Below are 72,089 nucleotides of genomic sequence, written 5' to 3'. Positions count from 1 at the left end.
TGATTGCTGTGGCTAGTACTTCTGGTACTATGTTGAATAAGGATGGTAAAAGCTAATATCCCTGTCTTGTTCCTGTTCTTAGGGGAACTGCTCTTAGTTTTTGCCCATTGAGTGTGATGTTGGCTGTAATTTTGTAATATATGGCCTTTATGATGTTGAGGTATGATCCCTCTGTTCTCATTTTCCTGAGAGTTTTTATCAAAAAATGGATGTTGGATTTTGTAAAATGATGTTTCTGTGTCTATTGAGAAGGCCATGTAATTTTTATCTCTCAATGTGTTTATGTGATGTATAACATTTATTGATTTGCTAATATTGTACAAGCCTTGCACCCCTGGAATAAATCCCACTTGATCATGGTGTATAATCTCCTTAATATATTGCTAGATCTGATTAGCTAATATTTTATTGAGGATTTTAGCATCTATATTCATCAGAGATAGTGACCTGTAATTCTCTTTCTTTGTAGTATCTTTATTTGGTTTTAGAATTAGGATAATGCTGGCCTCATTAAAAGAGCTTGAAAGTCTTCCTTCTTCTTTAATTTTTTGGAATAGTTTGAGGGGCATAGGTATTAGTCGTTATGTGAAAGTTAAGTAAAACTCCCATGTGAAGCTGTCTGAAAGAGGGCTTTTATTTATTTATTTACTTATTTATTTATTTATTTTGCTGGGAGTTTATTGATTACTCCTTCAAGTTAATTAGTTGCTATTGGTCTGTTCAGTTTTCTGACAATTTCTAGTTGAGTTTCAGAATATTGTTTATTTCTAGGAATTAGTCCATTTCACCTTGGTTGTCCAATTTGTTGGCGTATGGTTGTTCATAGTAGTTTTATACAATTCTTTGTATTTTTGTGGTGTCAGTGGTTACTTCACCTCTTTCATTTCAGATTTTATTATTTTGGGTCCTCTCTCTTTGTTTCTTGGTGAGTTTGGCTAAAAGTTCATCAGCCTTGTTGATCTTCTCAAAGAAGCAGCTCTTGGTTTTATTGTATCTTTGTACTATTTTATTAGTGTCTATGTCATTAATTTCCACTTTGGTATTTATTATTTTCTTCCTTCTACTTACTCTGGGTTTTCCTTGTTGTTTTCTTTCTAATTCCTATAGTTGTAGGATTTGATAGTTTATTAGAAACTTTTATTGTTTCTTGAAGAAGGACTGTACAGCTCAGCACTTACATCTCAGAGCTGCTTTTGCTTTGTCCCACAGATTTTGAGTTGTTGTATGTTTATTTTCATTCATTTCCAGGAAGTTTTTTTATTTCTTCTTTGATCTCATCAGTAACCTATTCACTGTTTAATAACATGCTATGTAGCCTCCATATGTTTGAATGTTTTTGAGTGTTTTTATTGGACTTGATTTCTAGTCCGATGTCATTATGATCTGAAAAGATGCTTGGTATAATTTTAATCTTCTTAAACTTATAGAGACTTAGTTTGTGTCCTAACATGTGGTCTATCTTTGAAAATGTCCCATGTGCACTTGAGAAGAACATATTCTGCAGCTTTGGGGTGAATGATTTTGTAAATTTTAATTAAAACCATCTGATCTAGAGTATCTTTTAGGCTCACTATTTCCTTGTTGATTTTTTTTGTCTTGAAGATCTACCCATTAATGTCAGTGAGGTGTTAAAATTTCCTACTATGATTTTATTGCTGTTGATCACTCCCTTAAAGTCTTCCAGAATTTTCTTTTTTACTTAGGTATTTTTATATTGGGTGCATATATGTTTACCAGGGTTATATCCTCTTGTTATATTGACTCCTTTAGTATTATGTAGTGACCTTCATTGTCTGTATTTATGGCCTTCATTTTGAAGTCTCTTTTATCAGATATGAGTATTGCTATCCCAGCTTTTTTTCATTTCCATTTGCATGGAAACTTTTTTCTTGTTTTTGTTTTTTTCTATTCCATCACTTTTATCCTCTGTGAGTCTTTGGAGGTGGGTTCCATGTAGACAACATATATAGGATCATGTTTTCTTATCCATTCAGCAACGCTATATCTTTTGATTGGATCATTTAATCCATTTATATTTAATGTTATTATTGATAAGTACATTTCTTTCAGTGCTGGTTTGGAGGTAATAAACTTTGATAGCCTTTTTTTTTTTTTGGACTGGGAAGCTCTTTATTTCATTGAATGATAGCCTTGCAGGATAGAGTAGTGTTGGTTTCAGATTTTTGCTTTTTATTACTTTGAATACTTCATGCCATTCCCTTCTAGACTATAGTGTTTCTGTTGAGAAATCAGCTGACAGCCTAATGGGATCTCCAGTATAGGTAACTGACTGTCTCTCTTGTTATCCTTGAAATTCTTTTTGTCTTTACATTTGCCATTTTAATTATAATGTGTTTTCTGTGGTTCTCTTTGTGTTCATTTTGATGGGGACTCTCTGTGCTTCCTGAATTTATATGACTTTTGACTTCACCAGATTAAGGAAGTTTTCTGTCAATATTTTTTCAAATAAGTTCTGTATTTTTTGCTTGCTTTCTTCTCCCTTTTGTACCCTATCTTGTAGATTTTGCTCCATTTGTTGTTGTCCTACATTTCCCATACACTGTTTTCATGCTTTTGAATTGTTTTTTCTTTTTTCTTTTTTTTTTGCTGCTTTAATTGAATGATTTTTTTTTCTACCTCATCTTCTAATTCATTGATTCAGTCCTCAGTTTCTAATCTACTGTTAATTACTTCCAGGTTATTCTTTATTTCAGCTATGTCATTCTTCATTTCTGATTGGTTCTTATTCATGGTTTCTATACTTGTTTTTATACTGATGTAGTTTCCACTAAATTGCTTGTAGTTCTCACTAAGTTGTTTGAACATCCTTATAACTATTATTTTGAACTCTCTATATAAATTGCTTGCCTCCAATTCATTTTAGCTCTTTCTCTGAAGATTCTTTCTGTTCTTTAATTTAGGGCCTTTTTGTTTGTTTGTTTGTTTCCCCATATTTGCTGTACCTATTAGTTTATTTTTGTGTGTTGCATAAGACTGCTTTGCTTACACGTCTTGGTGGTGGCTTTCTTGTGGGACTCAGTTTAGTCTCCTTAATATTCTGAGCTGGGTGCTCTAGATATGACTCTTGTGTGGGTTAGCTGGGCTCTCCTGTGGAACTTGGGTCTTGATGACTATTGTCCCATTTGTCAATGGCTCAGCCCTAAGACTTGTTGACTATCTGTCTCAACCCCAACCACATCATGCCAAATTTTATACAGGTGCTAACAGAACAAAACAAGACACAAGCATACCAAACCAAAAACAACATGAGACAGAAACCAAACAACATCAATAATAAAAACAACAGCTTCAACAAAAAGACTAAAAAACACACACTCAAATTAAAATACTAGAAGACATAAAACCAAAAGAACACGAAAAAGAAGAAAAAGAGAGAGATAATATAAAAGCAAAGAAGGAATAGACCAGCCCAGCTTGTGTGGCTCAGTGGATTGAACATCATCCCATGGACTGAGAGGTTCCAGTTAGATTCCTAGTCAGGGCACATGCCAGGGTTGTGGGCTTAATCTCCAGTAGGGGGTGTGCAGGAACCAGACTATCAATGTTTTTCTCTCACATTGATGTTTCTATCTCTCTTTCTCTTCCTCTCTCTTTTAAAAATCATAAAAACATATTTTTTAAGAAAAGAAAGAAGAGACCAGAAATAGGGTCAATCAAAAAAAATTACACCTAGAAAATAACAAATGAAATAATAATAATTTTAAAAAGTGATAATATTGAGATTTAGAAAAATGTCAGTGGAGTGAATGGAAGTTACACAGACCATCTCCCAGGACCGAACTGGAATTACAACTAAAATAAAGACAAATCACTGGGAAAAGCCAACTGAAGAGCAGCTGGAGAAGACCTGTATAACCAGGGACAGAGAAAAGGCACCAAATTGAGCCTGGTAGGAACTGTAGAGGGGTATAGGGGTGGGCTGGGAGCCCACAGATAGCAACAGAGAGAAGTGTGTGCTTCCCACTGAGAAAGTGGGTGTTTTTTAAACCACCAAATCAGCTATAGACACTCACCTTGGGCTCTGACAGAGGCAGGGTGGATGGGACTGGAACAATGTAAAGAGAGTTCAGGGCTCCTGGCTCAGGAGAGAGCTGGAGGGGTGGAAACCAGGAGTGCCATACTGAATCATTCCCCTACAGGACAGTAGCCATTTACTCAAAGAGGCCTTTTACAGAGCCCTGTGGAGCAGCAACAGCTTCTTCCACAAGAATTCAACACCACCAGGCCAGGCCAGGCCAGAGAAAAGCAAATTGAGGCTCATTAACATCTCAATTTAATGAGGGAGCAAGTGTCCCACCCACTGGAAATCTTCTTTACATTCAGCTGAGGGCTCTATTTAGCTGAGGCTCATCAAGGAACTGAGACTAGTTGCCTCCAGGCAAAAAGCTAGAGGATAACTGAAAGTTTCCTTGGCTTTCAAATCTACCCAGGAAAGTAAGATTTGACAGTGGTGTTTGACAGTGGTCCTCCACACTCATCCAAGCCCAGTAGTGGGAGCCACAACCAGTGGAACACCAATACCCACAAGGAAAATTTGGCAAGCTCCAAACCCACTGAGACAGCTAATATAGTGAAACAAAGAAACAAATCCCAAATGAAACAACAAGATAATTTGACAGACAATTGAACAATGAGAGAATTGAGCAAGATATCAGAGGGAAAGTTCAGAGAAATAATCATGAGGAAGCTCACCAACATGAGTAAAGATATAGAAGCATTAAAAACCAACCAATTGGGCCCTGGCCAGTTTGGCTCAGCAGTCAGATCATTGGCCTATGGACCAGAGAGACCGGGTTTCAGTTCCCGTTAAGGGCACATACCTCAGCTGTGGTTTGTCCCCGGCCATGGTTGGGGTCGTGTGGGTGGAAACCAGTTGATGTGTCTCTCTCACATCGATGTTTCTCTCTCTCTCTTCCTCCCTCTCTCTCCCTCCCTCTCTATAAGAAGATAAATGCAAAAATGTCCTTGGGTGAGGATAAAAAAAAAAGCAACTAGAAATGAAGAATGACATAGGAGAAATAAAGAACACACTGAAAGAAATAACCAACAGAGTTGCGGAAGTCAAGGGCAAGATCAGTGAATTAGAAAACAGGGTAGAAAATATCACTATATCAGAGAACCAAAAAGGAAAAAAAATAAAAACAAAAAACAGAAAGACAGCCCTGGCCTGTTTTGCTCAGTGGTTAGAGCATCAGCCCACAGACCAGTGAGTCACGGGTTTGATTCTGATCAAGAGCACATACCTCGGTTGCAATTCAGCCACAGCCTTGGTCGGGGCATGCCAAATGCAACCAGTCAGTGTGGCTCTAGCACATAATGTTTCTCTTTGTCTCTCTCTCTCTCTCTCTCCCACCATCCCACTCTTTCTGATAATAACAAAAAAATATCCTTTGGGTGAGGAAAAAAAACAAAACAAAACAGGAAGACAGGTTAAGAGAATTGTGGTGCAATATAAAACATGACAACATCCACATCATAGGAGTGCCAGAAGAAGAAGAAAAGGCACAAGGGTTAGAGACTATGTTTGAAGAAATAGTGACAGAAAACTTCCCTAGCTTGGTGAAGGAAAAGGGCATATAAGTTCAAGAAGCATAGAGAACCCCAAGGAAGAATCCAAAGAGGCCCACACCAAGACATATAATAACTAAAATGCCAAAAATTAAAGACAAATAGAGAATTCTAAAGGCAGCAAGTGATAAGCAACAGGTTACTTACAAAGAAACCCCCATAAGGTTCTCAGCTGACTTCTCAACAGAAACACTACCGGCCAGAAAGAAATGACATGAAGTAATCAAGGTCATGAAAAACAAGGATCTGAATCCAAGACTGCTCTATCCAGCAAGGCTATCATTCAAAATTCAAGGTGAGATAAAGAGTTTTCCAGAGAACAAAAGGCAAAAGGAATATATTAGCGCCAAACCAGCACTGCAAGAAGTGTTAAAAGGACTGTTGTAATAAGCAGAATAAATAGAAGAAGAAAAAAAAACATAATCATAATGAACAAAACTGGCAATAAATAAGGACATATCAATAATAACCTCAAGTGTAAATGGATTAAATGCACCAATCAAAAGACACAGAGTACCTAAATGGATAAGAAAGTATGACTCATATACATAGTTTACAAGAGGCCTACCTCACCTAAAAGACTCATACAGGTTAAAAGGAAAGGGATGGAAAAAAAATTTTCCAAGCAAACAGAAAGGGAAAAAAAAAGCTGGGGTAGCACTACTCATATCCAATAAAATAGACTTCAAAATGAAGACCATTACTAGAGACAAAGAAAAACAATACATAATATTGAAAGGATCTATCCAACAGGAGGATATAACCTTGGTAAACATATATGCACTCAACATAGGAGCACTAAATACATTAAAAATTGTCTAGAGGACTTCAAAGGAGAAATCAACAGCAATACAATCATAGCAGGGGACTTTAACACCTAGCTGACATCACTGGATAGATCTTCTAGACCAAAAATTAACAAGGAAAGAGAGACTCTAAATGATGTCCTAGATCAAATAGATCTAATAGATATCTACAGAGAATTACACCCCAAAACTGCAGAATTCACATTCTTCTCAAGTGCACATGGGCCATTCTCAAACATAAGCCACATATTAGGACACAGATTAAGTATCTACAAGTTCAAGAAGGTTGAAATTATATCAAGCATCTTCTCAGATCACAATGGCATAACACTAGAAATCAATTACAATGAAAACATTCAAACACATGAAGGCTAAATAGCTTGTTATTAAACAACAAAGCAGTTATCAAGGGGATCAAGAAAAATTAAAAACTTCCTGAAAACCAATGAAATTGAACATACAACAACACACTATCTATGGAATGCAGCAAAAGCAGTCCTGAGAAAGAAGTTCATAGCATTACAGGTCTACTTCAAGAAATAAGAAAATTTGCTAATTGACTATCTAACCCTACAACTTAAAGAACTAGAAAGTAAACAAAAATAAAAAGCTAGAGCAAGTAGAAGAAAAGAAATAATAAAGGTCAGGAAAGAAATAAACAATATAGAAACCAAAAAAAAAAAAAGATTCAAAAGATTAATGAAACAGAAAACTGACTCTTTGAAAAGATAAACAAGATTGATGGACCCTTAGCCAGACTCACCAAGAATAAAAAAGAGAGGATCCAAATAAACAAAATCCGAAATAAAAGAGAAGAAGTAACAACTGACACCACAGAAATGCAAAGGATTATTAAAAAATACCACAAACAATTATACACCAACAAATTGAACAAGGTAGGCAAAATGGACAAATTCTTAGAAATACACAGCCTATCAAAACTGAACTGGGAAGAGACAGAAAACTTGAACAGACCAATAACAACTAAGAAAATAGAAGATGTAGAAACTCCCAGCAAACAAAAGCCCAGGCACAGATGGCTTCACGCGGGACTTTTACCAAACATTCAAAGAAGAACTAGCACACATTCTCCTCACACTATCCCAAAAAGTCAAGAAGAAAGACTTCCAAACTCATTTAATGTGGGCAGCATAATTCTAATTCCAAAACCAGATAAAGACACTATAAAGACAGAAAACTACAGGCCAATATCTCTGATGAACATAGATGCCAAAATCCTTAATAAAATATTAACAAATACATCAAAAAAATTATTCATCACGACTAAGTGGGATTTATCCCAGGAATACAAGGATGGTACAATATTCACAATTCACTAATATGATACACCACATAAAGAAAATAAATATAAAAACCATATAATCATATCAATAGATGCTGAAAAAGCATTCAACAAAATCCAGCATCTATTTCTAATAAAAACACTCAGCAATGTGGGAAAACAGGGATCATACCTTGACATAATAAAGGCCATATATGAAAAACCTACAGCCAACATTATACTCAATGGGTAATAACTGAAAGCATTTCCCTTAAGAACAGGAACAAGACAGGGATGCGCACTTTTGCCACCCTTATTTAACATAGTATTGGAAGTCTTGGCCACAACAATTACACATGAAGAAAAAATAAAAGGGATTCAAATTGAAAAGGGATTCAAACTGTCATATTTGCAGATGACATGATATTGTATATAGAAAATCCTAAAGACTCCATCAAAAATGTACTAGGTTTCAGAAATGAATTTGGCAAAGTATCAGGATAAAAAGAAATTGATGGCATTCTTATACAGCAATTATAAACTCACAGAAAGAGAAACAAACAAACAAAAAAATAAAACAATCCTATTTAGCATTGTGGAAAAAAAAAATTAAGATAGCTAGGAACAACTTTAACCAAAGAAGTAAAGGATTTATTTGCAGAAAACTAGAGGACATTGGAAAAAGAAATAGAGGACGATATAAAAAAAAGTAGAAGCATATACCTTGTTCATGGATTGGAAGAATTAACATCATTAAAATATCTATACTACCCAAAACAGTCTACAGAATCAATGCAACCCCCATCAAAATATCAGTGATGTATTTCACAGAACTCGAACAAATACTCCAAAAGTGTATATGGAATTTTAAAAAGACCCCAAATAGACACAGAAATCTTGAAAAGGAAGAACAAAGTAGGAAGGATCACAATACCAGATATCAGGTTATACTACAAAGCCACTATAATCAAAACAGCCTGGTACTGGCACAAGAACAGGCATATAGATCAATGGAACAGAACAGAGAACCCAGAAATTGACCCAAGATATTATGCTCAATTAATATTTGACAAAGGTGGCAAGAATATACAGTGAAGTAAAGACCACCTCTTTAAGAAATGGTAGTGGGAAAATTGGACAGCTACCTGAAAAAAAAATGAAGCTAGACCACCAACTTACAACCTACATAAGAATAAACTCACAACAGATAAAAGACTTAAATGTGACTTGTGAATCCATAAAAATACTAGAAAAAAATTTAGGCAACAAAATTTCAGACATCACATGCAGCAGAATTTTCACTGATACAATTCCTAAGGCAGAGAAACAATGAAAAAATGAATAAATGGGATTATATCAAACTAAAAAGCTTCTGCACAACAAAAGAAACAAACATCAAAATGGAAAGGAAACCCACTATATGGGAGAGCATAATTGCCAATGATACATCAGATAAGGAGTTAGTTTCCAAAATATATAGAGTACTCATACAACTCAACAAAAGGAAGACAAAGAATCCAATTTAAAAATGGGCAGAAGCGTCCTGGCCAGTTTGGCTCAGCGGTTAGAGCGTCGGCCTGCGGTACGGAGAGACCCGGGTTCGGTTCCCGCTAAGGGCACGTGCTTCGGTTGCAGTTTGTCCCCGGCCCTGGTTGGTCGTGAGGGTGGCAGCTGCTCGATGTGTCCCTTCACGTCGATGTTTCTCACTCTCTCTCCCTTCCTCTCTCTCTCTCCCACTCTGTCTGTGCCAAAAATTGAAAAGTGTCCTCAGGTGAGGATATAAAAAAAAAAAAATGGGCAGAAGCATTGAATAGACACTTCTTTAAACAGGACATACAAATGTCCAAGAGACATATGAAAAAATGTTCATGTCATTAATCATCAGAAATATGCAAATTAAAATGACTATGAGGTATCACTTCACACCTGCCAGAATGCCTGCCATCAACAAATCCTCAAACAACAAGTGCTGGCAAGGGTGCGGAGAAAAGGGGACACCAACCAGAAAGAGTATATATACCCCCATGTTCATAGCAGCACTATTTACAATAGCTAAGATCTGGAAACAGCCCAAGGGTCCATCAATAGATGAGTGGATAAAGGAGCTGTGGTACATATACACAATAGAATACCAAGCACCTGTAAAAAAGAAAGATCTCTTATCCTTTGAGATGACATTTAGGGACCTGAAGAGTATTCTTCTCAGCAAAACAAGCCAATCAGAGAAAGACAAATATCACATGATCTCACTTATTTGTGGAATATAATGATGAACAAAACAAGCTGATGAACAAAACAGACCCAGAGACATAGAAGTAGGGTACAGACTGACAAACCTCAGAAGAGAGGGGCAGGGGGAGGGAAGAGATAAACCACAGAATTTATATGCATCTATGCCTAACCAATGGACATAAACTACAATGCTGTGGGGGTGGGGGCGGGATCAGGAGGAGGATGTCAATGGGGGAAAAAGGAGAAACATCTGTAACAAAAATAAATTAATAAAAAAATTATAATTAAAAAGTAATAATATATAGAATAAGAAAAGAAAAATGGGAAAGAAAAGAAAAATTAAAATTGAATTAAAAATAAAAAATACTTAAAGTAAACACAATGAGAAAACGAAAATTAAACTAAAACGAAAGAAAAGAGAGAGAAAAAGAAAATCAAATGAAACAAAACAAACAAACAAACAAACAAAAAACCCTTTTAGTCTACTATTTTTGTCTCTCACTGGATTTTGCTCCAATGTGTTGGACCTGGTCCCGGGTGTGTGGGTCCCGGGCTTCCTGGGCAGTTCTCTGGTACAGACCAACGTGAATGGCTGTTCCTGCCTGGCCCTGGGCAACCTCAGTGAAACCTTGCAGGGTGGATCCTGGACATAATCTGGTGGGCAGGGCCTACCTAGTCCATGGGGCTGGTTCTGCTTTGGGACTTGCCCTTTGTATGCATGTGGACTAGTTTCCATTCCCCCATGGCACTGGGCTCTGAGGGATATCTGGTACCGGTCAGGATGTTTTAAACAGATTTGTGTTGGGGGTGATGCTCGTAGCTTTTAGGAAGAGCAAATGGGTGCTTTCTGTCCTTCCAATGTCTCAGCTCTGCCTGGGTTAGTGACACACTTTTGTTGCCTCCCCAAGCAGGAAGTGATAAAAATAAATAAAAAGAAAGGAAAGGAAAAGAAACCTAATCAGGCTTGGCCCTCCAGTCTTTCAGCACAGCAGGCTCTCACTGAGTAGGGCTTCAGCCCAGACTCCCACGAGAGCAGATGTCCAAGTCCCTCGCTCTGCAAGGCCCAGCCACGGGGCACAGATTTCCAGCCCAGAGCTGTTGCACGGTTGGGGGAAAGGGCGCCTCCTCTTCATTTGATGTGGGGAGGACCACTCCTCTTTCCCAGGGCACTCTGACTGGCCCTATCCTGCTCTCTGCTGCAAGTTCTTTCTGAGAATAATCGGGCCCTCAGGTTCACTGCTGGGTGGTCCATTCAGACCCCTCAGCCAGTCCAGGGCTGTGCTGAGTGGCCCCTGGTGCAGACACCAATGGGGCGAGCTTCCCAGGCTGGTGGTGTAACTAAGCACTCACTTTTCGCCTGGGATAGTGCCATCTGGGTCCCCCTGGTGGACAGAATCACCATTGATTCCCATTGACCTATGCTATGTGTCTCCCCTTCCCTTTTCTGTTGCTCTGGTTTGGGGATCCCTGCGTGGGGCTGAGACCCCACACTCCCAGGGGGCAGGAGCTGCTCTGCCCACCTTCCCTCCCCCCTTCCTAGCCCCACTGCGCACCTACTCTGCCTCTTCTTCTGTCCCCTCTCTGCGCTCCCCACTTGCAGTATTTCCTTCAGCTATTTTCAGCCGAGTTTTAAATCGAATGTTAAGTGGTTTAGCCACAAGTCCGGTCCGGTGCTGGGAGCAAGCAGATGGACTTCCTTAGACTGCAGCCCCTTGTCCATCTGGACCATTTTTTAAATTCTTTAAAGTATTTTCTCATCTATTATCCATTATGTTATTTGTTCTCACAATAATCATGTGTGTTAGATAAGCATTTATCAGCATCTTCTTGTTAGAGAAGAAATTGTTGCCATAAATATGAAGTCATTGGCCTAACATCATACAGAGAGCACATCGGTTGCAGCTCCGGTACTAAAACTGTTTCATTTCTTTCTTTTTTGTTTTGAACTAATCTGTGTATCATTTTCCTTCTTAAAATGAGATTTATTGAGTTATATTTTATATACAAGATTCATCAATTTTAAATGTACAATTCAATGAGTTTTGTAAAATGTATGCAACTGTGTAACCATTACTAAAATCAACAAACAGAGCAGTGTCTTCCCCTCCCTAGTCAAGCCCCTCTCCCTGCCCCTGGAAACCACATACATGCTTTCTGTAATGATAATTAGGCCTTTTCTAGGATTTCATGTAAATTAAATCACACATTCTTTAGTCTTTTGTGTCTGTCATTCTTTGGTTAGCATGATGCTTTTAATATTTATTCATGTTATTACATGTATCGAAAGCTAGTTCTTTCTTATTGATGACTAGTATTACATTATATGGCTGTACCATAACTTGCTTATCCATTTATTAGTTATTGAACAATGGATTATTTCCAATTTTGGGCTATTATGCTAAAGCTATTGTGAACATTCCCAACAAATCTTTGTATGAACATACATTGTTGTTGTTTTGGGGGTAAATAGGAGTGGGATGGCTGGATTGTATGGTAGATGCATGTTTAACTTTATAAGAAAGTACCAGACGTTTTCCCAAAGTGGCAGCACCACTTTAAATTTCCACCAGCAGACTGTGAGTTCCAGTTGTTTTATATCACTCTAGCCATTTTAGTGAACGTGTAGTGATATCTCACTGGGGTTTAACTTTCCATTTTATAGTGACTAAATTACTCAGTTTTCTTTTTTTCACAACGAAATGTGGTGAGGAATAGAGACTGGAAGTAGGACTTATATTCCCCAGCATCATGAACAAGTAACTTAAACTCTCCCTGTCTGAGTTTTCTCATATTTAAATTGTGGCTGATCATAGTACAAACCTCATAGGATGGTTGTAAGGTTGAACTGAATTTATGAAATGTTTAGAACAGTGTCTGGAGCTTGATAAGTGTTTAATGAACATTCACTGGTTGTGTTGTTGTTCCTGTTATCATTACTTTTGCTCAAAAGTGAGTTGTATATCTTTGCTATGACACCATAAAGATTATAAATAATTGTCCAAAAGCTGTGAGGTCTGTGACAACTGGTTTATAGACAAGGGGAGGAATCATAATAAGAATGGTTTGGAGGCATGTCCATTTTTCCCTTCACCATAGACTCCAGATACAATACCACTGGCAGGAAGCAAGGGGCTGGTTAACCTGATTTCCACACCAAGAATGAGGGAACATTTTCAAGGAGCTGCAGACAATGGCAACATCGGGGTGTAGTTAAAGGTAAAAGAGACAGAAAAACAAGTCAGGGTGCAAGCCTCAGGGATGGAAGAAAGGAAGAGTTAGGAAGTAAAGCAGGTTAGCCATGCAGGCAGGTATCTGCAGTAAAGCCTGGGACAGGCTAAAAGAAGCACTGTGGACAGCCCTGGGAATGATGGTTTGGATGAAGTAGGCAGACAAGATGGAGAAGACTGCAAGAGAAAGATCTATGCTCAACTAAGGAAAAGATCCATTTGGTACTGGAGAATTAAATTAGATTTGGGAAGAGGGAAAAGGATAGTTTCTATAGGCTAAGAAAGAATCTTTCCCAAAATATACCAGTTGTTTTTCCAAATTAAGAATATAAACTCTATTATGCCTGCACAAGTGCCAGCAAATATTACTACAAACAAAACAGAAAAGCATTTATGATAGATGGAGCAAACCTACACAAACGACAGAATGTGGGTCCAAGTCCTTTGCAGAAAATCTCCCACCTCACTCTTTACATCGTAGTCACTAAGCCTCATAGTCTGGGTGACCTTGAGTCATATGCCTAGTCATTCCAACCTCCCTTTTTTGTCCCCTAGGCCAGTCAAACCTTTTATTCATCATGATTTGTTTGGTTTTTTGTTTGGTTTTGTATCCTATGATGTTTTGACATCTTAAAAATAAAAAACCTTTCTGCCTTGGGAGAGACTGCCCTTCCCAGGGCTAACCAATTCTTTTTCACACCAAAGGGCATGCTGTCTGATATGCAAACTAACTAATCCAGAGCCCTACCTTCTCTGTGAGGCCTGTATACCCCAGGAGAAAATCTCTTCGGCCTTAATCATCCCAGGGCAGGTTTCAGGAAATTAGAGACCACTTCTAAAGCCCAAAGCCTGCCAATATTATTCAAACTGGTCAGTCCTAAATGATTTAGTTCGCCCTGACTCTCCTTTCCCACAGAAACCCCGGTAAAGGCCATGGCCTACGCAAGAGTCCACCCACACCCTCCTCCTCTCCCACCTCTGCTTCCTGACTAAAACCTGGGGTTCCTCCTGGGTCCGTGTGTGGTGAGCCAGGCCTCCTTTTTCTAGGGAAACTAAATAACATTAAACTTTTCTTTTAATAGTATTGACCTCTGTGTGTGTCACTCAGTCCCCTTCACAAATTATCCTGGACACAAAACAAACTTCTCCCTACCACTACTTCTAGACCTGTTTCTGACAGCTTTTTCCTACTCCAATTCCCCATCACTTGGCCTTCAGCCCCAGGGTCTGTCTACCTGCCCCTTACCCTGACACTTGACCTTTGATCCCTACTTTCTTCCTTTCTCCCCACACTAGCCCTTCCCCATTTCACTCCAATCTCGGGTGCTTCTCAATCTGAGGAAAGGCACGGGGCGTATGTTTAGCATTCCTGCCCCTGAATTGCATCACTGTGAAGAACACTTACCACAGTGCCACCTCATCTGTGCTCATCTTTGTGACGCTGTTGAGCTTACAGGGATAGGTTAGACATCAAGCTCAGGTCTTGTTTCTTGGTGCTCTGGCTGTCTTAGTTTCTCTTTCTGTGATGTTAAACAAGTCAAATAAATATTTTCCCTCCCGCTTGGAGGTTTTATCAGTGCAAGTGGGGTATCTACTAGTGGCAATGGGGGATCCCCTTCCCCCCTGGGTGCTCAAGGTTGGGTCCTTATAATATCTCAAGAAACAATTTTATGACACTCGCACAGGAAGATGAGTGATTTTTATTTGTGTGGAATTACGTCCCTGGGTTTGTAAAGTCCCATTTGCCTTAGTCCAGTCCTGGAAGAGATGTAGCTGGGGATTCAGCAGAACTGGAAGCAAGGTCAGAGTCCAGAGTTTCTATTCCATGGTATAGCTGGGTCCCTTGCAGTATTAGACTAGTTATAGTTCATCAGTCCATTGTGTGTGGGGGCTGCGTTGGCCACGAGCCATGTGGGCAAATGCAGGAGCATGAGAGCCCTGCCAACCATGAGCGCAAACCAAGACACAAGAGAACAAGAGAGAGAATGCCTTTGTTTTGGAGTTTAAATATTAAATCTTCCTGCACTTGCAGTGGCCACACCTACCCTGACCAATGGCTTGTTCCCAGGTGTGACTGACAGATAAGTATCTTCCCTATTTCATCAAGATTAATTACAACAGTGTTGCAGGCAGATGAAAAATGTCCTGCTGCACAGGGGAGATGTGAGGACTCAGGGAAACCTCAAGTGTCTTGAGGACCTGCCTGGTCTGAGTCAAAGGAAGCTGACCCGAGAGCACGGCTGCACATTCTCACTGTAAGCATGGCAGCTCAGATCAGGCTCTCGGGACTGGGCTTTAGAAAGAATTTCCTGGGGGAGGAAAAATGGCGGCGAAATGAATGGAGCGACACAGACCATCTCCCAAGACCAAACTGGATTTACAACGAAAATAAAGGCAAACCCTCAGGAAAGGGCAGCCAAAAGACATCTTGGAGGACCACTTAACCAGAAACACCCACTCAATCCTGGTAGGCTTGCGAGGATGCGAGAGGGGGCCGGGAGCCCAGGGTCCGCAGCGGCCTGGGCAGGGGCCAGGGAACTTGGCGGGAAGTTAATCCTACCGTCTCCCTTCCCACCGTGCACGGGCCCTGGAAACTCTGTAGCCGTCTAAACTCTCCATTGGAGCCACACAGAATCGCGGCCCCCAGGGAACTCGGCGGGACCAGGAAACTCAGTGGGAAATTACTCCCACCGCCTCCCTTGCCACCCTGCACAGGCCCTGGGAACGCTGTAGCCTGCTAAGCTTTCGGCTGGAGCCAGACTCCTGGAGAACAGGGGACTTGGTGGGATTAAAGTGGGTCCTCCCTGGTGCATCCAAACCCAGGAGAGGGAGCCACAAACAGCAGAACACCAACACCCACTGGGAAAACTTGGCAGACTCCAAAGCCCACTGTGATAACCAAAATGGTGAGAAACAGAAACAAAAGCCAAATGAAAGATCAAGAGACCTCTACAGAAGATGAAATAAATGAGGTGTAGTTAAGCAAGTTAAAAGAACTAGAATTTAGAGCCATGGTGTTGCGGAAGCTCAACAGCATGTGTAAGGACATGAGCAACATGAGTAAAGACATAGAAATGTTGAAAATAAACCAGCTGGAAATGAAAAACCAACAGGAAGAAATGAAGAATGACATATCAGAAATGAAAAACACACTGGAAGGTCTAAAAAGCAGAGTAGGGGAAGCTGAGGACCGGATCAATGAATTAGAAGACAGGCTAGAAGAAATCAACCAATCAGAAAACCAAAAGGAAAAAAGATTAAAAAACAGGAAGAGAGCTTAAGAGAATTGTGGGACAACTGGAAACAGAATAATATTCGTATCATAGGAGTCCCTGAAGAAGAAGAAAGTAAGCGAGGGCTAGAGAATATATTCAAAGAAATAGTGACAGAAAACTTCCCTAATTTGGTGAAGGAAGAAGGCATTCAAGTTCAAGAAGCTCAGAGAGCCCCAAGTAAGAAGAACCCAAACAGGCCCACACCAAGACACATAGTAATCAAACTGCCAAAAATTAAAGACAAAGAGAGAATCCTAAAAGCAGCAAGAGATAAGCAACAGGTTACCTACAAAGGAAACCCCATAAGGCTCTCAGCTGACTTTTCACAAGAAACACTACAGGCTCTAAGGGAATGGCATGAAGAAATCAAGGTCATGAAAAACAAGGATCTGAATCCAAGACTACTCTACCCAGCAAGGCTATCATTCAAAATAGAAGGTCAAATAAAGAGCTTCCCAGACAAAAAAAAAGGCTAAGGGAATACATTAGCACCAAACCAGCACTGCAAGAAATGTTAAAAGGACTGCTGTAATTACCAGGAGAAATGGGAAGGAAAATAGAACCACACTAAACAAAAATGGCAATAAATAAGTACATATCAATAACCACCTTAAATGTAAATGGACTGAATGCTCCCATAAAAAGACACAGAGTAGCTGATTGGAAAAGAAAGCATGACTCATCTATATGCTGTTTACAAGAGACCCACCTCACAACAAAAGACTCACATAGATTGAAAGTAAAAGGATGGAAAAAAATCTTTCAAGCAAATGGAAAAGAAAAAAAAGCTGGGGTAGCAATACTTATATCTGATAAAATGGACTTCAGATTGAAGGCCATAACTAGAGACAAAGAAGGCCACTACATAATATTGAAAGGATCTATCCAACAGGAAGATATAACCTTGATAAACATATATGCACCCAATATAGGAGCACCAAAATATATTAAAAAACTATTGCAGGACTTCAAAGGAGAAATCGATAGCAATACAATCATAGCAGGGGACTTCAACACCCCTCTCACATCACTGGATAGATCCTCTAGACAAAAAATTAGCAAGGAAACAGAGACTCTAAATGAAGCACTAGACCAAATGGATTTAATAGATTTCTACAGAGAACTACACCCCAAAACTACAGAATTCACATTCTTCTCAAGTGCACATGGAACATTCTCAAAGATAGACCACATGTTAGGGCACAAACTAAGTCTCTACAAGTTCAAGAAGATTGAAATTATAACAAGCATGTTCTCAGACCACAATGGTATGAAACTAGAAATCAATTGCAAGAAGAACATACAAAGACATTTTAACACATGGAAGCTAAATAGAATGTTATTAAACAATGAATGGGTCACCGAGGAGATCAAGGAAGAAATCAAAAACTTCCTGGAAAACAATGAAAATGAGGACACAACAATACAAAATCTATGGGATGCAGCAAAAGCAGTTCTGAGAGGGAAGTTCATAGCACTACAGGCCTACCTCAAAAAAGAAGAAAAATCTCTAATAGACTACCTAACCTCACAACTTAAAGAACTATAGAGTAAACAAAAAGAAAACCCCAGAGCAAGTAGAAGAAAGGAAATAGTAAGGATCAGAGCAGAAATAAACAACATAGAGACCAAAAAAACAATTCAGAGGATCAATAAAACAAAGAGCTGGTTTTTTGAAAAGATAAACAAGATTGATGGACCCTTAGCTAGACTCACCAAGAAACAAAGAGAGAGAACCCAAATACATAAAATCAGAAATGAAAGAGGAGAGATAACAACTGACAACACAGAAATACAAAAGATCGTTAACAACTACTATGAACAATTATACGGCAACAAATTCGAAAATCTAAGCGAAATGGACAAATTTCTAGAAACACAGAGTCTTCCCAAAACTGGATCAGGAAGAGATTGAAAATTTGAACAGAACAATAACAACAGAAGAAATTGAAGATGTAATCAAGACTCTCCCAGCAAACAAAAGCCCAGGCCCGGATGGCTTCATGGGGGAGTTTTACCAAACATTCAAAGAAGAACTAATACCCATTCTCCTCAAACTATTTCAAGAAATTCAAGAAGAAGGAAGACTTCCAAACTCGTTTTATGAAGCCAGCATAATTCTAATTCCCAAACCAGAAAAAGACACAACAAAGAAAGAAAACTACAGGCCAATATCCCTGATGAACATAGATGCCAAAATCCTGAACAAAATACTAGCAAATCAGATCCAGCAATACACCAGAAAAATTATCCACCATGACCAAGTGGGATTCATCCCAGGGATGTAAGGCTAGTACAATATTCGCAAATCCATAAATGTGATACACCACATAAATAAATTGAAGAATAAAAACCACATGATACAGTGATACCTCGGTTCTCGAACATAATTCGTTCCAGGAGGACGGTCGAGAACCAAATTGTTCGAGAACCGAAGCAATGAAACCCAATAGGAAATAATGGAAACTGGATTAATTCGTTCCAGGCCCCAGAAAATGCCTATTTACTGGCCTAATTTGTATATAATATGTAGAAAAACATAAGTCTCAACAAGAAATAAAAGTGTACAGTATGTCTAAGGGTTAAATTGAGTGTAAAGCGTGACTCTCTCCACAAAGCGTGACTCTCGCCACAAAGCGTGACTGTCTCTCTGCACTCACACTGATGACGCAAGCAAGGCGCGCTGGGCCGAATGAACGCCATTCGGCTCAACTCGGCTCATCTCGGAAGTTCGAGTTCCAAATATTTGTTCGGATTCCAAGACAAAAGTTTCTCGAATCTCCTGGTCGAATACCGATTTGGTCGAAAGTCAAGGCGTTCGAGAACCGAGGTATCACTGTAATATCAATAGATGCTGAAAAAGCCTTCGACAAAATCCAGCATCCATTTCTGATAAAAACGCTCAGCAGTGTGGGAATAGAGGGATCATATCTAGACATAATAAAAGCCATATATGAAAGACCTACAGCCAACATCATACTCAATGGGCAAAAACTAAAAGCATTTCCCTTAAGAACAGGAACAAGGCAAGGATGCCCACTTTCGCCACTCCTATTTAACATAGTACTGGAAGTCTCAGCCACAGCAATCAGACAGGAAGAAGAAATAAAAGGGGTCTAAATTGGAAAGGGGGAAGTGAAATTGTCATTATTTGCAGATGACATGATACTGTACATAGAAAACCCCAAAGACTCCACCAAAAGCTTACTAGACTTAATAAATAAATTTGGCAAAGTAGCAGGATACAAAATTAACGTCAAGAAATCGATGGCATTCTTATACACCAATGATGAACTCACAGAAAGAGAAACTAAGCAAACAATCCCATTTACCATTGCGGCAAAAAAATTAAGATACCTAGGAATAAACTAAACCAAAGAAATAAAGGACCTATTTGCAGAAAACTACAGGTCTTTGAAAAAAGAAATAGAGCAAGATATAAAAAAGTGGAAGCACATACCCTGTTCATGGATTGGGAGAATTAACATCATTAAAATGTCCATATTACCCAAAGCAATATATAGATTCAACGCAATCCCCATCAAAATACCAACGGCATACTTCACAGAATTAGAACAATTACTTCAAAAGTTCATATGGAACCAAATAAGGCCTCGAATAGCCACAGCAATCTTGAAAAGGAAGAACAAAGTTGGAGGGATCACAGTACCAGATTTCAGGTTATACTACAAAGCCACCATAATCAAAACAGCCTGGTACTGGCACAAGAACAGGTATATAGACCAGTGGAACAGAATAGAGAACCCAGAAATGGACCCAAGGCAATTTGCTCAATTAATATTTGACAAAGGTGGCAAGAGCATACAGTGGAGTAAGGACAGCCTCTTTAATAAATGGTGCTGGGAAAATTGGACAGCTACTTGCCGAAAAATGAAACTAGACCTTCAACTTACACCCTACACCAAAATAAACTCAAAATGGATAAAAGACTTAAATGTAACTCATGAATCCATAAAAATCCTAGAGGAGACTGTGGGCAACAAAATCTCCGACATCATACGCAGCAGAATTTTTACTGACACATCACCTAAGGCAATAGAAACAAAGGAGAAAATGAACACATGGGACTACATCAAACTCAAAAGCTTCTGCACAGCGAAAGATACAATCATCAAAACGGAAAGGCTACCCACTGTATGGGAGAGCATAATTGCCAATGATATATCAGATAAGGGGTTAATTTCCAATACAACTCCACAAAAGGAAGACAAAGAACCCAATTAAAAAATGGGCAGAGGAACTAAATAGACACCTCTCCAAACAGGACATACAAATGGCTAAGAGACATATGAAGAAATGCTCATCATCACTAATCATCAGAGAGATGCAAATCAAAACAACAATGAGGTATCACCTCACACCTGTCAGAATGGCCGCCATCAACAAATCATCAAACAACAAGTGTTGGCGAGGGTGTGGAGAAAAGGGGACTCTAGAACACTGCTGGTGGGAATGCAGACTGGTGCAGCCACTATGGAAAACAATATGGTGTCACCTCAAAAAATTAAAAATTGATCTTCCATTTGACCCAGCCATCCCACTTCTAGGAATATACCCTAAGAAGCATAAAACACCAATCAGAAAGAATATATGTACCCCCATCTTTGTAGCAGCACTATTTACAATCGCTAAGATCTGGAAACAGCCCAAGTGCCCATCAGTAGACGAATGGATCACAAAGCTGTGGTACATATACACAATGGAGTACTACGCAGCGGTAAGAATGAAAGATCTCTTATCCTTTGAGACTACATGGAGGGACCTGGAAAGTATCATCCTAAGTGAAACAAGCCAAACAGAGAAAGACAAATTTCATATGATCTCACGGATTTGTGGAATATAATGAACATAACAGTTTGAGGAATGGGGTAGTCCCAGAGACGCGGAAGCGGGGTACAGACTGACAATCCCCTAAGGAGTGGGGAGGTGGGGGAGGGATGAACCACAGAACTTATATGCATGTCTGCATGAACAGTGGACATGGACAATAATCTGGGGAAGGGGCAGGAAGGGGAGGGGAAGGGGGGAATCAGTGGGGGAAAAAAGGAGAATCATCTGTAACAAAAATTAATCAATAAAAAATAAATTAAAAAAAAAAAAAAGAAAGAATTTCCTTGTGGTAGGGACCGCAAGGAAAGTGTGGTGTGGTCAGCAGTCACTTCAAACACAACCCTAGTGGAAGTAGCCACTGCACTCCTGCTTGTGTCCAGAGTGCGTCAAATATAAGTGCAGCACTTTCTTTACTCTGACTTCCTCTTTTGGAGGCTTCCACATAGGATACTCAATGATTAATACATGTCGCAGTGTGTACGAATATTTTTATGGTAAAGAAAGAAAGCTATGAGAGAGGTTTCTCTTATATTTTTTAACTTTCTCATATTATCTGGCTGAAAGAAATCACTCACTAACCTATATCTATAAATATGTTTTTGAAGTGACAAAAATACTAGCTCAAAGTATAGTATATAGTCAAGATGAAGGTAAGGGACACAGAAAAACACATGGTGCCACCCAGAAGGCTCATCTATGTGACTTTCAATGTAACTATCTTAAACAGGAGGAAAGGTTATAACTACTATGGCAAAGAGCATGAGACACTATTTTTTAATTGGAATCAGAAAGGAGTTCAGAGTTTATAGGGCTGTGGATGACAACACTCTTAGCACAAACTTTCTGGAGAGCAGTGGGGTGAGCAGGAAGTTGAGGATGGCCATCCCCAAGTTTAATCTGTTTCTATTCTTTTGTACTCTTTACCATGTTACTTCATACAATCAACTTAAATAAATTAAAAATAGCAGAATACAACTCTGTGGTTTGAGTGTTTATGTCCTCTTCCTCCCTTGCCAAATTCATATTGAAAACTCAATTCCCATAAATGATGGTATTAGTTAGTAGGGCCATTAGGGGGTGCTTACGTCATGAGCGAGGAGCACTGATGAGTGGGATGAGTGTTCCTATAAAAGATGCTCCAGAGAACTCCCTGAGCCTTTCACCACGTGAGGACTCAGTGAGAAGATGCTGGCTATGAAACAGGAAGAGGGCTCTCGCCAAAACACAACCATGCTGGTGCTTTGATCTTGGACCTTCAGCTTCTAGAACTGTAAGCAATAAATGTTGTTTATAAGCTACACTGTCTGGGATATTTTGTTATAGCAGCCTGAATGGACGAAGACGTCAAGTAAGTTATTTTGTTTCTGTAACCTTGAGCTGGATGGATAAGATAATTTGACAGGGAAGGGAGGAAATTAGGAAATGTGAACAGTTAAATCAAGTTAGATCAAGTAGTCATCTCCTTCGGGTGGAAGAAGCTCCTTCATTCACTGTGAACTGACAACATTGCTCAGAAGGAATGAAAGAAAACCCAGAATGTTTGTATAGATCCCAGACAATACCTTGCCTCCACTCCATGAAAACATCTATTTGGGTTTTGTTTGTGTGTTCCTTTTCCTTTTTCTTTTTCTCTTTCCTGCTCAGTTTCCTAACATACTAATGAGATTGAGGGTAGTCACCACTTTTGCTTAACACAATTTCATGTCACTAGAGACAACAGGCACTCATTTCTAGGATGTTCCAGCAGAAAGTGTTTGACTTGAGCCTGACAATAGTTCACTTGTGCATTGCATCCCCTGTTCCAGATAAACAGGGTTCTGCAGATCTGGGCCTTAGTTAGAGCACAGTGCCCCTCAAAACCAGATGAAGTGGGGCCTGTGTCACTTGCACACAGACTTAGGTGTGTGCAGCCCAGAGGATGATCTGAGAAGAAGCTTTATATAAAGAAGTTAATCGATGTGAGCAGACCACAGAAGCAAAGCATCATTCTGAGGTGTTGGCCAGAAAGGATTAATCCTGGAATGGCATTCACTGGACACAAACAGGAGAAGGAGACCAGCTACAAGCGAAAATTCAAAAGAGTACAAGAAAGAGGCTGATGTAAGTGCTGGCTGTATGCCTGGCTGTGTCTCAACCTATCTAAGCCTCAATTTCCTCACCATGGGCATTATGACAGCTTCTACTTCAGGTGTTATAAAGATGAAATGTGCTGACACATGCAAAATAGGCATACGATATTTTGGTACAGAGGAGAGGCTCAGTATTTTCTGGCTATTAGAATTATTACTATTGTTATTGCTATTAGTATTTATTCTAAACAAAGGGGAGGGTGGCTATATCCATTTTTATAGGGTGTTCATGTACTTGGTGTGGCAATGAGGGTTTAAAGAATTTTTATTTGAACAAACACAAGATCTTGGCACAAGCTGACACCCAACTGTCATCCCATGCTAAAAATGATGAAACTGAGGCAAAAGATTAAGAAACCCAGGATCACAAAATAAATAAATAGCAGAGTTAACAGTCAAACCTAAGTAGTTTGCTGTGTCTTGATAGCTGAACACTTCTAACATAACTCTCAGCTTTTAGAGCCATCCACACTACTCACATTTCCCTCAATACAATATCTTCCTTTTTAGTTTCTGTCTAGAATGTCCTTTGTCTCCTCTTCTCAAACTAATAAATTCTTACTCAAGCTTCAGGTTGCAGCTTCAATGTGATCTTATGGGATCCTTGTGAGGCCTTTTCAAAGGCCACCAGGAAAGGGGTCTCCCACCATTGGGTTCATGTCTATCATTGTCATAACACTGGATTTGGGCTTTGGCTGAAGATAGTGTCTATTCCTTTGTACCAGCACTCTTAACTTGATGTCCATGGAAAGGCATCAGAGAGAGGTCTGTGTACCAGGCATATGGATATACATGTGAACACACACGGAAACAGAAGTGCCCACACACATACCCAGCAGTGATTTGTATGTGATTATTTCCCAAATCATCTTGGTGAATACACTATTTTTATGTCTATTACAGCTGCTTCTGTAGACAAGCACCATATGCTCATGAGTTGGTCATGATCTGTCAGCACAGCTTTCCACTAGTAGGAATTTTTAAATACGTGTCCTGCCATTATGATGATGAGCATCTGTGTTTGTTTACTTCAGGATTGGTTTAAATTAGAAAATGTCAAAGAAAATAATAAAGAAGAGATATCAAATATCTGTTGACTTTGCTTTTCACTGTGTGTGATAGAATACCAAAGACACAGCACTTTTCTTATAACAACGTTTTTGCCAATGGAAGGAGCATAAAGCTAAAAATGCTGATGTAGTAGTAGCTCATAATTTGTTGTAAAGATATGTTAGTGTATCCTGGCCGCTCCATGCACTGAGAGGTCGCCGGTTCAATTCCCAGTCAGGGCACATGCCTAGGTTGTGGGCCAAATCCCCAGTGGGGGGCATGCAGAAGCCGGCCAATTGATGTTCTTTCATCAATGTTTCTATCTCTCTCTCCCTCTCCATTCCTCTCTCTCTAAAATCAATAAAGAAAAAAAAATTTTTTTAAAGATATATTAGTGTAGATTTTTTTCAAGAAAAGGTTGAAGTTGAAAAGGCAAGACCTTACCAAAATTTGGTCTGCCCTGATACTGCAGCCTAGTCTTCTTTTTTAAAATGTTTTTATTGATTTTTTTTTTAGAGAGAGATAGAAACATCTATGTGAAAGGGACACATCGAGTGGCTGCCTCCTATAAGGCCCAACCAGGGGCAGGGACAAACTGCAATTGAGGTACATGCCCTTAGCGAGAACCAAACCCGAGTCTCTCTGGACCATAGGCTGATGCTCTAACCGCTGAGCCAAACTGGCCAAGGCTGCAAGCTTCTTTTTGGATCCAGCTGATGCCCTCAGAATAGATTTCCATTTAACACATCCTATTTGAAATTTCAAATCCATTAGCATCTTTGAAATGCTGATAAGTTTCTTCTACAAACCCAACTCCTTGGACCCCTTGTGAATAGACAGAATACCAACGGTACGTGGTAACACAGCTTAGATGAAGTATCTTTATGCAGTAAGCTCCACCACCTCCGGTCCTGCTTGTCTACAGAAAAGTGTCAACTTTGTTCATGCCAGGGCCTTGAATCATTGACTTTTCATAATGTTTCCTCATGAAATAAAAGCAGAACATGAACTTCTCTTTTACAAATCTGTGATACAGAAATATGCTGAACTTGAAACTCCACGTTATTCTAAAGTACTTCTGCTCAGACAACCTGAACTTTGAAACATGTTTCTTCATCCCCCCACCACTCCACTTTGTTGACATCAACAGCATCTTCTCGTTGAAGATGAAACTCAGTGATGCAGAGCCAGTGGGAATTAAAGGACATAAATCTAATTCAGATAATCTAGGAAGACCTCAGTGTCCCCTTGTCACTAGCCAGTGTGCCATCTGTGAACATGAAGTGATACTGTTTGCTACAACATGCTGCTGTGAGCCCAGCTTTCAGTGTGTCTTATCATTAAAACAGAAAGTCTGCAGGAAAGTACATGTGCTTCCAGACCAAAGACCTGTTGAGGCTCAGCTTCTCATTGAAGCCAAAGGAGAAATGTCTTTTCATTGACTTTATTTTTTTTAGCAAAACCAGAGTCTAATTTTTAATTTAATTTGTACATTTTGGATTCTTCTTCTTTCTATTTTTAGACCATTGTTTGAAATTAATTTTGCATGTAAAAAAAAAGATGGAAAGGCACAATTCTTTACAAAAAGTATTTTGAGCCAATGCAACAAAAAGTTGTGCACATAATTTTGTTTCTAATATTATATCAATATCTCTGGGAAGAAAAGCTCTGGATTTCACCAGATTCTCAAAGTCTTCATGATGCCCAAAAGGTTAAGAATCAATATTCTAAATGAGCAGGTATACCCATCAATTTCAACTTTAAAACGGAGTGCAAATCTTTATTCCTTATCAAGAGAAGGATGAAATCTTCTTTAATATCTATTAAATATCTTATAACTTGGAGAAGGAAGATCTAACTAGAAGAATGGAAAACAAAAATGTATTTCCTTTGGTTGATACCATAAAATAATGGGGTAGACTATGTTTCTTATACTGAATTTTCATACTGGATTCATCAAAGTCAAGGTCTTTGACAATTAAATATCATTAGGGTATTGATATTGTTATGGGGCGAATTATGTCCCTTCAAAATTCATATGTACCTCTAGTACTTCAGAATGTGACCTTTTTTGGATATAGTGTTTTTAAAGAAGTAATTAAGTTAAAATAAGGTCATTAGGGTGGGCCCTAGTCCAATATGACTGGTGTCTTATAAGAAAAGGAAATCTGGAGACAGACAGGGACAAATGGAAGACACGGGGAGAAACAGCCATGTACAAGCCCAGGAGCGAGGCCTGGAACAAGTCCTTCCTTTAAGGCCTTCAGAAGAAACCAATCCTGCCTACACCTTGACCTTGGACTTTTAGCCTTCACAACTGTGAGACATTAAATTTCTGCTGTTAAGCCACCAGTCTGAGACACTTATGGCAGCCCTAGGAAACGAATACAGATACCCAGAATAAATCCCAGGGAACTCCAGGAAAAGGCAGTGAATTCAGACCAGTGGACCTTGGAGGAAACACTGAGCCTAGGCACAGAAGTAGACATGATGACTAATCCCTATAGTCACTGCCAAGGGAAAAGACCTAACATAGATGGGCAACTTTGAGGTTCAAAGTTTTAAGTACCTTCATCATACATTAAATCTATTTGATAATATGATGCCTCTGGTGTAGGAGTAAAAATTTATGAGCTATTTAGTTATTTTATCACAAAGAGAAGTTTAAAATGTAAAATTTCAATTAGAAGAGAAGAGCATATAAGGGCCGATTAAAAAGGAAACCCTTGCCTTACTGGGCCACAACTTCAATGGACTTGGACAGCCTGCTTTTCCTCCAGCCTCTTGCAGGCATCCTATCAGTGTCTTTTCTCCACCTTCATCCCTACACACAGAAGACATCAGTGTTCCCACCAGGCTTTTCTCCCTTTACATGAGCTCCTGTTGTTTCACCCACTCTCACGGTTTCAAATACCATCTTCATGGGCTTGGAATCCTGTTGTCCTTCAGACTTGAGTTTCCATCCTGCCTCTGTTTGTTATTTCCCAGCAGGTTACTTTGAAAAAGTTGCTCAGCTTCCCTGAGATTTGAGTTTATTTAGATAATAATATCTAAAGAAATAATATCCAGGTGATAATAGCATTGCCATCACAGGGAGTTACGAAAATTCAGTGAAAAATTGCCGATAAGCTCTTAACACAGGCTGAGTCCTGAACATGTATCTAATAAATGAGAGCTCAAATTAAAACAACAACAATACAACACACCAGCATGTGGGGATCACTATGTTCCAAGAACTTCTAAAATCTTTACATATACAGATGAGGAAATTATGGCACAGAAAAATGATGTAACTTGCCCAAGCTCACACAGTCAGCAAATGATGCACCCAGAAATCAAACTCAGGTAGTCTGGCCCCAGAGATCGTCTTCTCAAACTGTTAGGCATACTGTGTCTCTCTGACTATCACTTTCGATTATTAATGACAGCTCTACTCTTTCTCTTGAATTTCCGAATCATATGACTTAAAAAAATTAAAAACTGTGGATTTTCCACAGGTTCCTCAGATACAACATACTCAAAGGAGTCCCTCAAACCTGCTCTCCACTCACGCTCCTTTCTCGGGAGTGGATGATTACACCCAGGAATCCTGGTGTCTCATTAGGTTGCTGGCTTTCCCTTTTAGGTAAAGAACAATTACAAATACATTTTACTTAATATATTATTCCTCAAAATGAAATTTTAAAGTCAATTTGATCTATTTTTTTTATAAGAGTTTATTTAAGTCAAACTGACAAAATACACTGGGGAGGAAGCAGTATCTCAAATGCTCCCTTAAAACAAAATGAAATTCTAAATAAAAAAAAATTTTGGAAAGTAGTAGATAAAGGCTTCAAATAAACAATAATCACTGTTAAATGATAAGCACTGTGCTTGGTAATTATGTTTATTTTCTCTAATCTTCTCAAGAGTTGGCCTTGCATAGTTGAAGAAACAAACTCAGAGAGACAAGTAACTAGCCCAAAGTCAACAACTTGCAAATGGCTAAACAGGGTTGGCTTGTTCTTTCTTTATATTCTACTACCATAAATTAGGCTTCTCATAAAAAAGTACTCAAATTTTATTTAAAATATACTTCTTATAAAAGTTATTTTTCAAAATTTTATGAGGCTCTATGGCTATATGAAAGCAATAAAATTCAGTGAATAGATGAATTTGTAACTCCTAGTGATTGATGTACTTTAAAAATATAATAATAATAATAATGAAAGTTGAATGCCACATAAGAAATACCTAGGCAGAAGAAGTAAAATGTTATTTTAAAACCAAGTCTTTTGTTTCCTGTTTCATATTATAATCTGTTGATATCTGCAAAGATATATCTTAATATTCAAACTTGCGACAATTTCCTAAAAAAAGAATTTAGGTATAAATGAGAAACAGACAAAGTTTACTCTTAAGGAGAAATCTTGGCAAGAAAATAAGAATACCCTTAACAAACTATGAAAAAAAAAAAAGGTCAACTTTACTATTTAAGAACTAATAATTACCAAATTTGATAACACCCAGTGTTGGTAAAGAAACTGTCTTCCTCATTTACTACTGGTGATATCCTTAATTGCAACAAACTTTTTAGAAGATAATTTTGCAATGCATATTGAAATTGAAATATATATACCCTTTGCTTTAGCAATTCCATTTAATCCTGGCAAAAGATATATATGTACACAGGTGCTGACTACAACATTACAGATAGAGGAAAAAAACCTCCAGAAAATGAAATGTGCACTAATAAGAACTTTCTTAAAGATTTTGTCATGTAGTGGTATAGTGAAGTACATTGTGGTCACTACAAAATATATTGATGTGAACAGACACCCAAAATATATTGCTATGTGGAAAGTGCATGTTATAGACAGTTATGGACACCATAGCCTCATTTATGTTAAATATATTGTTAAACAAGGTAGCTATTAGACTGGTCGACTCTGTTGCCATGGTGGCCTATATAGGCAAACCAGAATCTAAGACTCAGAGTTATAAAATCCAAAATTTAAGGACAACCAAACACAAACAGGTTAAAAGGCTTTAAGCTATAAACAACTCAATAATTTCCTTTCTTTGCTTCCTCTCTTTATATAAGTCTAGCTGCTGTTGGTAGAGTGCTTCTAACCATTTCTAGCTTGGTGCTGCCCAGTTTTAATCAATTTTTGATCAAATAAATTCTTAAAAAATTTAATATGCTTCAGTTTATCTTTTAACAAAATGCACACATATATGCTTCTACATTCCTAGAACATTTATGGATTTATATACAAGAAATTATAGCCAGGAGTTATCACTAGAAGAGGGAGAAGACTCTAGTTTCCCACTGTGTAATTGTATATTATTTTACCATGAGTAGCAGTGATTTTATAAGAATAAAGTTTAAACATAAACACAATCTGTAATAGATAAAACATGTTCCTTGTTCCTCACAGAACATTTAAGACCTTAGTGATTCTAACTGTACCATACCTCAGAGTGCAGAGCAGATTGATGAATTACATCCCAAACAGTACCACCACTATGTGGCTTCATAGTTGGGGTTCTAAAAGGAAGGGAAGAGAGGAGAGGGGAGGGAAGGGGAGGAGAGGGGAGGGGAGGGGAGGGAGGGAGGGGGGAGGGGAGGAGGAGAGGGAGGGGAGGGGGAGGGGAGAAGGGGAGGGAAGGGGAGGGGAGGGGAGAAGAAGAGAAAACTGCACACATTTCTTCACATCTGTTGGAATTTAGAATTAATTTTTGATTTCCAGGTGACTATTTTCGTGATTACCCAAAAGAGAGACTAGCCAGGTACCATTGAACCCCAAGAGTCTCTGCTTCTTCTTTACATATAAATTTTCCATCTTTTGCCCTCAATAAATCCCCAGGAGCAGACACTTCTTCCTTGTGATTCTGCTGTGCCTGTCTCAAAACTGACCCTGCTTCACTTTTTCCCATTCCCTTTGTCTATAGCTAATGGAAATCCTTTCAGAATGGCTTTCCACTACCACCACCCCACCACGTATTAAAAAAGAATGCTTGCAAATCTCCAGGACAAACAGTCGTGCTGTGTTTTCTACCTGGCCATGCTGCAGGGGGTCTATACCCAATGCCCTAAGGTCAGCTTTTTTTTTTTTTGCTAGCAATGGCCTAAAAAATCCTTTCTTTTAAAAAGACTCTCAGCCATAGAAGTTAAAATGTTTTAACACCATGTAAAGCATTTAAGTAACAATACTCCAGGCTTTTACAGGGAGTTGAAGGTTAACTGTTCTGCATCATCGTTTTCAGTCCTGTGCTAATTAAAGGCCTCAGTAGAATTAGAGAAAACAATGAATTCCACTTCTTTTTCCTCATCTCCTCCCTCCTTTTGTTTTCTTCTGTCCCATCCACTCCCCGCTTCCTTCCCTCCCTCTCTGATTGCAAACAGAGGAGAAAAGAGAAGCACCAGGTTCTCAAATTAATTGATAGAGTTTATTGATCAGTTTTTACATTCCGATCAATAAATCAATTAACCATTCCATGTGAAATGTCAGTGTCATCAACCTGTCAGTATCTTGTGCCAAGTCTCTTACTATTTAGTGGTCTCTTCTCTTTCTGGGTTCATGGCCAAGACCGCATGCAGAAGTCCACTGTTCTGACATTCCATCTCACGACAGCAATAGAATTACCTTTCCATATTCAATAAGAATATATCTATCCATTTGCCCACAGATGCTTGTTGAGTTATTTCTAAGGCTAAATGCTTTCCATGTATTATACTAGTCAATCCTTTCAAGAACCCTAAAAGGTAGATCATTGACATTTTGTTAAAATAGAAGCTGAGCCAGGTTAACTAATTCTCTCAGGCTTGTGTAGCTAGAAATGTTGGAAGCTAGGATTTCCTTTTATAACTGTCTAACTCCAAAATTCATGCTCTTTTCAGTTTGCCTTGATGCCTCTGTTTGTTCTAAATCCTAATCGTCTGACAGCCATTAATGTATTCTAAGGAAACAAACTAGTCCATACAAAGTGTCCTTTACAGATCATTATCAGATTGTCCCTTTTCATGGCTTTCTTATGAAAATATGGCTTTGACAGTAGAATTGTAATCGGAGTGAAGAATGAAGGACAGAGCTAAGGAAAAGGACACCATTGGCCCAAGAGGACCTAGATTGTGAAAAGTGGTCATGACAATTTCCACACTTGAAATTCTTTAATGGTTACCCATTGGCTTTTATTTGTTCAACTAATACTTAGTGGGCACCTACTAAGTCCCAAATATTGTTCATCACACTGTGGATATAGCAGCAGGTAAAACAGACCAAACACCTGTCCTCGTTATGCTTACATTACAAAGAGGTGATGAGAATAAAATCATGTTATGATATGTGTGCATGGAAAAAAATAATAGAGCAGGTCAAGAGGTTTGAGAGTGTCTTTATTGTAAAATCATCGTTTGGCCATCATCTACTGTATACCACTCAAAACACCACAGTCAATGCTCCATCTATTTGAAGTTTCTTCAGTCTCATGTTTCCATACTACCTAGTTGTTAGTCTTCAAAGTAAAAAATACCCTTTTCATGACACCCTCAAAATTCTTCTGATACCTTCAAAGTCTTGTTTGCATGCCAAAGCGTTCATTTTCCAAAACAATTAAAAATAATAAAAAAAGCACTAAACTTGTACTTGAATGCAATATTTCTCTTGTTGAGTTCGGAGAGGTCGCGTTTCGAGGGTTCAGAACAGTACGTAGACAAACATTTTTAGAAGCGCATACGTTAATATAAATAGTGTCTGTTTCTACATTAACTTTCTTCTCACAGGCCATGTTTGCAAAACAGCTGCAGATAAAATGATCTGCAAAGAGTTTCAGGTCTTCAACTGTTGGTTCCCCTTTTATTGTGAACTGTCCATTTTCCACCAATTCAACAGTTAAATGAATTGGGTTCAGATGAAGATAGGATTCTGTATTCACGTCTTTCCTTGTGCAAACGCCTTTCTCCTGGCAAAACACTTGACTACACATTTTGGCTGCTAGGGTGACATTGATTATGTAAGGATTCAGTGTGGTGTTCATGTAACCCTGTAGTTTCCTGCAGGTGTCCTGTAAAATTATAAGGAGGTCAGCATATCAAGGTCCAAGTTAGCTCACATGTGAATTAATTCACTGCAATTGGGAATTGCTAAGGAAGCACAAAAAAACAGACCCAGCAAGGGTTAGGAAATATTTTATCTTTTTTAGCTTAACAAGCAAGATTATTCTGTTTTTTGTAGGTTTTTTTTTTTTTTTTTGTAACATTTGTAAGTTTCACATGCTATTTCATGCCACTGAAATAATTGACTAATTGACACTTTAACCTTGGTCTTCCTCAATTATTCATAAACTAATGGGGGGTTCTGGGGTCTAGCTGGTCCGATTGGATTGAAGTCCCAGTTCCATTAATAATTAGCAATGTGAACTTGGGAGTCTCATGAGCTTTCTAAGTCTTAGTTTCCTATTTGGGTGACCTTGGGCAAATCAATTAACCTGACTGCGCTTTAGCTTCATCAGCTATAGAACAATATAATGATAGCACCTATCTCATGTGGTGGTTGTGAAGATTAAAAGATATACGGTATATAAAAGTGTTTAGCACAGGGCCCAGCATATTATTAGTTAGTCCTTAAGAAGTTATAAATAGATGTAATAAGTATCACACACTTGTCAGATAAATTTAAACAGCATTGGAAAAAGTAGTTTCTAAATTGCTAGCTCAGCCCTGACCACTTTGGCTCAGCAGTTAGAGCATCATTCCTTAGACACAAGGGTCACAGATCACAGATTCGACTCCCAGTCAAGGGTACGTACTTGGGTTGCAGGTTCTATCCCGGTTGGGTTGTGCGGGAGGCAACCAAGAGATGTGTCTCTCATATTGATATTTCTTTCTCTCTTTCTCTCTCTTCCTCCCTCCCTTCCACTCTATCTAAAAATAATGAATGGAAAATATCCTTGGGTAAGGATTAACAAACAAAAATAAAATAAATTTCTAGCTCAAAACAAGTAAACATGAAGTTCAACTGAGTATACTTTACATTAAACATTAGGAATAGTTCAGGTTATGGATGAATTATAACAGCTCCTTTCCAAATATACTTATTTGGCAAAGTATGAGTGATGAGTAACTGAAATGATTCATCTTGAAACTAGTACATTCTAAAACTGGGACACTGTCTTTTTAAAAACAAAGAAGATAGTCACTGTCTTTCATGAACAACCATATCATGGGGTGAGCTGGCTGTGCTAGACCTTCAGCAAACCAAAGGAACTGGTGGTGGTAGGTCAACAAATCAAGAAACCTTGGCATCTGTCACTTGAATCTATTTCTTATTACCTTCCTTGGGATGATACCATCAGTGGCAGACAGATTAAGAGCCTTTCAAGGACATTCATACCTTAATCCCCTGGAACCTGTGACTATGTTAATTTACATGACAAAAGATACTTTACACATCTAATTGAGGGTATGGACTTTCAGATGGGGAGATTATCCTGAATTATCTGTGTGAGCTTAATCTAATCATGAGTCCTTAAACTAGAAACTTTTCCAGCTGGAATAAAAAAAAAGAAAAGAAAAGAGTTAGATGGAATAAGGAGGAAAAATTTAAAGGTAAAAGAGTATCAACCCAGCATTGTTGGCTTTGAAGAAAGAAGAGAAGGCCAAGAGCTAAAAAAAATATAGTGACCTCTAGAAGCTGGAAATGACCCTTAGCTGCAGCCAGCCAGAAAATAGATTTTATTACTGTAAATAAGAAGATATTGATTCTGCCAACAACTGAAATGAGCAAGTGAGGATTCCCTACCCCTAAAAGGAAGGTAATCCTGCTGCCATCTTGATTTTAAGCCTCTTGTGACCCATGTTGAACTTCTGAGCTACAGAACTGTAAGATAATAAATTTGTTGTTTAAACCCCTAAGTTAATTGTGATTTCTATGGCAGCAATAGAAAACCTCTTTTTCTTCTTTTATTGATTTTTTAAAGAGAGGAAAGGAGAGAGAGAGAAAAAAAATATTGATGTGAGAGAAACATCGATCAGTTGTCTCACACATATGTCCCAACTGCACACACCCCAACCAGGAATCAAACTCACAACCTGGGTATGCTCCCTGACCAGGGAATCAAACCTGCCCCCCTTTGGTGCATGGGAGGACGCTCCAACCAACTGAGCCACAACAGCCAGGACAAGAAAACCTCTTCTAAAACTTCCAAAATCTTTTCTTTTGATAGAATAAAATTCAACTTCTCTCAACTTGTATATGGACTGATGTGGTATAATCCTTCCTCCTTCTTGTACAACCCACCTGCACTCATTCTACCTTAGGCATATTAGTTGTTTCACAAGCATAACGGTTTTGTTTCAAACTGTTCCCTCTGCTTTGAATACTCTTTCTTCCTAGTTCTAGCATGGTTCACTCCATCTTATCCTTCAGATCATAGCTTTAATTAGACAGTGCTCTTCTCAAACACCTTTTCTGTCTACCTTCACACATCACTTTAATTCTTTGCATAGTACATATCACATTAAATATTTTTCTGGAGTGTGCATTGTTTCTATCCCTCCAAATTTAACATGAGTTCAGGGACTTTGTCAATATTCTTCAATACTGTATCCCCAGTGCCAAGGATATATGAGAATTTATACCAAGTTCAGATGACATTGTAGTTGTCCACAGAAACAAGAGTTAGGCAAAAGGAAGAATCAAAGAATGAAAATGGTTTGGGAATCATTAAGCCTACACAAAGTGTCATCTTTGGAAAGATTTAAACTGGCTTTTTAAAAGATAAGACCTAATTTATAGCATTTGTTAGTACCTATGGTGTAAATACTCCTACCATAGCTAATTTTAACCTACCAATGTGACATCACTGAATGCAGAACTGAGAATCAGGTGTTCCACAATTACACAGTATGGTAGTATGGTGTAGAGTAGCACATCATTGCATAATATTTTTACTTATAGATACAACAGATGTGAACCCCAAGAAATAAAGTAATTGATACACTGTGGGTAATTATTACTTCGTTTTTAACACAGTTTATTTTATTCTAAGGTTTTAAAATTTAATTTTTAATAATGGCTATGTTGAACAACCAGTTCATAAAATTTATGAATATAATTTAACAATCAGGTCTCATGAGCTGCGACCAATAGGAGGTGGCTCTGTCACATCAATGGCTCTAACAAATGGAATAGAAAGAAGTGTTTGCTTACGTTTGATAACAATTTTTTTCAGTCAATTGGTAAATTTGCAATTAACTTTCTGAAGTTGTCAATGAATCTCAGGAAACATGACAAATAATCTATGACTATTGATTACAAATGATATAGGAGAAGAGGAGAAGCAGTACTAAAACTACTCAGAAACTACTGGGAAAGACAGCAGAAATATATAAAACAGAGTCCACAGGGACAATTATAAGGCAAAGTCATTAAATAGAAAATAGTTATATTAAAGCTGAAGAATTGTCCCTGTATGAATAAACATTAAAGGCAGTCTGAGCATCTCGATAGAAGAAAGTGAATCTAAGAAGAAAAATGCAAATAAAGTGTGGAAGCATGGAATGGACTGATGACTCTCAGAGGAAAGAGGGAGAGTGGGAAGAGATTAATCAACGAACTTATATGCATGTATACATAACCCATGGACGTGGACAATAGGGTGGTGAAGGCCTGAGGGGCTAGGAACAAAATGGAGGGGTCAATGGGGGATAAAAGGGGGACATCTGTAGTACTTTCAACAATAAAGATAAATTTTAAAAAATAAATACATTTTAAAACTAAATGGTATGTCACAACATCTTAATAATTGGGAAATGTCTAATTCATTCCTCATCAGAGTAAGAAGGAGTTTTCAGGGTTTTTTTGTTTTGTTTTGTTTTTTAAAAAAGGAAGTAGTATGAAGAATTTATAAATGTCCATCATAACCTATCAAAGAACCCTTGAGAAAGAAGTTTACAGATCTAGGAAAACAACTAATGAAAATTAGGAATATACTTAGGTGAATTATAATATTTAAATAATTCTCTGATATATGAAAGATTTTGCAAAAAAAAAACAAAAACAACATATATACTATTCTCTGAACTTACATTTCATGCTATTTCTCTTTATTGGGGATCAAACCAGAGGACAATAGAATTCTACCAAATAGGCAAAAGGGTTCAGATTATCTTGAAAGTATTTCACAAAGATGACTTTTGTTAAGTACTTTTATAAATGAAGTAAAAATATGGCTAATATCTCTAAGGACAAGAGATTAAAAGGTCTCTTCTGGTCTTAGAGTACAGTCTCTTCTCTGTGGGTCCTAGGATGAGACCCCTGGGCCATTAAGTTTATTAGACATTCTCCATGGTACCTACACCACTGGATTTCCACATCCATAAAAGAAGAAGGAGTTCAGCTCCAGTTCACCAGTGTCCATGTGACAGCTTTACTCTTGCTTTGAAACCAAGGTATAAAGAAGTAGAAGATGAAAGCCCTGACATGGAGAACTAAACAAGGATGAAAATGAAGGAAGACAAAAATGATTACGCCATGATAGTTAAAGACTTTTTGAACTAAAGAAAATGCATCAGGAGAAAATAAATGAAATTTACACTGTACAGACTGACAAATACATTTTTTCCTCATAAAATAGGTTTTACTTACAATAGACACTACTAAGTATAACCTGTGGAAAATAAAGATGGAAACTTTGAATAATTTACTAATATTTTCAAAAAGTAACTCCCAATTGCCCCCACACACCCCCATCACATTTTACTCTCTGCCTAGCCTTCACCAAATGACTCCTAAAGTCTTTTTCACCTCAGAGGCAACTTCTTCAAGCCAAAAAGCCTTGGAGTCATTTCAACCACTTCTCTTATCTATCCCACTAACCCAACCCCTCAGCCAGACCTCTTAGTTCTACTCTTGGATTATTTTCAATATCCAAACACCTGTGGTCCAAGCCATCAAGAGCCTCCTCTCCCTGCTCCCACGCTTGCCCCTCTCTAAAATCTACTCTCAACTCAGCTGTCATTCTTATGAAATGTTCATCAGAAATTGCCACTCTTCTGCTCAACCTTCTAGTGGCTTTCCACCTCAGAGTAAAAGTCCATCATGATCTATAAAGCCCCACATCTGACCCTCTGCTACCTCACTGACCACACCTTTACCATTCTTTTCCTTGCTGACTGCACTATAATCACACTGACCTTCTTGCTCTTTCTTAAAAAGCACTTTCTGGCCTCAACGCTATTGCACTTACTATCCCCAGGTATCTAAAGACTTGGTCCCTTATTTCCATCAGGTCTCTAATCCAATGGCACCTCATCAGAGGGGCCTTCTACGACTATCCCATCTTAAATAACACCATTTCATCACTCTCCATCCTGTCCATACTGCTTCATGGCTCTTCATTGTAGTTATGTATCAGTTACCTGACATATTCTATATATAGTGGTGGGGAAAAGTAGGTTTACAATTGTGAGTACATGAATCACAGAATTTTTTCTTATATTATTATTTATTGTATTATTTTCCATACAAACAACTGTAAACCCACTTTGGCCCATTCCTGTATATATTTTTGTATTTCCACTTATGAGAATGTAGGTTCATTATGAAAGGGCTTTGCTTATTCATTGCTACATTTCTATCTCCTAAACAATTAATTACCTGGCACTTAATCAATAAACCAAGGGTCAGGCACTTTACCTATTCAGGGACAGACAGTAAATATTTAGGGGTTTGAATGACAGTCTCAGTTATTCCTTTGTAGCACAAAACCAGCCACAGACACCTGAACAAATGAGCTTGACTATGTTCCATTTCAATTTTACTAATAGACCCTGACATTTAAATTTTACATAATTTTTATGTATTATGAAATATTATTCTTTTTAAAAATATATATATTTAAAATGTAATTGGAGGAAAAAAGGGGAGCAGAGTGAATAGAAGCTACACAGACTGTCTCCCAGGACCAAACTGGAATTATAACTAAAATAAAGACAAATCATCAGGAAAAACCAACTGAAAAACAGCTTGAGAAAACACCTATAACCAGGAACTGAAAGAGGATATCAAATTGACCCTGGTAGGAACTGCAAAGGCGAGAGAGGGCTGGTTGGGTCCCCACGCAGTAGCCGAGGGCTGTTTTAACTATAAACAGTTCCCTCTGAGAAGTCAGGGGTGAAAACCCCAAGCTTGACAGCACAGAGTAGTGGGACAAAGAAAGGCACCCAAATAAAACCTGGCTGAGATCACCAGAGCTGCACTTTGTCCAGCAAGAAGAAGAGCAGGGGAAAATTGCACCTCCCTGAAGGGCCAGAGCACTAAATCAGCTACAGCCACTCACCTTGGGCTCTGGCAGGAGGAGGGCAGACTAGACTGGAACTGTGTAAAGAGAGTTGGGGGTTTGTGCCATGAGGGAGAGAGCTGGGAAGGAAGACACCAAGAGTTTTATGCTGAATCACTCCTTCACAGGACAGTAGCCATATTACTCAAAAGGCCCCTTCAGGGAGCCTGAGGGAGAAGCAATGACCACTCCCTCAGGAATTTAACACCATCCAGCTAGAGAAATGTAAATTGCGGCTCATTAACAGCTAGACACTACCAACAAGCAATGGGGGAGAGAGGGGAAAGGCCTCCAAAAGACTTGAAATTTGGACAAGCTCTCAGTGTTGGGGGTCCTGTCAATGTTGGGGGTCCTGGCTCAGCCTGAGTAGTGAAGGCTGAGGCCTGAGTTCCCCTCCCCATGGTTTCGGTAGCCATCTCTGTCAAGTAGCCCTCTGTTTTAGCCTTGGGGAGAAGCAACTACCCCTCCCCTGAAAATTTAGCATCACCCTGTGGCTCTGGAAACTGAGATGTGAAGGCAGAGGCCAAAAATCCACACTGTAACAACCAGTGTCTTATGAAAGCAACTTTAACTAGGAGAAAAAAATTGCCCCAACCCCTGGAAATCCTCTTAACCTATACATCTCAGGGATTTTTCATTCAGCTGAGAGTTAAAACCTGAGGCTTATCAAGTAACTAAGACTAATAACCTGAAGGCAGAAGCTAGAGGAAAACTAAACCTTTGCTTGGCCTGCAAATATACCCAGGAATGTAAGACTTGACAGTAATCTTTAATGTGGGCCCTCCCACACTCATCCAAATCCAGTAGAGGGAGCCACAATCAATGGAACACGAACACCCAGAGGGAAAATGTGGCAGGCTCCATAACCCACTGAGACAGCCAAAATAGTGAAATAAAAAAACAAATTCCAAAGAAAGAACAAGAGAATTCTACAGAAGAAGAGAGAAATGAAACAGAACTAAGCAAGTTATTAGAGGTAAACTTCAGAGTAATGATGATGAGGAAGCTCAACAGCAAGACTAAAGATATAGAAAAAATGAAATTCAACCAAGCAATTGGAAATGAAAAACTACCAAGCAGAAAAAAGAAGACATTGGAAGGAAAAACCAACAGAGTAGAGGAAGCCAAGGATCAGATCAGTGAATTAGAAGATGGGATAGAAAAAAATCACACAATCAGAGAACCAAAAAGAAAAAGAAATTAAAAAACAGGAAGACAGCTTAAGAGAATAGTGGGACAATATGAAACATAACAACATCTGCATCATAGGAGTTCCAGAAGAAGAAGAAAATGAGCAAGGGTTAGAGACTGTGTTTGAACAAATAGTGACAGAAAACTTCCTCAACTTGGTGAAGGAAAAAGGCATGCAAGTTCAAGAAGCAGAGAGAGCCCCAAGTAAGAAGAACCCAAAGAGGCCCACAACAAGACATATAATAGAATGTCAAAAATTAAAGACAAAGAGAGAATTCTAAAAGACAGCAAGAGATAAGCAACAGGTTACTTACAAAGTAATCCTCATAAGGCTATCAGCTGACTTCTCAATAGACACACTACAGGCCAGAAGGGAATGGCATGAAATAATCAAGGTCATGAAAAACAAGAATCTGAATCCAAGATGACTCTATCCAGAAAGGCTGCCATTCAAACTAGAAGATGAAATAAAGAGCTTCCCAGACCAAAAAAAAGGCTGAGGGAATTTATTAGCACCAAGAAGTGTTAAAAGGACTGCTGTAATAAGTAGAAGAAATAGGAAGAGAAACATAACCATAATAAACAAAAATGGCAGTAAATAATACTTATTAATAATCATCTTAAATGTAAATGGGCTATATGCTCCACACAAGAGACACAGAGTATCTGAATGGATAAGAAAGCATGACTCATATATATGTAGTTTACAAGAGAGACACCTCAAAACAAAAGACTCACATAGGTTGAAAGTGAAGGGATGAAAAAAAATTTTTCCAAGCAAACAAGAAAGGAAAAAAAAAAGCCGGAGTAGCACTACTCATATCCAATAAAGTAGACTTCAAAATGAAGGACATAACTAGGGACAAAGAAGACCACTACATAATATTGAAAGGATCTATCCAGCAGGAGGATATAACCTTGGTAAACATATATGCACCCTATATAAGAGGACCAAAATACATTTTAAAACTTCTGGGGGACTTCAAAGAAGAAATCAAGAGCAATACAATCATAGCAGGGGACTTGAACACCCACTGACATCACTGGATAGATCCTTTAGACCAGCAGTTCTCAACCTGCGAGTTGTGACCCCTTTGGGGGTTGAACAACCCTTTCATGGGGGTCACCTAAGACATAACAGTAGCAAAATTATAGTTATGAAGTAGCAACAAAAACAATTTTAAGGTTGGCGGTCACCACAACATGAGGAACTGTATAAAAGGGTCACAGCGTTAAGAAGGTTGAAAACCACTGCTCTAAACCAAAAATTAACAAAGAAACAGAGACTCTACATGATGTGCAAGATCAAATGTTTAAGAGAGCTACAAAGAATTACACCCCAAAACTGCAGAATTTACATTCTTCTCAAGTGCACATGGAACATTCTCAAAGATAGACCACATGTAAAGACGCAAATTAAGTCTCTACAAGTTCAAGAAGATTAAAATCATATCAAGTATCTTCTCAGATCACAATGGCATGAAACTAGAAATCAATTACAATAAAAACATTCCAACACGTGGAGGATAAATAGGATGTCATTAAACAACAAAGGGGTTACCAAGGAGATTGAGGAGAAAATTTAAAACTTCTGCCCTGGCCAGTTTGGCTCAGCGGTTAGAGCCATTGGCCTGCAGTCCAGAGAGGCCAGGGTTCAGTTCCCGCTAAGGGCACATACCTTGGTTGTGGTTTGTCCCCAGCCCTAGTTGGGTCGTCCATGTGGCAGCCACTCGATGTGTCCCTTTCACATCAATATTTCTCTCTCTCTCTCTCTTCCTCTCTCGCCCTCCCACTCTAGCTGAACAAAAAATATCCTTGGGTGAGGAAAAAAAAAAAAATTGTAAAATAAAAAAAAAAAGTAAAACTTCCTGGAAACCAAAGAAAATGAACACACAACAACACAAAATCTATGGGACACAGTAAAAACAGTCCTGAGAGGGAAGTTCAAAGCACTACAGGCCTACCTCAAGAAACAAGAAAAATTTTTATTTGACTATCTAATCGTACAACTTAAAGAACTAGAAAATAAACAAAATGAAAAACCCAGAGCAAGTAGAAGGAAAGAAATAGTAAAGGTCAGGGTAGAAATAAACAACATAGAGACTAAAAAAATAATTCCAAAGATCAATGAAACAGAGAGCTGATTTTTTGAAAAGATAAACAAGACTGATGGACCCCCTAGCCAGGCTCACAAAGAAAGACAGAGAACCCAAATCAACAAAATCAGAAACAAAAGAGAAGTAGCCCTGGCCGGTTTGGCTCAGCGGCTGGAGCGTCGACCTGCGGTACAGAGAGACCCGGGTTCGGTTCCCGCTAAGGGCACGTACCTCGGTTGCAGTTTGTCCCCGGCCCTGGTTGGTCGTGCGGGTGGCGGCCACTCGATGTGTCCCTTCACGTCGATGTTTCTCTCTCTCTCTCTCTCTCTTCCTCTCTCTCCCTCCCGCTCTATCTGAACAAAAGATGGAAAAATGTCCTCGGATGAGGATAAAAAAGAAAAAAAGAGGAGAAGTAACAACTGACATCACAGAAATATAAAAGTTCATTGAAAAGTACTATGAACAATTATATGCCAACAAATTGAACAAATTGGATGAAATGGACAAATTTCTAGAAACACAGTCTCTCCCAAAACTGAACAGGGAAGAGATAGAAAACTTTAACAGACCAATAACAACTAAGAATATTGAAGATGTAATCAAGAACTCCCAGCAAAAACGTGGGCCCAGACAGCTTCATGGAGAAGTTTTACCGAACATTTAAAGAAGAACTAGTGCCCATTATCCTCAAACTATCCCAAAAAGTTCAAGAAGAAGGAAAATTTCCAAACTCGTTTTATGAGGTCAGCATAATTTGAATCGCAAAACCAGATAAAGACACTACAAAGAAAGAAAACTACAAGCCAATATCCCTGATGAACATAAATGCCAAAATCTTTAACAAAATATCAGCAAATTGGATCCAGCAATACATTAAAAAAATTATTCACATGACCAAGTGGGATTTATCCCAGGGATGAAAGGATGGTACAATATTTGCAAATCAATAAATGTGATACACCACATAAACAAAATGAAAGATAAAAACCATATGATCATATCAATAGATGCTGAAAAAGCATTCAACAAAAGCCAGCACCCATTTCTCATAAAAATGCTCAGTAATATGGGAATACAGGAATCATATCTCAACATAATAAAGGTCATATATGAAAACCTACAGCCAACATCATACTCAATGGGCAAAAACTAAAAGCATTTTCCTTAAGAACAGGAACAAAACAGGAATGCCCACTTTTGCCACTCTTATTTAACATAGTACTGGAAGTCTTTGCCACAATAATTAGACAAGAAGAAAAAGTAAAAGGGATCAAATTGGAAGTGAAGCTGTCATTATTTTCAGATGACATAAATAAATTTTGTAAAGTATCAGGATACAAAATTAAACTCAAGAAATGGACAGCATTCTTATATACCAATAGTGAACACACAGAAAGAAAATCAAACAAACAAAAACAATTCCATTAACCATTGCAGCAAAAAAATTAAGATACCAAGGAACAAACTTAACCAAAGAAGTAAAGGACCTGTTCACAGAGAACTTCAGAACATTGAAAAAAGAAATAGAAGAAGATATTTAAAAGTGGAAGCACATACCGTGTTCATGCATTGGAAGAGTTAACATCATTATAATGTTCATACTACTCAAAGCAATTGATAGATTCAATGCAATCCCCATTAAAATAACAATGACACGTTTCATAGAACTAGAACAAATACTCCAAAAGTTTATATGGAACTAAAAAAGAGCCCAAATAGTCACAGCAATCTTGAAAAAGAAGAACAAAGTAGGAGGGATCACAATACTGGATATCAGGTTATACAACAAAGCCATTGTAATCAAAACAGCCTGGTACTAGCACAAGAACAGGAATATAGATCAATGAAACAGAACAGAGAACCCAGAAATTGACCCAAGACTTTATGCTCAATTAATGTTTGACAAAGGTGGCAAGAGCATACAGTGGAGTAAAGACAACCTCTTTAATAAATGGTGTTGAGAAAATTTGACAGCTACATGCAACAAAAAATGAAGATAGACCACCAACTTACACCATACACAAGAATAAAATCAAAATGGGTAAGAGACCTAAATGTGGCTTCTGAATTTATAAAAATCCTAGAAGAAAATGTAGGCAACAAAATTTTAGATATAACACACAGAATAATTTTCACTGATATACTGCCTAAAGCAAGAGAAACAAATGAAAAAAATAATAAACAGGACTACATCAAACTAAAAAGCTTTTGCACAATAAAAGAAACCAGCATCAAAATGGAAAGGGAACTCACTATATGGGAAAGCATAATTGCCAATGAAACATCGGATAAGGAGTTAATTTCCCAAATATACAGAGTACTCATATAACTCAACAAAAGGAAGACAAAGAATCCAATTCAAAAAATGGGCAGAGGGCCCTGGCCGGTTTGGTTCAGCGGTTAGAGCGTCGGCCTGGGGTCTGGAGTGACCCGGGTTCGGTTCCCGCTAAGGGCATGTACCTCGGTTGCAGTTTGTCCCCGGCCCTGGTTGGTCGTGCGGGTGGCGGCCACTCGATGTGTCCCTTCACGTCGATGTTTCTCTCTCTCTCTCTTCCTCTCTCTCCCTCCCACTCTATCTGTACAAAAAAATGGAAAAATGTCCTCGGGTGAGGATAAAAAAAAAATGGGCAGAGGACCTAAATAGACACTTCTCAAACAGGATATACAAATGGCCAAGAGACATATGAAAAAAATGCTCTAAGTTACTAATCATCAGAGAGATGCAAATTAAAACGACTATGAAGTATCACCTCACATCTGCCAGAATGGCTACCATCAGCAAATCATCAAACAACAAGTGCTGAAAAGAATGTGGAGCCCTGGCCAGTTTGGTTCAGCGGTTAGAGTGTCCGCCTGCGGTCCGTAGAGACCCGGGTTCGGTTCCCGCTAAGGGCATGTACCTCGGTTGCAGTTTGTCCCCGGCCCTGGTTGGTTGTGCGGGTGGCAGCCACTCGATGTGTCCCTTTCACATCGATGTTTCCCTCTCTCTCTCTTCCTCTCTCTCCCTCCCACTCTGTCTGTACAAAAAATGGAAAAATGTCCTCGAATGAGGATTAAAAAAAAAAAAAAAAAAAAAGAATGTGGAGAAAAGGGGACTCTAGTACACTGCTGGTGGAAATGCAGAGTGGTACAGCCAACATGGAATATAATATGGTGTTTCCTCAAATTGAAAATTGAACTGCTATTTGACCCAGTAATCCCACTTTTAGGAATATATTCTAAGAAGCCTGAAACACCAATCAGAAAGAATATATGTACCCTTGTGTTCATAGCAGCACTATTTACAATTGCTGAGATCTAGAAACAGCCCAAGTGTCCACCAATAAATGAGTGGATAAAAGAGCTGTGGTACATATACACAATGGAATACTAAAGAAAGATCTCTTACCCTTTGAGATGGCATGGAGGGACCTGGAGAGTATTATGCTAAGCAAAATAAGCCAACCAGAGAAAAACAAATATGACATGATTTCACTTATTTGTGGAATATAATGAACAAAATAAGCTGATGAACAAAATAGACCCAGAGACGTAGAAGTAGGGTTCAGACTGACAAACCTCATAGGAGGGGGGGTTGAGGAGAGAAGAGATAAACCAAAGAATTTATGTATATATTCATGACCAACGGACATAGATAGCAATGCTGTGGGGGTGGGGCAGGAGAAGAGTGTCAGTGGAGGACAAAGGAGAAACATCTGTAACAAAAATTAATTAATTAGTTAATTAGTTAATTAATTAATAGAAAAAATAAAATGTAAAAGTCACTCTTAGCTCATGAACTCTGCCGAGAAAAGCAAGCAGTAGCCCAGATTTGGTCCATGGACATTGCTTGCTGACCCTTGCAATAAACTGTCACAGAATGACTAAATGGAGAAACAAGTGCTTTATGAGCAGTAATTGAATGACTGGAAGAATGAATGAATGCATACTGACTAGTTGGACCACTTTTGAAAAGAGACACAGCACAGTATAATAGAAAAATACACCAAACACTGTGTCAGAAAACTGAGATTCTAGTCCTGTGACTAGTAAACACTACTTATTAGCCACATAGTCTAGAGAACTTCAATTACTCTCACTGAATTTCTTCTTTCTCACTGAAAAACAAGAGCAATATTTTGTGCTAAAAATATAACCACATAAATGAAAGATAGTTTGATTCAACCAGTATTAATTAAGCACTTCTTACTATGTGGCCAGGATAGTATTTATTTTATTATTCAATACCACGACAATCCTCAAAAACATGAAAAGTAGTATGCATGTTTTCATCTCTTTTTTATCAGTTCAACTTACCACAGTCTGGCTTAAGTTGAAGCTTCCCCATAGTATCATTCCAGAGGCACCTAGAGAAGTAGTTTCACCAATTGTATTCACAAGGTCCATCTGGCAAACGTGACAGAAAAAAATAGCAGATAAGAATGAAAATGTCATACACCAAAGCTAAGAATGCTGACCCAACTATAATAATTTAAATTTTACATAATGTTTATGTATTATGAAATATTACTCTTCTTTTATTTTCCCTATTTATTTCCATCTTTCACACCACCACTGCCCTACTATAACAAAAATACAGGTATTTATATTATTTTTAGTTATGTCATGAAAGAAAAAAAGAAACTGAATTAATACATTGCCTATACTACCTAATTTTCCATGGTTGCTAAGATGATTACATTAAAATGAAATATATGCTTATTTTACATTCATGTAATAATGCAGAACCACCTGGGTGAATATTCCTAAAAGATATTAAAAGCTAAATTTTACTCCCTTCAAAAATGATGTTAAGCCCTGGCCAGTTTGGATCAGTGATTAGAGCACTGGCCCCTGGACCAATGAATCTCAGCTTCCATTCCAGTCAAGGGGCACACACCTAGGTTAGGGTTCATCCTTGGCCCCGGTCAGGGTAGTGCAGGAGGCAACCAGTGGATGTGTCTCTCTCAGGTCAATGTTTCTCTCTCTCTCTCTCTCTCTGCCTCCCTCCTTCCCACTCCATTTGAAGATAAATAGAAAAATATCCTTGGGTGATGATTTTAAAAAATGATGTTAAGCTGCAAAACTTTTATTCTCCAGAACATTTGACATCTTGCTCCTGGCATATGGTTGTCAGTTTAGCTCAAATTCTCATAAAAAAAATTTTTAAATGATGTTAAATTCTACCACACTATTTGTGGGCACTATTTCATAGTCCTCATACCTTGATTTGCTTACCTCTGTAAGATATTCTGAAGATACATCAGTAAAAACTGGACGAGCATATACAAAAATCGGAAGTGGACTTTTAGCGTTGCGTACTCCAGAAACCCGAATGGCTTCCAGAACACGGTTCCGGGCAAAGCGTGCCCCTCGTATAGAATCCTTTAAAACGGTATTTAAATAAATGGATGGATAAAGGGCAGTGCTTTCACTCCACAACCAGCCGAGCTCATTGTTTCTTCGCATTTCTATATAAGGACAACTCCCATTGTAAACGGGTCCAGTATAGTGATGATTGTAACAATCAGGAAAAAGATAATAACCCCATAAGTTTTTTGGCCGAATGGATTTTGCCAATGTTAAAGTCTCTTTCATGAAATTCTTTCCTGCCGTTTCAAAATTTTGTTTGGCTCTGTTGGAGGCGTCAATGGCAGAAAGTCCTGGATTTTGTCGCTGAACCCACTGAATAGACTTATTCCTGTAAATATCTTTAGGTTTCCAGTTTCTTGCCCAGATAGGCCTCCATTCTTCCCAGTCAATGATAGCCAAGCCTGGGTCGTCTTTTGGTATGTATGTGTTAATGTCTGTCCTAGCTTTATTCAAATGCGCTGTTAAGTTACCCAACTGGGGGAGTCCTCCATGCTCTGGTTGGTTATGCTTATTTAAATGAGGATATAATCCAAGTCTATCGACATAAAATAATGTAATGGGTTGTCCTATGGCATCTTTTTGGGGGTTTCCTATTAAAGAAAAGAGGCTCAAATCTATTGAAACACTGAACTTTTTAGAACAAGGTTCAGTCGGGGCATTCCAACCCCAGAGAAAAGAAATATTTGGGAGAAAAGGGGCTGCTCTGAAATCCGTAGCCAAGCAACATGGAATCAGCAGGAAGGCGAACACAACCTGGGACGCTCCATTGGAACCAACAAAGCTTCTAAAGAAGACATGCTTGAACTTTAGCATTCTCACGGCAAAGAGTAATGATTAGAAAATCACTTATTTCTTTCTACACACTTTGGTTTATCCAATGTTTGATGCAAGATTTAAACACAGGAGATAGAATCGTGGAATGAAGCCACTTTGATGGATAAAGAAGTATAATGATATTGCTTTTAAATATTATTCTTCCTGCTTCATGTTTCAGGAAGGCATTGCAAGTTGCTTCATCTATAACTGAAAAAGAAAGAAATATAGAATTTATTGTTATACTACTTTTTTTTTTTTTTTTTTTTTATCAGAGATTGTAAGCTTAACTAAGTTCTCGACTCTAAGTACAGGGAGTTTAATTCCATTTTTGAAGATGGAAGACTCCTATATTTGAATAAATGAAGTTATTTCCTCTTATGTATCATACAAGTCCTATAATAGCCAACATTTGTCTTCTTTTCTCAAATCATTACTGAGCCTGCAGAGAGGTGTATGCAGCTGTTTTTCCTTTGCCTTGCCCGTCATGCAGAATGCTGTATCAAGCAATGCTTTAGCAAAAGCCTGTTACATAAAAATAATTTCCAAGTTGAACCCCTCATTATTATTTTTTTTTCTTTACTGATTTTAGAAAGAGAGAGAGAGATCTATGAGAGAGAACATCAGCTGGCTGCCTCCTGCATGCCCCCACTGGGGATTTGGCCCACAACCTGGGCATATGTCCTGACCAGGAATTGAACCGGTGACCTTTTGGTGGGGGTCAATGCTCAACCACTGAGTCGGGCTCCTGTTCATTTTTTAAAAGACCACTTTATAGTGGTCTGCCAAAAATTGAAAACAACCTTTCATAGAATTGTGAGACTTTTTTATTTTTTGAAGGGGAATAGGTATAGGAGAAGGCAAAATTTACTTCTGAAGTAGTAAGTCAAAAGTTTACCTAAAGCTACTAAATCAGTCAAACTCTCTTATTGAAGTGCTATTTGGAGCAGTGCTTTATCATATCTCAAAGTAATGTACTCTCATATTTAAAGTTAATAAAACATTTTATGACATTATATCTTTCACTAAAAGGATTAGTACTGGCCTACTTTAATAAAAACAATATATGAATTTTTGTCTTTTATAGTCTTTAAATGAGAATATCTTGTCATTCTGATTGCACAGTGTAAGGTGTTATGGTACATTCTGTGGTACAATAAAATAGTCTGAGCTAAGAATAAGTAATTAAGCTCAATATTATTTAATATTTTCTATTTGCAAAAATTACCTACAGGAAGACATATTTAAATGCTCTGTGATTCCAGGAAGAAACAAAATTTTGTAATAATTAGAGTAGTCGTATACTGCTTTGTGAAGTTACAATGAGAATTGTACCATTCTCCCCAGAAACCTGTGTCCTTACCATGCAAATTATCCATTCATCTCCATTGCTGAAAAAGTAATTACTCTAAAGAGAACACAATAGACAGAATAAAATAAAATCTTAAGAACTATTACAGTCTACTGCTTTGAAGATCATGGATTTTCCTCCTATGTTTAGATAATGTAAAGGAGCTAAAATTTTTCATAGTTTAAGCCCATATAAATTTCCTTAATCAGGATCTAGAAATTTTCTCCTAAAGTTAAGTTGAGGGTATGAAAAATTAATTCAACTACCAACTACCAGTACCAACGCCTGAATGACAGGGAGTTGAAAAAGTAAATGGAATAAAGAAAGGATTAATGTCCCTGGTATCTCAGGGAAAGAGTAGGTTAAGTTTATTACAATAATTAACATTCAGATTTATTTTCCACATCATCATTTTATTAAGAAGAACATGGGACAGAATGAGCCTATTAGGAAGATCTTTACCCAAAGAAATCTTTTAAAAAGAATGGACACTTCTATTGTTAAAAATTGTGAATTTAAATTTTTAAAAAATTAAAGTAATAAGGCTATTGACATTTAAAGAATATTGAAATGAAATCATCCTAAATTTAGGGTAGGCTCTAAATCCAATGACTGGTATCCACATAAGAGGAGAGGACACAGACACAGATATGGGGGCAGGGGGAGCATATGACCCTGGAGGCAGAGATCAAAGTAATGCAGGTCCAAGCCAAGAATGTCAAGGATTGCCAGGAGCCACCAGAAGCTAGGAGGAGGCAAGGAAAGATTCTTTTCTAGAGTTTTGGGAGAGAACACAACCCTGTTGACACCTTGATTTAGAATATCTAGACTTGAGAATTATGAAAGGATAAATTTCTGTTGTTTTTAGCTGTAAGTTTATGGCAATTTGTTAGAGCCCTGGGAAACTCATTGTAATCACTACTACTAAATGAAAGGATTCCAATTTCTACAAGTCTCTTCTTTTCTCAAACCTGTTTTAACTTCAAGAGAAAGACTGGTATATTTATATTTATCATAATGTAACTCTTTTACCCAAACTGACCCGAAAACATCAAACCAGTGTCAGAGTCGGAACCAGAACCCACATTTTCCAGCCTCATTATATGAAATAAAGCCTTCTTGGAGAGTTTAGAGTTTAAGGAAAAACGGCAATTTCCTTTACCCATGGGCCACCTGATGTTGTCAACATAACCTCCTCAAATATCACTGTTTCATACAAAGCAAGACAGTTGGTATGTGTGTGAGCCAGATAAAAAACAGGAGGCCAAGAAGACACACTTGAACTTGAAATTGAATGAAGGTTTGAATCCCAGAGGTAAGGGTTAATTTCTTCGGCAAACAGGCAGTTGAGAAATTGATAAGTATTAATAGATAAGAGAGGAAATAGGAAAAGAGAGGAGGCAGAGAGAAACACTTTCAGGTCTCAAGTCCAAAGGCAAGATTCAGAAATCACAGATCATAGGTTTGTGGTAGAAATCAAGGAATTAAATGAATTCAATTTAGACTGTTAGCAGAACTTAAGGGATTCTCATTTACTTCTGAGACCCAGTTAGAGAAACTAGCCCAGAGCTTCATGATTAAAAAAGAGTATATTTGGACTGTCTGTGATGTTTATTGCCCTAAGCACTTCTCAATCAATTTGTAGTTTTATTGTCTAAAGATAACTAAACCAGCCAATCATTCATCCAATATACCCTGTACACCTATAGTATGTCAAGTCCTGTGGCAAGCACTAATAGTTTTTTTTTTTTTTTTAAAAAAAAGAAGACAGCACACACTTGATGACAGGTATAAGAAATGCAGAAATTAATGGCCAGATGTGAAGAGCACAGGAATAGTGTTTTAGTGCTTGCTTAAAGCACCACGAAAGCCAGACACCAAAGACACCTGGGTAGACAAGATGTGGCTCCAGACAGAGAGAATGATGCAAAAGTTGGACAAACCCAGGTAGGAGTGGAGGCTGGGAATAAAGGCAGGGATTAGACACAGAGGCATTGTGTTTGCAATGGGATATCCAATAATTCAGTATGGGAGAAGTTGGAAGATCTGAAAAGAAAGGATACTGTTGGCATTGAGGAGGCTCAGATGCCATACCAAAGAATTCTGATTGCAGCCCTTAGGCAGGTAACAAAATAGGTAAAAGGAGCAAGATGTGTGAACTGTGGCCAAGGCCACATCTTGTCCTAAAAGATCAGCTATTTGACTCAAGTTATTTGGAATGATGCCAAATCTTCCCATTTTTATTGTCAGTTTTCTAAGTGTGGGATATCAATTTTAAATATTAAAAAAAAAAAAATCTCTGCACATGTAAATGTTGGGAGTGTTCAGACTTTGGTGGGTAGAAGGGATACCAGCCAACAGAACAGGGGGCTAAAAATAAGGGATCCTTGGTCTCAAAGAGAATTTGGTAGGGTAGTGACATGATCACGTGTTTTATAAAGATTATTATAATGACTCTGTACAAGATACAATTAGAGAGGAACAAGACTGAAGTAGTGTAAGTAGGTATGAGAGTAGGTAAGTGACAGAGATGGTAAGAGGACAATATTTGACAGCCACTGGTCATCAAATTGAAAGAGTAAAGAAGGAAGTAGTTTATGTCTCCTTGGTTTCTGGCTTAAAAAGCTAGATGGAACCAGACAGAATCAAAACGACAATCATTCAAATTTTTACTTTATATATCCATAACCCTTCACCTGTATGAAAAATAGTAACAAAGTTAATAAAATAGTGGAAGTAAAACTTCTTAGAAAAGTTAATATATCATAGCTATCTGAAATAAATTTTTAAAACCTGTTTTAAAAATATCATTATATGTGCTCTTCAGACTGGCTTCAAAATAATTCAAGGGATGTGTGAAGGGGAAGATTTGCATTTAAGTGAAAAAGATTGGTCATGAGTTCATAATAAATTGTTATTATTATTAATTACCCAGTAAAAACTGGATGGTGATTACATGGAGGTCTTTTTGTTCAGTTTCTGTGTATATGTGAATTTAAGGAGGTCATAACATGCCACCCTAAAATATATCACTTTAGCATATTGATTATTTTGAGCTGAAGATCCTTGAGAAACAGTAGATGCAGGAAGGGGTCTCTGACCTCCCCTTTGTACAAAATCAGGACATAAAATTACCAGTGAGAAGATGCCCTCCCTGAATCAGGAAGAGAATATTCTGATCACTAGAGATGGAGAAATGACATGGAGATAAAATAATATTTTTCTCCTATGAGTTTCCCCATATAGTTCCTCATCACTTTCTTACAATTTACCATCCCCAGCTCAAACCCTTTTCCCTTTGTCTTATCACACCCGCACAATTTGTCATTCTTTGTTGAAATGGTATAGAAGCTCTCCTATCCTATGTTTGGTTATTTACTTCTTTTCTATAAAGGCTCCCATGCCACATAGATATATTAACACCAAGTACAAATCTGTCACGCTTTTTCTCCTGTTAATTTGTCTTTGGTCAATTTAATTCTCAAACCTGGTCACAGAATCAGAGAGGGCAGAGAAGAGTCACACCTCCCCTACAGAAGTTTACACAGTGAAATTTGTTTATAATGTCCCACTCAACTTTCTTATCTCAACAAGTACCATTTTGATGATGTGGCTTCAACAAAATTCCACCAAACAAGAAACTCTTTTATAGCATGTTTTCACAAATCCCCAAAATTTAGCAATCAAATATGTTGTTATTTTAGTATATATTTATAGAACTCAGATTACTAACTCCAATGTCTACATTCTCAATCAAAAATCAAAGATTTCTAAACTTTTTTGAAGATATCCAATGAAGCATATTCAGCATAAATATATACATGTATCTGTGTCAAAATGTATATTAACCATTAGTCAAGTTTATGTAAGATATTAAATTAGTGGTTCTCAACCTTCCTAATGCTATGACCCTTTAATACAGTTCCTCATGTTGTGGTGACCCCCAAACATAAAATTATTTTTGTTGCTACTTCATAACTGCAATTTTGCTACTGTTACATCTTAGGCGACCCCTGTGAAAGGGGTCACGACCCACAGGTTGAGAACCACTGCATTAAATCAACCTTAAAGCATTGGCACCACTTTCTTTTTATATACACAGGACAAATTTTAAATATTGTTTAAAAAATCAAGAATAGTAAGGCTTATGTCTTGTGTGAGTAAAACACTTTTGAAAATACAAATAAAAATAACAGCAAAGTCACAGAATCCTCTTGCTCTAAGACATCTACCAGAGAAATATCACAAGATAAACAGCCTCATGAGAAGTTCAAAAAAGTGCCAAACTGTGTTTACTCATCAGAATCTTGCAGATATGATCCTTGAAACTGATTTCTGAAATTCAGACTTCAGGTCTGTTACACATCTAAAAATCAAGTATTTTATCATTTGGCATTTTCCTTCAGTTCAATTTATAACTCCAAAGTAGAACTCAATAAATGTTAAATAATCACAGTAGAATTATTTTTTTTCTAAAACTACTTACCTTACAAGCATATTAAGATATATATTTCAATTTCCTAAATAATCTAAAATTATTTTGATTTATTAATGAAAATAAGAAATATACAGAGGAATCAAAATAAAACATAAAGAACAGCAAAGGGACAAAAGAATATCAGTGAGATAAAAGAATCATTTAACATATTTCATAGAATTTGTTTTATTGAATTTGCTAAGGAAAGGTGGATCCATTAAGTGAAAGATGTCATTTACTTATTCATTTATAAAATGTATTTATATGTACACAATATATATTTTATTAAAACAAAGTATCTCACCGGGCCAGTATTGCTGAGTGGTTGGAGCATTGACCCATACAGTAAGAGGTCATGGGTTCAATTCCTGATCAGGGCACATGCCCAGTTTATGAGCCCAGTCCCTAGTGGGGGGCAGGCAGGAGATGGCCAATTGATGTTTCTATCTCTCTCTCCCTCTCCCTACCTCTCTCTCTAAAAAAAGGAAAGTAATAAAGGGGGAAAAAAACAACAACATATCTCTTCTTTAATGTACATCTTTTTTTCTTTTTCTTTTTTTCCTTTATTGATTTTACAGAGAGAGGAAGTGAGAGGGAGAGAGAGATAGAAATATCGATAAGAGAGAACATCGATTGGCTGCCTCCTGCATACCCCCTACTGGAGGCTGGGTCCACAACCTGGGCATGTGTCCTGATCAGAAATTGAACCAGCGACCTCTTGGTGCATGGGTTGATGCTCAACCACTGAACCACACCAGCCATACTAGTGTACATCTTTGAACAAAGTCTTGGGCACAAACCTTTTGATATGTATTAACAAATTTACCACAATTGAAATTATAAATAAAGTCCTGACCTGGAAATGACTTTGAGGTATTCTAAAAGAGCTCCTAAAACACTTCAAAACATTTTTTTTGTTCGGTTTTTGCATTCTTTTATTGACCATAGTACATTTAAGCTAGACTTCATTCGACTGTCACTTAGTATGGGTTGCCAGCATGTTCCTTTTGTATGTATGTTTTCTGAATGGGTTGACATTTTCCCCTGCTGCAAGAAATGTGTTTCCCACTTAGGGTATACCTTTTGCCATGCTTAGTGATCAAGGCAAACACTTTGTTGAGCACATCATACGAGCCTTGATGGACAGCCTTGCAAACTTCTTGGAATTATCACTGACTCAATTATCAGGCAAAGTCAAGGGAACTAATGGAAAAACTGGATCCAAGCAATGAACTGATGAGAAATGGTTACAATTATTATGATATTTCTGGTTCTTTGTTTGTTTTCCAGATATAAGAAAAAAACTTAAGCTAGCTATGACTTAAGAGAAATTTGGTAAATCATACTTTGTAAGCAGAATTGAAACATTCATTTTCATCTCCTACCTGATCCCACCAGAATTTGTCTTGTTATGGCCATGATATAATTAGGAAGTAATGTATCTAAGAAGGTAGAAAACCAAAATCTAATTAAACATGAATTCTAGATATTTAATCCTTTAACAAGTTATATTGATATATTGTAAAAAGATATTGTTAAACAGAAAACCACAGGCCCAAAATAGCATTAATTGTGTTGAAAGCCCATGATACCAAACCTAGATTTAATATCTGATCTAACTGCAGCTTTAGCTCCTCTCAGAAACAATCTTAGTCAACCAGCCTGAAATTTTCTGGCCAAGCACCAGTAAAGTAATCTGTCACATGGGATTTCTCCTTTCCTCCAAAGAAAGAAGAGGTAACCTGCATGATGAAAACCTTTCCTGTTTTTTTTTTCCCTAAAGAAAAAGTGTCCTGGCCCAAAAGTATCCCTTTCTTTTATTTGCTAATAGCTTCCTTGCCCCACATATTGCTTCTTATAAAATCTTTCTGAAAAAACTCTTTTATTCCCCTAAGGAAGGTGTCCTTACCTGAAATAATCCACTCTTTTAATGTTTTAGTCCCACCTTCTTTCTATCTATAAAAACTTTCCATTTTGTACAACTCCTCAGAGTACCCTTTGCCCTTCTAGTTGCTGGATGAGATGCTGCCCGACTGATGGATCCATTAAAACCAGTTGGATTTTCAAAATTTAGTTGGTTGAATTGTGTTTAACATTATTAATATATCAGTTTTAGAAAATGTACAGGTCAAAACCAAGGGTGTTTTATTAAAAATAAAAAAGCATTCATTTTATTCTTGGAAGAAAATGTCTTTGGAAAGTATGTAAATGTACCTATAATAACATTCTGTGTCCAAAATATCTTTGTAGATCTCAAAGGCCTTATTAAAGACTGTTCATAATATACCTTTAATTGTAGAATTTGATTATTGCTCAACTTTCTGAGTCAGTCAGCTAATTGATACTCAATAGATACATGCTAAATGAGTTAGTTAATTAAATGAATGAACTTGATATACTTTGAATTTCAGTACATTTAAAATTATGGCCAATGATAACACTTTAAAATAAAGATGTTCAAATAAAAAACGAAACGTATTATCCAGAAACCAAAGACCTGTCAAAGGAAAACCAGAGCAGGACAATAGCTAAAGCAGTAAAAACAAATGTTATGAAGAAAGATTATTGCAACAGGGGAAAGTGAACTATACAGAACCATACTCAGTTCTGAATACAAGAAGGAAAAGTGGGAATTGTAGCCAAGGAACAGAGTCGGGGGGTGGGGGGGGAGTCAGTGGATAGAAAATTACTAAGAGGAAACAGGGATAAGGGAGGATTCTAAACCAACCTAACAAGATTCGTGTTGAAGACAGGCCAGAGTGATCAGCTGACAGATGGTAGAAGATAAGGAACCTGATTAACTATCCAGGATGATCAAGTGTGGAGGATGGTGTATTCTAGCTAAACTTAGCAGGATTTCAGCAAGAAAGGACACAGAAGCTCAGGGTTTGAGACCCACTCAAAAAATGAACTAAATGAGCCTGATTAATATAGTTAAGTAGAGAATCTTTGTCAGTCCCCCCTCTTATTATACATGCGAAATGATGTGCTTTGAACTTTAGTAAACTGAATATTATGGCCCATGGGGACACTTTAAAATAAAGATGGTCAAACAATAAGTGAAACATACCATCCAGAAGCCACAGAGTTTAAACATTATTCAAAAGACAAATATGTCATCTGCAGTTATGCATGAAGCACTGAAATGCCCAAATATGACTGAAACTAAGAAATTTAATAATTTAATGAAGACTAGAAGAGTCTCTAAATTCTAGAGGCTAATTAAAAACACAATAGTTTTGCTAGGGATTCTGTCTGCAATGCGACCTGTTAAACCCTTGACTGAGCTCAGTGATGCCTGATCCACAGTCAACCCAACATCCATCCACCATCTTCGTCTGTGATTACAGTGACTCAGCTGCCTAGCACAAATAGGTAAAAGGGCTTAGTTAGCACTAATCAAGTAGAAGTTTAAAAAGAATAATGAACCTTTCTATTATAACCAACGTCTTGCACAATGAAGTTCACAAAAGTATAGCAACTCTAATATGGTCAGTGGTTTGTACCTGTTCTATTAGCAATAACCAATGTTTCTCTTCCCTCGACCAATCAGATGACTTTTTTTTTCTTTGAATTATCAACGTCATAGTTACTTCTTCTATATATGGGATTATACCAAGGATCCAAATAGCCTCTACAGTCTAACACAAACTGAAAACACCTATCTGTTCATGAATTACTTTTGTCCAAAGGTGATAGGGACCCAATTGTACAAATATACCAACTGAGCACATTTAATGACACTGAAGATAAATGCTAGTAAAGAAAAAATGTGAGCTCGGCTTCACAAGATAATACAACAGGTATTTTTTTCTTTCTTTTTTTAACCCTCACCCGAGGATATTTTTTTGTTGTTGTTTATCTCTAGATACAGGGGAAAGGGGTGTGGGGAAGACAGAGAAACATCATGTGAGAGAGACGCATACATTGGTTGCCTCCCACATGGCCCGAGGCCGGGGACAACCTGCAAGCTAGGTACGTGCACTTGGCCAGAATCAAACCTGAGACTCCTTGGTCTGCGTAACCACTGAGCCAAACTGGCCAGGGCAATGTAACGGGTATTTTTTGCTCTTACTATTTAAGACTTGGATCCTGTAGAGACACCAGGCTTCTGGATGACCACTGAGGATGCAGACTCAATTTTTTCTTTAGGATAGAGAACTAGTTCAAAAATCTTATCAGAATTTTAAATGACTTAATATTTTTATCTTCCTAAAAAGCCTTGTTCTGCAGTCTACCTTGAGAATACACATTTTGTGAAAGCAAAACTCTGGTTGAAGCCTCAAGCAACCAAATATTTTCCCAGCATATTCATCCTTTTCTCTGTTTTTGAGGAATAAGTGGTAACTCATTCTAGACCAATTTTTAGTCAAGATCTGAAGAAAAATAAAACCCAAATCTTTTATTATCCACATGAAAGTTCCTATTTCTTTGAAAAAGGGTTTTGTGGTTACAGGTTCTTATGGACATAAGGAATAAGTATCTCATTCCAAGGATCCTGCCTCACACCACTGGTGTAAACCTCTTTGACCTAGACTTCCTTTTAGCCTCTATTCTGAGCCCAGAGATACATCCCTCAATGACGGCTCTCACCGTGCAGCCTTTCCAAACAGATCTGACTACCGAGGTGTTAACCTCTCTGATGGCCACCAAGACTACTTTAAATGTATCAAGTATCTCACAAAAATTGTATTTATTTCTTAGCACCACTCCCAGTTTGCTTTCAAATTTGAAATATGTCTGTCTCCTTTATTAGACTATAAGGTCACTATTGTGTCCCCAATTCCCAGTACTGTGCCTGGTACATAAGCACTTAATTGAACTGGTTGCATAAGTGAATCTGTTTATCAATTAATTCTTTCATCAAATAATTCTTCCTTTTCCCCAGATTTACCACATTATTTTGAATCTTCTACTATTTTCTCAAAGCACAAGCCCATCTATTGGTGAAAAAATCCAATTTATCTTGTAGATAAAGAACTGAAGAGGTGACAATTATCAACCTTAAGTAACAATAGCTACTTTTGACCTCACATTGTTATATGGAAAGTAAGATGTATTTTGGAGGCTACAAATTAGCAGGATATATAACCTATTCTAATCTAATCTTATTTTCTCATAATTTCCCTGACTACCACCATTTCTTTAGCTAATGGTGCAATACAGTCCAAGATTAGAATACTATAGCCACATAGCAGTACCAGAAAAATTCATTGGTATCTCCCTTTAGTGCCTTTTTATTTCCCTCTCTCTCTCTTCTTACATTCATTTTTAACCCTTTCTATCTTAACAGAATCTTCCATCTTATGGCTCCAGCTCCTGGCGAAAGGGATTAGGAGCCCAGATCCAGAAAAGGAGTGGGGCTTTATTTTCGTTTTTAGCTCTATTGTGTGACAGCTAGAGGACTAAAATTATTTAATCTTCAGGTATCACTTAACTCTAAAAATATATTGATGATACCTAAATCAATGTAATTCCCGGGGATGCTGCGGTGATGTGCGTAGTGCTGTCTATGAAGTTCTGTAAGTCTGAAGTGCAGTGTTATTTCTCTGGACTACCTATATTATTAAATCTGGCTTATTATGGTTCATTTGAATTTACTCCAAACTATAAGAAAGGCAGGTGTCATACGGTGTGGAGAGAATTGTTTTTAATGTGTAGAAGCCATAAAAGCCAATGTGTAATTAGATTAAGGTATCGCTAGAAAAATTTAGAGATTGTGAAATCCTGGTCCAAGAACACCAAAGAAATATTTACCATGGATATTGATATTCTTAGACATACAGAGAAGTTTATGTGTAATAGCAGTAATCTAAGTCTCTTCTAAAGAATGTGGTCAATGAAAAAGGGAAGACGTGAAGAAGAAGAGTCATATCTAGAAAAATTTACTTCAAATTGTAAGGATGCAATAAAGTTGCATCTACAATTAAATTGCCACTTTACCATAGATAAGGAGACCTCAGCTAGCCCTCCACACTGACATCATCTCTGGCCAAAATCTAATTTCAAAGAGCATTTCAGGACAAAAACTAAATATCACCTAAGTGATATTAGTCCTATGCATTATAGACAGAAATGGAAGGTAATTGTAAACACAATTTTATAAGAAAGTGATGTAGCTATAAAAATTTATTTAATTGATTGTAATAAGCAGTTTCAAAATAATAAGTAAAATAGACTGTAATAGAGTGGAATAAAAGAGGAGAGGAGAGGAGAGGAGGAGAGAGGAGAGGAGGGGAGAGGAGAGGAGAGGAGAGGAGGGGAGGGAAGGGGAGGGGAGGAGAGGGGAGGGGAGGAGCATGTAGTAAGGGAGAGTATTATTTGATTAATATTTCTGTTATATATTTATGTGTGTGCACTGGGTCACAATGTAACACGTATTTTTTCACTGTGAAATGGATCAAACCATTTTGATACACAAAAGCTTTGGAGTCTGACACACGTGTTTTTTTTGAATCCTAAAAGCATCCCTTTTTCTAATTAAGTGGTTTTGGGCAAGTTATTAAATCTCTTTCATCTCTTCAGCAACCAGAATAGAATTCTTTTCTGTCTGAGGACTCCTTAAAGCAATGTTTGTAAATGACTAAACTACTAGATTCATCATTTTAATGTTCTAGGTGAAGCCCAACAGGCCTGGAATATATCTGGCTTCTTGAATTAGTATCAATGTGATCTTGCCCAGAGTAACTTCACTGCACTTTAGTTGTTATTGTTGTTTTTAATTTAAAAATGTGCATAATAGTAGCAACTATCTTATAGGACTGTTGTGAATTTCTAATGAAATAACATGCATAAATCACTAAGCACAACGCCTGTGAAGAGTTTCAGAACATGCCACCCCAAAATATGCCGCCACTTTGGCATATTGATTATTTGGGGTCGAAGGGGATTGATTGAACAAACAGCAGCAAGTGCAGGAAGGGTTTTCTGACCTTCCTGTCTCTGCCCAAAGCAGGGTATAAGGTTTCTTAAGTGAAAAGTATACTCCCTGTACTGGGAAAAGGAAGGACACCTTAGCACCAGAGACTGGGAGTTGACTATAAAATGAATCTGTGCTAATAAATCTACTAAAATAACCTTTATGTTCCATTAGTTTCCCAAATATGTGTCCAATCACTTTCCCATAGTTTACTGCCCCTAGAAGATGAAACCCATTTTTTCTTCATCTTATCAATTGTTCACAATTTACCATTCTTGGTTAAAAAGATATTCAAGTTCTTAGTTCTAACTGCTTCTTTGGGTGTTCATTTTTCCTATGAAGGTTCTCTTGCGCATGTAAAATGATTAAATAAGATTTTTGTCCTATTAATCTGGCTTTTGTCAGTTCAATTCATAGGCTCCAGCTGCAAAACCTAAGAAAGTGCAGGAAAGTTCTTTTTCTTCCCTTACACTCAACACATAGTGAATACCAAATAAATAAGCTGTTCCTGTGTTACTATTATTAACTTTAGCCCTTGCCTCCACCCTCGTCTGTATGAAAACATGGAAAAAGGAGGCAAAGCCCAAGACTGTTTAATGATTCATAGACCTGCTCATATTAAAGTTTCTCTAGGAAATTTAAAAAAATATTTCAAATCTAAACATGTAAGTTATTAAGCAGTTTTTTTGGTGGAAATGAAATACTCAGCAAATTCACTCTGCAGTGGAGTCAGATCAGATACTGGGCTATGCCTGGGTAACAGCATTTCTCACTACACAGTATGCTCTGAGTGGAGACCTACACAAGAAAGTTTTTTTAACTTTATTTTTATTGTTGACACTATTGCAGATATTCTCATTTTCCCCTCCTTTGCCCACCTCTACTCAGTCCCTGCCCTGCCATCACCACACTGCTGTCTGTGCCTATGAGTTATGCATATATGTGTTCTTTGGCTAATCCCTTCACTTCTTTCAACCAATTCCTCCCACCCCACCCCACCTCCGACAGCTGTCTACCTGTTCCACGTATCCATGCCTCTGTTTCTATTTTGTTTGTCAGTTTATTTTGTTCATTAGATTCCACATATATGTGAGATCGTGTGATACTTGTCTTTCTCTGACTTATTTCACTTAGCATAGTAATTTCCAGGTCCATCCATGCTGTTGCAAAAGGTAAGAGATCCTTCTTTGTTTACAACCATGTACCATTCCATTGTGTAAATGTATCATAGCTTTTTTATCCACTCATCTAATGATTGGCACTTGTAGTCGTTCATGGATCATGAACTGACTCAAACCTCAGTGTGCCTGGCTTTATTTGGCTTTGTCTTTACATCTTTGTGGAGGAGTCTACTAAAAACACAACCTTTTCAGACTTCAAACTCTCTTCCCTCAACCCAGTTAAAATATTTTTCTGACTTGCAATGTGACCTGGACAGTTTTCAGTCTTCTAAATTTCATCAGTGAAATAAGTAAGTCATATAAGTGACATTTAAAATGAACAGACAAAACAAATAATTAATATAGAATCCAGATATTTTTACAGTGTTTGGTGGTTATATATAGCTTGGCCAAATAGACTGGTTCTGCTTCTACTTAACAAAAGAGGAGGAAGAGCATTCCAATATCAAAGAAGCCATTGTTAACGAGATTATTTCTCAGTATCAGGTTTACTTTGCTATTAGCATGTTTATTACACGTATAAGATATGAGTGATCATTAGTAACTATAATTGTTGTTGTTAGTAAGATAAATAAGACATCTAGCACATCAAATGTATCAAAACATGTGACCCATGCTATCCAAAAAGAAAAATGAACTACACCCACCTTCTAATGCCATTATGAAGATGCACTAGTATTCAGTTATCTCCGCCCCTCTGTACTACTTCCTAAAATCCTGAGCACATTTACCCTTATAAATAAGAAGAGCAGACGGTTGTGTTTGTCTCCTCATTAAAAGCAGAAGAAGACAGGAGTGCCCTTGGATTCTAACTTGACACAAGAGAAACGGGAGCTGAGTTCTAGAGTGACTTAAGGCAACTAAGAATCTGGCTGTTTGAGACAGGATGGGAGGGTTCCTGAGGCTCACCACCACAACCAAAATGCAGACAAGAAAGGGAATCCGAGTGGATGGTGAAGTCAGCTGTGAAAATATCGAGGAATATTCATTGGAGGCTGATCTGCTTCAGAATTTTTGAAAAGTTTGGACCAAGTATGAGGTTGGGGGATGGACCAAGTATAAAGTTGGGTGTTGGGGACAAGATCTTTATAAAACCTACTCTTTTGCTAAAAAAAAAAGGAAACTTTAAAGTTACATGCTCACTTGCCAATGTAATTACAAGGTAGTGGAGTCCTAAGGTTGCATGTACTTAATAAATGTTTATGGTTTTTGCCTGGCTGGGGTGGCTCAGTGTTTGAGCACTAACCTATGCACCAAGAGGTTGCTGGTTCAATTCCTGGTCAGAGCACATGCCTGGGTTGCAGGCCAAATCCCCAGTGGGGGACATGCAGGAGACAGCCAATTGATGTTCTCTCTCATTGATGTTTCTATCTCTTTCTCCCTCTCTAAAAAAAAAAAAAATTAAAATATCTATGGTTTTGGCAAAACAATATTGTTTTCTTCAATTATATATGGCTTATTGGCTTTGAATTCTTAACATGTAAGAACTACAGTTTAAAAAAATCTAAGGGTAATATTTACTGATGGCCAGAACTGCTTTAACCAAATGTGCAATATTTGTTATATTTTAAGTGTTACAAAAGCACAGCAAGGGTTTCATTAAGAGACAGTGTTTACAGAAATGCAATTTCAAACAAACCTCTAAAATCAGACAATCAGCAGCTGATTATGAAGTCATCTAAGGATTTTTCAGTAAACAATTGATTATTACATTTAAATGTCTCAGTTACACTCTGGTCAAATAATTATCATTCCCATTTTCCAAATGAAGAAATAAGAATTAGAAATAATGAAATCACTGCCCACCTCTCAGAGCTAACTCTGATTCTCTTGCTCTTTACAAGGCCTCTAGGGTACAACTACTCATGATGGAGATAAAAGTATGAAACAAACACAGGACATTTTCTGAGAGGGGAGAATGGATATTTTAATTGTCTAGTAGAGTATATAGATGATGGACATCTTTTTGCTTATATAATTAACCATCATACTTTACTATTAAAATAAAACTCACTTGAAAACAAGGAATGAAAGCTTACTCTAGATACCATCAAACTTATGCATTTATCTAGATCCCATTGCAAGGATCTTACCTCTAACCCATCTGCCTGATTTGGGTTTATATGACTTTAACAGAAAAGTGACATCTTTTATTAACTTTTTCACTGAACTTTTGTTTGTTGTATATTTACTCCACATGATTAATGTTTTAGTATGTCAATAGTTTACTAAGTTTTGATAAGGAAAATAAAAATACTACATTCACATTTACAAACTTTTTAATGTTTAGAAGCTTTGTTTATAAGGCTCTGACTGAAATATCATGTTTGAGAGACACACGCATAGACTCAGATATGACCAGAGAGCTTTAAGGAACAAAGTTTGACTTTACAGACGCCAATAGAGCACCCTTGGAAAACAACAGCCTGGTACATGGCTTACAGGGTCCCCAGCAGCCTTACCAGGTCAGTAAGGAAGGTCACTCCCTGGCAGACCCAAGAAACTCAGAATATTTGGAGGAACTTGGGGAGAGAGGAATTAACCCAAATCTAAAGGTCTTACAGGCAAACTCTCATGGAAAACATTTGGCTTGGCTTCATAACATCGAGAGGCTGTTAAAAGTCCAACCTGGAGATTCCTTATGAAAAGTTTCAACAAAGATCTAAAAGAGCCTATCTGACTAATTGCTATTCCTGCTGCATTGATATAATCAGGGAAAGTTCTTTGAAATACACTTTTTTCTACAAGTAAATTAGCCTTCATTTGGCTATCTTTGATTTTAAAAAATTAGGGCAATATTAGAGAGAGAACATGCAATATACACCTATGGATTAAATTCTAGTTCTGTTCATTGTCTTTCAGGTTTTGTTTTCCATCCTGTAAACTGGACTGGATCCTGAATTCTTCAAGTGTCCTCAAATATTTACCTACAACTATCCCACTAATGTTCCCAGTGGTTCTCCTACTTTTGACTTGGAATCATTGAGAACTAAGGCTCCCCTTCTCCTGAAGCCTTACAAACCAAAGCTGAACAACCGGATGTAAACTGGAGAGAGACCACCACACAGTCCATGTTTAGACTGTCTCCATGCCTGTTGTATCAGCCATGCAGAAAGTTTACCTGAAAGCCCAATGACGTCACAGGAGACCTTCCAAACTGCCAAAGATGCTCCGACTCTAGTATCTAGAAAACTTCTTGATCTTACCACCAAGACCCAGAAACTGGCTTATACTTTGCTCCAACCACTGGCCTTTATCTTTTGTTTCCATAGAAATGCCTCTTATTAAATACCTGGTTGCTTGCTTATGTAATAAAAGCCTAAATTTGGAGCCCCACCTACTTTACCACCTGCTGAAAAGAATTTAACTGGACTGACCAATTGTCAGTACTAACTGGTTCAATGACATAGAACAGCTTACAAATTCAGCTTCTGGACTGTTAAAACTTCCAGAAATGTCAAAGGTGGAACTGTAGGGGAACAAGAAGTGCCACCCCAAAATGTGTCTCTTCTTTGGCATGTGGATTAATTTAGGCTGAGTAATTTTTAAGAAACCAAAGGCTTGAAAAATGTTACTTGTTACTTCCCCCTGAACTATCTAAAAGAATTTTGATAAAGGGGCTATTCCAGAACAGACCTATCACCAGAGAGATCTACAAAGAATCTGGGCCAGGTGAGGCGGGGAGATTCTGCAGGGTCTAGAGATCCAGTCTCCTCTGTGTGCCACAGTCTCTGTGTGGCCCAGCTAACATGTCTTACCAGGCATTTGTTTCTCTATCCCCATGTCAAGTGTCTTCCTACACTTTGAAGTCCTAAACCACTACCCCCTTCTCCTTAGCTCAAGATAGCTCTTAACCCCATCTGCCTGCTTTGTCATTGGTCTTGTATTCTTATGGAACTTCTTACATATTCTTCTGTACCTATGCAAATTTGGTTATTTTGTCCTGTTAACCTGTCTCATGTTAATTTAGTTCTTAGACCAACCATACAGAAACTAGAAGGGTGGAGGAAGATTTCTTCCCATCAGTTGGCACCCAACGTATGGCCACTTAACTGGTCGGATGCTGCTCACTTTGGGGTTTCTGCAGCTGAGAGGCTCTGGTATATCTCACCAAAAAGCTGATGGAAAGAAAGATTTCTTACCATGTCAGCCTCCCAGATCTCTGCTTGCAGGTTCTATCACAAGTTAACATGGTGAGAATCATTTTTCTCTCTTTCTAAATTTTAATTAGCCTGATAAAATACCTTTGAAACTAGATCTTTGGGGTTTAGTGACTGATAAATTTGGTAGAGTGCTCTTGGCTTTATTGATCCATTTTCTCTCACAGGTGGTCACTGTTGTTTGTCTTTCTCTTTCATATCATTGGTGTTCTATGTCTTGTGAGCTTGGCTTTCTGACCCGCGAGAATATTCTGCCATCCAGAAGGTGCACCTACTGGCATAAACTGAGATTCCAAGCAACTGTATAACCAGTTGGTCAGAAGCACAGGTAAGAACCTGGGCTTGTGACTGACATCAATTTGTGTCTTTCTCCAGTCATGCCAACTATCAAGCGAAATTGTCATAAGGTATCCCCGTCTATAAAGGACCAGCCTTAGAGACTCAACTTTCATTGTCTCTGCTCATGACAAAAAAAGGTCTAGGCTTTCTTAGGTTAACTCTGGGAGTGAAGATTCTAAATCTTGTGAGAGCTGCGTTTGTTTTTGTTTTTTTGCACTCTCGTGTTGATGCTTCTTGTGTCCTTTGTTAAGCCATAAAAAGCATTATTGGATAGAGTTGCTATTAAAGTTAATAGATCCTACTTCCCAATGGCCAGATAATAGATCTTTTTTGAATTGACTAGATTTGAAAGGAAAAAAATTTAGAGGGTTATCATACAAAGAAGTATGTAACAGCAAGCCTAAGATGGAAGAAGAGGAATAAGACTTAAAGCAAAAATGTAACATAAATCGCCCCTTTTAAAAACTGCCCCATCTCTTCATCAATCCCCAGGCCTTCCTACAAATAATCAGAAAATAGATCACATGGAAGCCAATGTTCAAGGGCTAACAGAAGCAACTGACTTTCTCTTGTAAACTTCTACAAAATCAGGTTATACAAACACTGCCCACAATTGCCTGAGACTGAGCCCAGTTAATTCAGTTATTATAACCTGAAATCAAATGGGGGAAAAGGGCTTTTTTGAAAGTACAAACTGCTTAAAACCTCCCGAGCCTAAATTTACTCTATAGCTTCCTTAAAATTGTTTGTCGAGAACAAATAGAAATATTAAGCATCTTCTCCACAAATAGTAAAAAACTGTAGCAATCTGAGCTGAGAAACTTAATCTATTTAAACTGTTATTTATAAACTAGTGAGTTTTGTATCACCATACCCATCTCATGACTAAAAATTTTAAACAAAAGCTAAAAAATTCACTGTATGTATATGTATACATATGTGTGTTATAAATGCATGGTATTTTCTACCTCCGAATGGTATTGCCAAAATTAATTTATAGAGTGCTATTTAATTGGCTAAAAATTAAGCATTTAAGTAAATTAAGAAATACAATAAAAACTAACCCAAATAAATTTCATGTTCATTTGATGATCTGTACTGATTTAGTACTAATCATCATGCCATGATTTAGTACTAAAGCTGGTTTGCGTTTATTGGTTTAATTAAAACAGACATGTCTTCAGAGTTATCCACATTTAATATAATACTTTTATACTACCTAGGTTTACTACAAAGCAGATAAGTTTATGTTATTTCTGTTATAAAATTTGTTGTCAAGAAAAATAACTTGGAAACACCAATCAGAAAGAATACATGTACCCCTATGTTCATAGCAGCACTATTTACAATAGCTAAGATCTGGAAACAACCCAGGTATCCATCAATAAAGGAGTGAATAAAAAAGCAGTGGTACATATACACAATGGAGTACTATGCAGCTGTAAGAAAGAAAGATCTCTTATTCTTTGAGACGACATGGAGGGACCTGGAAAGTACTATCTTAAGCGAAACAAGCCAATCAGGAAAAGACAAATATCACATGTTCTCACCTATTTGTGGAATATAATGAACAAAACAAGCTGAGGAGCAAAAAAGACCCATAGACATGGAAGTGAGGTGCAGACTGACAAACCTCAGAAGAAGTGGACATGGTGAAGAGGGAAGAGATAAACCACAGAACTTACACACATATGTGTATAGACAAGGACATAAACAATAAGGCTGGGTGAGGGGCAGGATTGGGAGGAGGGTGTCAATGGGAGAGACAAGGAGAAACATCTGTAACAAAAATAAATAAGTAAACATAAAGGAAAAAATAACTTGGTGTGGCAAAATTTTTATATATAATGTATATATAATTGTTTAAAAAAACTAGTAAGTTACATAAATGTAAATAAGATTATGTTCCAGTAAAATAATGTTTTATGGTATATGTACTAAAAAGTAGCTTCTAAAATCTTTTGGTAACTTAAAACTAGACTTTTGCTAATTTGAGTTAAATGATAGAAATTTATTGAATAGTTACATCATTTTTGAGTTAGATAAAATAATGAATCATTAATTACTGAAAGTAGGTTTATCTACCTTTGGCTTTCTATTACAGAGGAACTAAAGATAATTTTGAATCAGTTAATAAGCACCTCTTATATAACATTAAAAGATTGCACTATTAATAAGGACATATATTTTTAGAAATTATAAAATATATTTACAAGTTTGCCAAGACACAAAATATAATGTAAAATATAATGTAAAGTTCATAATTGTTTACTTCTTAGTTAAGATTCCTAAGGGCTAAAAATTATAATTAACATGTGTAATTAAAGCTGCTTAAAGTAAATAAGGAAAACCACTCTGTACACAAAAAGTAGGATATATTTGAGGGGAAAAAAATGGAATGAGGAATAGAGATGCATTTCCAAAAAGGGAAATGAAAGTAATTCTGTCTTGGTTGTATTAGAATGGGCAGAGAGAAAAAGAATTTTGCCTTGTGTAATCAAGCAGCAAAAGTTGAATTTGTTATTATTACAAGGGTTTTAAAAAATGTTTTAATACCAATGATGTACTTGGCTAAAACTGAAACTCAATTTTCTTTTATTTGCTAAAAAAGAAAAAAAAAACTTTTTTGGATTTTTATTTGCTTTTAATAATAGATTACAACAGGTTTTCCTTTACATTTTAAAGTTATCTTCCTGGAAAGCAAAATGTTCTGGCTTACTAACTGTGGTCATCATCGCATTTTAATGTTCAAAAAGCTCAGTTTAATTTACAACTCTTGAATTTTTTGTATTTGCTTGTGAAGTTTCTTATCCTCACTTGAGGACATTTTTTCCTTTTTTGCTCAGATAGAGTGGGAGGGAGAGAGAGAGAGAGAGAAACATTGACATAAAAGCGTTGCATGCACGACCCACAAGGCCAGGGACACACTGCAATCCAGGTACGTGCCCTTAGCAGGAACTGAACCTGGGTCTCTGGACTGCAAACCGACGGCTCTAACTGCGGAGCCAAACCAGCCAGGGGTGCTTGTGAAGTTTTAATGGTCACCATGGCTAAAGGGATAACTTGTTTACATGATCCCATGTGGCTAAGTGTTCTCCAATTCTGATATTTCTGACAAAAATCCCTAAAATCAAATTCTAAATTAAGTAATTGATTGCATGGGACTAAATGAACCAATGGAGATGATTATACATTTTTTACTTTTTATTTGAGATATTACTGGTTCTTTCATTTTTATTGTCAAGTTATAAGGATATTTTCTTTCTCCTAAACTAGCTATTAGGTAAATTAATTTTGTAACAAAATTAAAACATTTGTCTTTCTACCTGATCTATACAGAATTTAAAAACTCTTAGTGAGTATTCATATTTTCATGTCAATATAATTATTCACATAAGTTTACTCAGAATATGTTTCCCTTTTAATAAGAACATTAGAAACATTGGTTATATTACCAAGGTTTTGACTGGAATATCATGTTTGAGAGACACACGCATAGACTCAGATATGACCAGAGAGCTTTAAGGAACAAAGTTTGACTTTACAGACGCCAATAGAGCACCCTTGGAAAACAGCAGCCTGGTACATGGCTTACAGGGTCCCCAGCAGCCTTACCAGGTCAGTAAGGAAGGTCACTCCCTGGCAGACCCAAGAAACTCAGAATATTTGGAGGAACTTGGGGAGAGAGGAATTAACCCAAATCTAAAGGTCTTACAGGCAAACTCTCATGGAAAACATTTGGCTTGGCTTCATAACATCGAGAGGCTGTTAAAAGTCCAACCTGGAGATTCCTTATGAAAAGTTTCAACAAAGATCTAAAAGAGCCTATCTGACTAATTGCTATTCCTGCTGCATTGATATAATCAGGGAAAGTTCTTTGAAATACACTTTTTTCTACAAGTAAATTAGCCTTCATTTGGCTATCTTTGATTTAAAAAAATTAGGGCAATATTAGAGAGAGAACATGCAATATACACCTATGGTTTAAATTCTAGTTCTGTTCATTGTCTTTCAGGTTTTGTTTTCCATCCTGTAAACTGGACTGGATCCTGAATTCTTCAAGTGTCCTCAAATATTTACCTACAACTATCCCACTAATGTTCCCAGTGGTTCTCCTACTTTTGACTTGGAATCATTGAGAACTAAGGCTCCCCTTCTCCTGAAGCCTTACAAACCAAAGCTGAACAACCGGATGTAAACTGGAGAGAGACCACCACATAGTCCATGTTTAGACTGTCTCCATGCCTGCTGTTGTATCAGCCATTCAGAAAGTTTACCTGAAAGCCCAATGACGTCACAGGAGACCTTCCAAACTGCCAAAGATGCTCCGACTCTAGTATCTAGAAAACTTCTTGATCTTACCACCAAGACCCAGAAACTGGCTTATACTTTGCTCCAACCACTGGCCTTTATCTTTTGTTTCCATAGAAATGCCTCTTATTAAATACCTGGTTGCTTGCTTATGTAATAAAAGCCTAAATTTGGAGCCCCACCTACTTTACCACCTGCTGAAAAGAATTTAACTGGACTGACCAATTGTCAGGACTAACTGGTTCAATGAGATAGAACAACTTACAAACTCAGCTTCTGGACTGTTAAAACTTCCAGAAATGTCAAAGGTGGAACTGTAGGGGAGCAAGAAGTGCCACCCCAAAATGTGTCTCTTCTTTGGCATGTGGATTAATTTAGGCTGAGTAATTTTTAAGAAACCGAAGGCTTGAAAAATGTTACTTGTTACTTCCCCCTGAACTATCTAAAAGAATTTTGATAAAGGGGCTATTCCAGAACAGACCTATCACCAGAGAGATCTACAAAGAATCTGGGCCAGGTGAGGCGGGGAGATTCTGCAGGGTCTAGAGATCCAGTCTCCTCTGTGTGCCATAGTCTCTGTATGGCCCAGCTAACATGTCTTACCAGGCATTTGTTTCTCTATCCCCATGTCAAGTGTCTTCCTACACTTTGAAGTCCTAAACCACTACCCCCTTCTCCTTAGCTCAAGATAGCTCTTAACCCCATCTGCCTGCTTTGTCATTGGTCTTGTATTCTTATGGAACTTCTTACATATTCTTCTGTACCTATGCAAATTTGGTTATTTTGTACTGTTAACCTGTCTCATGTCAATTTAATTCTTAGACCAGCCAGAAGAACCTAGATAGGTAGTATCAAGTTTCTTCCTCCCTGACACCTAACTTTACCAACAGTAATTAATTGAAGAACAGTTTTGTTAATAATTTTCTTAGAAAATACAATGGGGATGATGAATGAAGTCAAATTCTAAAATTACTTAACCCTCACATTTTTGTGACATAAAATACAATGAGAAAGTGGGCACAAAGGGCACTGACCTGTGTCCCAAATCGCAGAAGAGAATTCAATAGTCATAAACATTTTAATTTTTTTCCTTTTCCTCCTTCCCTCTCCCTTCCTCTCTTCCCTCTCTGGGATAC

General features: G+C 37.7%; 1 protein-coding gene across 1 annotated transcript; it reads right to left on the bottom strand.

The window, feature by feature from the left end:
* Positions 1–31,992: 31,992 nt before the first annotated feature.
* SPAM1 (sperm adhesion molecule 1) lies at positions 31,993–50,732 on the bottom strand. Its single transcript, XM_036246329.1, has 4 exons — positions 50,599–50,732; positions 47,268–48,216; positions 46,347–46,436; positions 31,993–32,487 (listed from the first exon to the last, which is right to left on the bottom strand). Exons 1-4 carry the CDS (start codon positions 50,730–50,732, stop codon positions 31,993–31,995), a joined length of 1,668 nt encoding a protein of 555 aa, XP_036102222.1.
* Between the last annotated feature and the right edge of the window lie 21,357 nt (positions 50,733–72,089).

The sequence above is a fragment of the Molossus molossus genome, unplaced genomic scaffold (genome assembly GCF_014108415.1).
Source record: "Molossus molossus isolate mMolMol1 unplaced genomic scaffold, mMolMol1.p scaffold_m16_p_7, whole genome shotgun sequence".
NCBI lineage: Eukaryota > Metazoa > Chordata > Mammalia > Chiroptera > Molossidae > Molossus > Molossus molossus.
Note: the sequence above shows the minus strand (reverse complement) of the source record. Positions and strands in the feature narration are given on the sequence as shown.

What these genes read in the sequence shown, in the direction of transcription:
- SPAM1 (XM_036246329.1), bottom strand. Translation starts at nt 50,732, where the DNA reads ATGGGTAAAGGAAATTGCCGTTTTTCCTTAAACTCTAAACTCTCCAAG. An exon ending in CTTCAGAATATCTTACAGAG is followed by an intron (nt 46,437 to 47,267) that starts GTAAGCAAATCA and finishes CACGTTTGCCAG; the next exon opens with ATGGACCTTGTGAATACAAT. An exon ending in TCAACTTAAGCCAGACTGTG is followed by an intron (nt 32,488 to 46,346) that starts GTAAGTTGAACT and finishes ATAATTTTACAG; the next exon opens with GACACCTGCAGGAAACTACA.